Genomic DNA, 72089 nt, shown 5'->3' on the forward strand with positions numbered 1-72089 from the left:
GCTAAGTAGAAGAGGAGTGCAAATGCTGTCAACTGTATGTGGTTTGTGTCAAAGTAAGGAAGAATCATGTCAGCACTTGTTTATAAAATGCAAGTTTGCACAGCTTGTTTGGTCTCTATGTCTCAAATGGTTGGGTATCATGTTTGTTCAACACAATGACCCAAAGATTCATTTTGTGAGCTTTCATAGTGTTCAGGCCAGTTGCAAGCAAAATTTGGTTTGGAAAGGTATTTGGGCAGCCGTAGTAAGGTGTATTTAGGACCAGAGAAACTCTATCCTTTTCAAACTCGGAGTAGTAGATGCTGATGAGATCTTTCAGCTGGCACAACTTAAATCGTGGTCATGGTTGAAACATAGGTCAAACTCCTTTAATTACTCCTTTACAGACTGGACTCTTAACCTGGTGTTATGTATAAAGAGCTTTAAATAATAGGATGTGAGCAGCTGAGGGGAAGGATGTGTAAATATGAGCAAACCTGTGTTCTAATAGAAGGTGAAGAGGGGACAAGGGTGAAGGGTCGGGGTATACAGGGGTTGGATAAGCTCTAAACAGAGCTGGAGTGTCACAGTTCTGTCCAAGAATGGAAGGTACTAAGATGGTTTCGAATGACTAGCTGTTTGCAGGGTTTCTGGAAGCAAAACAGTTGTAGGTGTGTGCATAGCAGAATGTACGAGAGAAGTTGAGAAGGAACCAAAAAGATTGATTGATGTTTCTTTAGTATTGGCCAATATGTCTTGGTTCTGAACAATAATTGTTGGCTGGTCTGGGACTGAATGTATGAGTCTAGGAGTTTCTAAACCAAGGTCTAACTAGCAATCGTGTTCCACCTGAGTTAGAGGTGTAAGGCCTAAGTTTTGAGCCAATAGAACCTGTTGTTATTCGAAACTGGTTAAATCTGTGGCATGTGGGCAGATTAGTTGGGATCAGTTTAGTAGATGCAGGGGTGGTTATTTGTACAGAGTTACTAGTTCTCAATTGTAAGGATAAGCACCATCAGTTCAATCTAGGAGCAGGGAACAGTATGGAGTTGGAAAGGATGTGAGAGTAGCAGGGATGGGTCTACAGTTCTGTGCAGATCTCTTCTTTGCTATTAGTTGGTTTCCATGTCTGAAGCTGCGGTTGAACCATACCAGAGTCTAGGCGGGGATTTCTATGCCTTTGAAGCCATATCCACTTTTTACCACATGATGAAGTCATAACCCCATATTTATGAAGTTAGATGTTAGAAGAATTAGGGGTAGCAGAAGAAGTACAGGGAGAAGTTTCAGTTGTGACTACGCAGCTTTGAGGGTTGGTCCAACTAGACCATCAATTGTTCTGTTTAAACAATGCTTGATGAAAGGTATGGAAGTGACTTGGCTGCCAGTAGTGTTGATTCTAGCTGGAGTTACTGGCTGGTATGGTGGTTTGCTGAAGCTAATAACACTGGTTGGCTGGTTTTGTCGGCTGGATATGTTGGAGATACTGGATGGTTTTGGGGGTGATGGTTACCCTGTGTGCTGGAGGTCCTGGTTAGATGCAAGTGAAGATCATAGCGTCTAATGGAGGAAAATGCAGGGTAGATTTCTTATGTTTGTGGTGGACTGCTGGTTTGTGCAAGGATCCCTGGATGGTGTATTTCTTGTGATGCTAAAGCTGAGTTGGGAAAGGGTGGCCGGATGTTGCTCCCAACGTGAGCCAATGAAGTGAAACTAGCAATTATCTCCTTTATGTGGATGGTGTTGATGAGGCACATATACCTTATATATGTTAGAATATATGGCCTTAAACGAGAGGGGGGGTGAATTGTTTAAGAGGGATTTTCGCAAACTTTGAAGGTATAATGAAAATCAATGCTGAATTACAGAGAAAAGAATCAAGGAAACAAATACCCAAAACTGTTTTAAGATGATATCAGAAAAACAATCGGTTGTTTTGTCGAAACAATCGATTGTTTTTATCAGCAGTTTATAAAAACAACTTAATAACAGAATTTAAAGAGTTAAGGGTAAGAGATAAGCACACAAACAATTTATACTGGTTCACTCTTACACCAAGAGCTACATCCAGTCCCTAGAAACCATTGGGTATTCCACTATGCAATCAAAACCAGATTACAAACACCACACACCAAAGTAGTGACCTTGAACCCCTCAAGAAACACACTACCTTTGGCAAACCACACCAAGAATGTTGATCTTGAATCCCTCAAGAACACACAACACTCCTTGGCAACACCAATACAGAAATACAGTAATCAAGGAAGAAGGGAATAGAATACACCTGGGTATTACAAAGCTTAAAGTTCAGAATTACAACCCAATCCTATTCCACACACTTAAGAATGATCCAAAAGCTCTTTCAAATCTTGGAAAAACTGTTTTGATAAACTCTTTCTCTTACTTCAAGATTAGGAGCGTAAAACCACCTTTATATAGACCATCCAAGTGGTCAAAAGCATTTAATAAAGGAGCCAAGTTAGTTAGGATCATTTAAAACATATTAAAATTGCTTAACAGAATTTTGTTAAGGTTTTCAGGAAAACAATCGGTTGTTTTGTCGAAACAATCGATTGTTTTGGTTTGACAGCAAAGTCAACCAAGATTTTCAAAAACTGCTAAGGTAAAACAACCTGTTGAAATTTTGACAGCTTTTTAGAAAACACATCTTTTCAAAAGGTTAAAGATTCAAATGAACTTGGATCAACTTAAGGAGTGAATTAACAAGTTTCAAACAACTAGACAACACACACACACCCCCAGCAGCAAGGTCTTCAAGCTTTCCTTTTGGATTTGGAGACATCAAAGCATCTTGTTCAACAATATAGGGTTGTCTTGAAGGAAAGCTAGTGCTAGAGCAAGTCTTAAGACAACATTTATCAGTAGCCAGGAACTTTTTTAGCTAACATTGATTTGTAGTCTATGCAGGTACAACATAATCTAAATGCAGGGATGCAGGGTGCTATATACTGAAGTGTTGGTGCTCCCAGATACCTAAGTGGTTGTTGCTGTTACAGGTGACTCTGATGGCAGTTGCGACAGTCCAAGGAAGTTGATATCCAAGGCCAAATCAGAGTGTGCAACAATTTTTATAATACTATATTATCTGGTATCTGGCATGATGCTGCCACTTGGTTTTAGGCATGTTGTTCGGCTGGTATAAATGAAGTTGGAGGTTTCCAGCATATAGACTTAGGATGTAGGAGGAATGTGTTGTTTTGGGTCGTGTTTTCTTTGGCCAAAGAACTTCATGTGTCAAATGCTTAAGGCTATGTTTTAAGGATTTACAAATGCAAATTGAAAGACCTACAATGGAGTTGATGGTCATTACCCCTGTGCTGTAAAAGAATTTTGTAGGAACAATGTAGTGATCATGACATGAAGTAAGAAGGAAGAAGTAAGAAACCTTGGAAATTGCTTGCAACAGAGACTGGGGTTACTCTGGGCTCTTTCTGATGTAATCAAGATGCAGCTGACTTTGTCATGTTGTAAAGGGATGGGAGGGAGTTATTTTTTCTCATATTCCAGTAATATGTTTTTCTACTGGTGTATATGCTAATCAAATTCCTTTGGTTTGAGAATCCTTTATAGTTTAAGTTTTCTAGTGTTAAGTGATCCCTTACTCTGTTTTGTATTGTTGTTTGTTTAAACAATGAGCGTCTTATATATAAGGGTTGAGACACCCCTTAAGTGTCTCATTTTATTCTATTAATTTATTGCTGATAAAAAAAAAACTTACAACAATTTTTTTTAATATATAATAATTTATAAATAATTATTTTTTTGTTAAAGACAAAAATTATATACTGCATTATAAATTATAAATATAGTTAGCGTTGTTATCCAAATAAATTTTAAATTTTATCGAAGTTTTTACATTTAATTAAATTACATATTTTAAAGATAAAATTTCAAATTTAATTAAAGAACGAACACAAATATCTAAGTTTTTTTGGATACGAAAATAGATTTTCTTCTGCAATGTTTGTTTGTCATAAAATGTTTTCAAACATTAAGGGTCAATTATGAGTATGGAGAAAAGGTCTTAAAAAACATTGAATTCAATGCAATTTTAACACACTACTCTCATGAGTGTACAATTAATTTCTTAGACTGGCCACCCTAATTTTGTTCTCACTTTAATTTAATAACATTACTACTTATAACTTTGTAACATTTTAATAAATTTTAATCAATAATAAGAAATGATATATGTTAAAAAATTAATTGCTAGTAGTAATCTTAATTATGACCAGGGTTTTTCAATACTCAAACAAGTAACGCCAATTATCTTCTCTATTTTATGGTCGTTTCTTTCTTTTTTTATTCACCTTTATTTAATTTAAATTGAAAAAGGCAAAAAGACCATTATATATATTTATTAAATAGATGCCATTTTTTGTGCAACCATGTGGTAATGAAGTTACCTATATTTTGCACCACTACACCAATTCTAGTAAGGTTAAATAAATGCTCATATTACGTTTTATCATATTAATGTTTTAGAACTTGGGATGAAACTTATTAGATTTTGAACATCTTCATTCATTATTGTTTATACAAAATCCTTTATTCTATTTTCATGACCGTTTTACACTAAATAAACTTTGAATAAATATAAGAAATTTACAGAGTGTTGAAGTTTATTTATATAAGGTAAAATTGGATCAAACTCTTCACAAATAGAAATTTCATTTTAAAAATATAAACACGGTAAGAAATGAGATTTTAAATAGAAATAAATTTTAAATGGATAAAAAATAAAAACTTTATAAGTTGGTTATAAGTATTTATTATTTATTTTATTATAATTTTTCTCTCTCTAAACTTTAGTTTCTCTTAATTTTCTCTAGAAATATAAAACAATATGAATATCGTTTCAATGTGTGATTATAACCTTGATGAGGTAGTAAGATAAAATTGATTAGTTTATTGATTAAGGTAAGTGGTTATAACAAAAAATCATTAAATAACAACTAAAATTAGAGATTAAGAAACTATTGGTGTATAAAGTGATTTCTATTTTTTATAAATTAATTTTTAAATTGTTATCTAAATTAGCTATCAAAGTTTTAACTACTAATATTTTAGATTCTAAATTAATCTTTAAAAGACTAATAGAGATTAGTTTATAATATAAAGTAGTTAGTAGCTAAAACATTTATAATTTTTAATTTTTAATTAATAATAGAAACTATTTTAATACCAATAATTTTTTAGTTTATAAATTAGTTCATAATTTAGTCAATATAATAACTAATTATTTTAGTCTCTAAATTAATTTCTATTTAATTATTTTCTTGTAGTCTAATAGTGCGTTTGAATGAAAAATTTTAAAGGAGTAATTTATTTGTAAGGAGAACTTGAAATACTTTACAACAAATTATGTTGTTTAGGTAAGAAATTTCAAAAGAAATTAAAATTCAAGAATTTCATAAGACTAATTGGATTATTTAAGTACAAAATTTCAAATTCCATCTAAAAGTATGAATTTAAAATTTTTCATATTTTCAAACTCATGTATATTCTTTTCATATTTTTCACTTAAAAGTTGTCGATGTAAGATCAAAATATTATTGGAATGACTACTTTTCAATTGATGTCGACTAATTTTTTTAATAATATATATATATATTATTTTGAAATACTTTATACAAAGGAGAAAATTAATATTCAATAAATTTGAATTGATTTATCTAAACAAAACATTTAAAAATGAAACAATTTGAAATGATATGAATTCCAATTCAATGTATTTGCATGTCTTAAAATTAGAAAATCATGTATTCAAACACAAGGTTAAAGTTGGGTTTAATGGGAGATGTTATTGGAATTGATATTTTGGATTAGCTAAAGACTTATGAGGAAGTTATGCTAGTAGAACCCTAGTACTAGATAAGGATAACTTGTTTATAACATATATTAATAGGATATTGTTTAAATGAGTGAATAATATAAGCATGAAATATATGATCTTTATGAGAATATACATTTAATAAGTAATTATGCATGTATGCATAAAATTTTGCGTAGTTCAAAAATATGATTTTTATATTAAGAAGATCATATATTAATAATAGATGGTTGTAAAGATAAATTAGGATGATTTAAAACATATATTTACGTGTTGAAAATATATAGTGCTATTTGATGATCAAATCCGTGCTTTTGGACAAATATCACTTAAGTAGTTGACTACCATTCAATTGACACTTAATTGATGAGTCATGATTACAAGCACAACTCAATATTTCTCAAGTATTGAGTTGGTATGTGGACGAGTCCGCCCGTTTAATCCCACACCAGTATAAACCTATACTATAAAATCTCATTCATATAACTCACATTTTAAACAAACTTTAATTTTTGTAAACTGCATCTACTGGACAAAACTCGTTGGTTAAATGGGTTAGCCCACACCTACAAAGATACATTGAGATTCTTTAGCATCAATTTGCTTAGAAATAATTTATTCAGACCATTAAATAATACACAAACAATAGAATCAAGAAAAATTGAATTATGTGTGTGCTTTTGAGTGGGAGCGTGATGTGCTTGATATATGTGTGTAAAGAAATAACTCACGAATTCGCTAAACTGTCTAATAACATAAACAGGTAATAAATGATAAAGAAGAACTTGCAAGAACACACTATTTAGGATTTTAGCAAGATTTTATTGAACCAATCTTTACCATATGTATTTTTGAAATAAATGACTCTAGCTATATCTTAAAGTGAAACAATAAAGTAGTTTTATACTAGTTCACTCAAGCTCACATGCTCTGTCATTTATGTATTTAGACAATTTTTAAGTGATTTCACTAATCAATCATAGATTACAACGAGTACATAAATCACTTCTACTTATCATGTCTTAATCACATTTAATATCTACAAGTAGTAGTGGAGGAATTACTTAAAAGATAAAAAAATGTTTTTAAATTTCTTAAATGTTGTTGAATTTTTCAAAGAGGAGGGATTCATCAAGAAAACTTAATAACAATAAGATATAAGTCAAGTAAAGAATTTACGACACATATAATTCAAAATCTTAAGAGAATATATTTGTTCTGAAGTTAAATTTTCTTATTTCTACTCCATCTAAAAATTAAACTCACAACCCACTTTCTGTAACAAATATTATATATATTAACTTCACATTCAATCATATAATATATATTTATAGTTGCATTATTAATATTGTATTTATGACACGTACAAACTAGTATAATTAAATATTAATATATCTACTTACAAGTAGAATTATATTTATTGGGTGTTAAAAGAAAAGAAAAAACTCTTACAAAATTCTATTTATTGAACTATATTTTTTTGGAGTTATGAAGTGATATCCTACTCCTTAATCATGATTTTGAAGTGGCTTGAGCTATATTTATTTTGTGTTTTTGAAAATATATTATGAAAGTAATGGACAAACAATATTTTAAGATATTTTTCTTAAAATATTTTATTTTCATAAACTAATATGACAATTATGTATAATTTGAGGTAAGCTAATAATTCTATAAAAAAGGTAAACAAACATATTTATCATTTTTCTTCTTTCTTACCGCACCACCATACACTTTAGATAAATCAAGTGATACCTCACTGCAATACCATCTCACTACTTTTCTCAATATAGTAAATCTTCACTCTCTAAGTTTGCATAGGGAGTTTAAACTTAAAAAAAGATACGTTCTTCAGTGAATAATCTCATATTGTTGAGGATGCTGTTAGATATTATCATTATAAAAAATTATTAAATAAAAATTAATTTTAAAGATATAAAATAATTAATCAAACTAAAATATTATTAATATATATTTAAAATAATTTTTTAAATTTATAAACTAATTTTTAAATTAATATCTAATTAGTTACCAAAGATTTAACTAATAAAATTTTAAAATTTAAAATAGTTGGTAACTGATTAAATACTAGTTTAAAAACTATACCAATAATTATTTTAGTCTCTAAATTAATACTTACTTTAGTTAATATAATAATAACTAATTACTTTTTATTTCTAAAATTGATTTTTATTATGTTAAATTATATATTGAATACATAAGTAACTATATCTTTCATTGTAGTTCAATTTATTAATAGATTTCATATAAGCTTTGTGTATTATCTTAAATCTATACCTTTGCAAAATAAAATTACAGTAACTAAATGTGTTGAGTTTGTTAGTAATTCATAATGATTGAATATTAATTATTTGTCTGTTTATATAAGATCTTCATTTGACTCTGTTATTTAAAGATTTATTTCTTCATCTAAGAATCAGTTTGTAAATGAAAAACCTGATTTTTTATTTTTAAGGTTAATGACACGTATCTTTAAAATCAAACAAAATTTTATCTTTTATTAAGATATTTTGTTATTTATATATGTTTATAATATAAAATATTTTTTTGAAGTTTTTTGGAATATAAAAAACTTGAATTTACATTTTGTTTGTTTGTTTAAAGAGTAAATTAGACTTCATTTTCATTTAATCTCCATCTCTTTTTTGGTAAATAGGGCTAAAGCCCAAAATTGAAAACTCAAAACTTTAAGGAAGGCAGTTGCATTCTGCACCCCTACATTTTCAAGCTACAGCACCCTACATTTGAAATTTCAATTTTACTCTTCTGAAAATAAATTTCAGTTGTGGACATACAGAATGTTCAATCCCATAACCTTTTGAATTGAATATTTCAAAAATATTAAAATTTAAATTTTTATACTTTAAAATATGTAATTCAATATATATATATATATATATATATATATATATATATATATATATATATATATACCGATCAGGTCATCGGTTGTGATGACGTGCCTGGCACGTGATCGTGTGGGGCGTGCTCAGCAGAACACGTGGATAAGTGAGAAACGAATGGTTCAGGAGTGAGCATAGTCGCCAATTCATGGAACTGGCGTTCTATAGTGAACATGGTCGGTTGTCGCCGGGTTTGTGTGTCATCGACGTGTTAGATAATGGGAGACATGTGGTCTGACGTCGCCGTGAGGAGCACATCGCCGGATCTCCTAGTAAACTCAGTTGAAGCTGCTAGAGGCTCAGAAGGGTAAGTTCAAGCGTATAATTTCAGTAAGATGATTGTTGCGCCAACATAGGGCGTGAAGGTCATGTGGGTTGAAGGGAACAACTTGCCCATCAGCGACAGGATTCCTAGAGTGGACATTCGTCGATGGCGAGGTTTCCTCAGCTAGAACATGCATGGTGTGGCAAAGGGGAGGGTGCCACTAGCGACAAGCGATATCACAAAGATGGTGCACTTTGCTGCACCCGATACTCGCCTTGTCAGGTGGTGTTCTAGAGCATATTGCGTGCTAGCTTACTCCTTGAGTAGAGGACTTAGCCGCGCGGCTGGTTACTACACAGAAATAACGTTCAAGTTGCTCCAACCCAGATGATAACACGTGTAGGGTCGGATGCAATAGAGAAATGACGCTCGAGTTATCCTAGCTCAGATGATGACACGTGTAGGGCTGGGTACTACCTGCGACCCCAGCCCAGATGGTGACACGTGCAGGGTTGGATGCGAGCCACGCGTCCAAAGCGTAACTGCCTGGAGAGAGAAAAAACCTAGCTATAAAGGTAAACTTAACAGAATTTGCAGAGGTACGTTTTTCATTACGGCTCATTGCTAGGGTTGTGTGCACTTTAGTACGGTTCTACAGAGTATATTTTCTCTCAGTTTTTGGGTGTTCTTGTTACTGACTTGAGCGTCGGAGCGTCACCGGCCGCAGAGGCGCCATCTTGTGTTTTCAAGTCCTCAGAGAGAGACTTTCTGTGGTGTGGACTTGAAGGGTAAGTGGTGTCAAGCTAGTGAGGAGGATCGTGACAAGACAACGCTCTTGCGCTAGGTCAACCGGCAGGATCAAAATATATATATATATATATTAATTTAAAATAAATATTTTATATTACAGATTATAAATTCTAAAATACATATTTTTATTTTGGATTATATTTCAGAGTACACAACTTAAAATATATTAATATAAATTTATTTTCAGACGTAGCAATATATTTCGGTCTTTACATTCTAAAATGCATAATCAAAATATATTTGTTTTTTTAAAATAAGTTTCTTAAAAAATCATAAAATTTGTATTTCAGGACAATCTGAAATAAAAAATCTTATTCCAGATTATACATAATTTTTATTTTTAATTGTATAATTCAAAATATATTTTTAAAAGGAAAAAAAAATTCAGATTTTATGGACGTACAACTTTAAAATAGGGGGGTGCGGAATGGAATGGACTAAAGGAAAATTCATGGCGGGAAAATCAGCCCATAAAATAATGGAATTCTGCCCAATACGGTCTAATACACTGTGCACCCAAACACAAAAGCTGATCATGGTGTCTAGTGAAATTTAAAGAAATTAAATTTAGAATGTGAAAATAAAGTTTAGTATTTTGATTCTAGAATTTTGAATAGATGAAGTTTGAAAAATTTAGTCAATTCAATATATGACTAATTTTAAATAGAAAGTGAGATTTAGAAGTTTAATTTATAAAATCATTTTTTTTTACTTTGTTGAACAACCTTTTTATAATTAACTTTGTGTGTATAGGCATACAGTATATTAATCTAATTAAAAATCTATTAATATAAGATAATTTTAACAAAATGAACTATATTTTTTTTTCACAACACATATGGCTCAAAAGCCGAACAAAATGATAATAAATTAATCACATCTCACACAATGAAGGACAAATAATCTATTAAATATTGAAGGGAATAGAATATATTTATAGATTATTTATTTCATATTATAAATATTAATAAGAGAAATTATATTTAAAGGATGGGTACCTGCAAACTCCATTATTGTAGATAGATCTACACAGATAGCTACTTCTTTCAAGAAAATTATCCAAGTCATTGCCGAGTCTTTCATAAAAAAACTTCATAGTGTGCTTCTGCATCATATGGAACAAAAAGATACCATTAGTTAGCTGGTTTTACCAATAATAAGATTAAACTTAAAATTCAAATATGAGTGATTCAGTTTAGTTGGTTTAATTTTTGTCATTTTTATTACTTGTTAAATATTTTTTACAAAAGTAAATTGTTAAACAATTTTTATAAAAATAATATTAACTATTTTATGATAAAAAAAGTTTTCAATATAGATTTATGATATGGATTTTTTTTATTATTATATAATCATAATTTTAACTTTACTTTATATTAATAAATAAATTACATTATCTTATAATTAAAAGTTATTATATAAATTTATTATCATGTTTAACTCAATTGGCTTAGGTCGTTGTGGGACAAATTGGTAAGAAGATGATATATTTGACGAAGATCCTCATTTGAGTATGCTATTAAGCTCAAATGCGACTAAGTTTAACAACTATTTGAGACTGATAACTTGATGATATGTTTCTCTTGACATTCCATCATGAAATGAGGTTGAAGAGACCGAAAATAATCTCATGTGATAGGATATTTAAGTATTGTACCATTTTATTTGAACACCTTATTAATTAATTTCGTTATTACCTGACATTCTTTAATTGATTAATGTTTTATTTGTTTCTTACAACGAAATTTTGAAATTATCAACACTAAGGTGGTAAAAAAGAAGGTCTTATCAACCATTGCTACCAAGTGGAGGAAATTCAAGACGTTCTTGATATGATAGTACATGTTTGAAAAGCAAAAAGATGACATTCATTGTGTCAAGTACCAGATAATTGAAGAAGACTAGATGTAGTTTCATGTCAGTAGGTTAAATGTGTCTTGGCACGTTAGTTTTGGACAATTATTATACTTACACAAATTTGTACCTTCAATTTTTGGTTGTCTCATATTTTTATTTGCATTATAGGAAAAAAATAGTCGCCCAAAAACAATAGAAGATGAACGATGTCCCACATCTAGTGTCATGGGCATGGGTTATGCATTATTGAAGCAATGCCTTATGAAGGCTCAACTAAAGGTAGTAGACTTTGATTATGTTGACCTTGTATCTCCATCTCCCTGCTATGAGATGTGGAAGATTGCTCGCACAAAATTAGATGGATAAATGATTTTATAGTCTGCACATATCTTTGCTAAAAATGTGATAAGTATAAATATTCATACTATCCTTGTCATTTTCCCGTGTCCCTAGGTGAAGTGGTGTTGTTTATGCTTAATTATTGTTTATATTTTATAGGATTCCTAAGTCGAGTAGGAAACAAATGACTCATTTGTTCCCTATGATTGAGACGATATTCTAATGACGAAACATAGCAAGAACAGAGCACTTAGGATGTGTGCACGATACTGGTGGTTTTTGGGGACTCTTAGATTACTTTGATCCACCACAATAAAGAATTGTTGACTCTTCCTTTCAAGATGCCTTGTAGATGGTGAAGATGTAGTTTGAAGATAAACTTACAATCCTTACAACAAGAGTTTGATGAAAAGTTAGAGTCCATTTGCTCTCAACAACAGACTCAAAGAACACCTACATTTTCTAAGATTGTTCACGTGAGCACGAAGGGGAGTTTTGTAGTTGTGAAACAAATCTCTTAATAGATTATACTGACACTGATGTACCAAACTAGTGTGAGTTATATGTTGAAGACAATCCCCTGCATCTAGTCACACTTTGACAACAAATAGGGGAGGATTAACCATCCATGTTGTCCCTTTACAATCTGACTGAACATGGATGGTGATTGATAAAACTCGAGATGTTGCTGCTCAAGTACCTCTGCCCAATACAGAGGTTCAATTGGTGGAGAGATTGTAGGCACATTTTTGGCTTGGCCTAAACATATGCTCAGGTAAGTCTAATCACGACCACATGTATTACATTGTATTATTTTTTATTTAACATCCATGGATTTGAGTGGACGTGAGTAGTAGTTGATGAAGCTCAAGATGTTGTTTCTCGAGTGTCTCTACTCAATATAGAGGTTTAATTGGTGGGGGAGAATGTAGGCAATTTTTTTGCTTGGCCAATACATTTGGTCACATTAGTCTCAACACGACCACATGTATTACATTATGTTATTTTCTGTTTAAGCATATATATGGATTTGACTGGATGTAGGTAGTAGTTGATGAAGCTCAAGACGTTGTTGATCGAGTGCCTCTACTTAATATAACGATTCAATTGGTGGGGGGACTGTAGGGACATTTTTTACTTGGCCTATACATCTAGTCAGGCTAGTCTCAGCATGACCACATGTATTACATTGTGTTATTTTTTATTTAGCTATTATTGTTATAATTTCTATCAATATTGAATTAATATTTTCCTTTTTTTAGGGTTATATCTGTTGTGGTAAGCAGGTTATGGGAATACCTGCTAGTGATAATTATGACATGGTAGAAGTTGATTGTAATTATTCTTAGGGATTACCTAGTAGTGTGGCTTTTGTTTGCTTCAAAGAAAAACCAGTCAGGAAATGAAAAGCTTATTACAAGGGTATTTGGAGTAACATATGTCTTTGTTTTAATTAGAGTTATGACTGACACAGACCCTAAGGTTAGACATTTTTTAATACATATAATAGTTATTTTATGCTTAAGTTGTATGAAATTAATGTTTATCACTTCTTTCTCATTTTAGTGTAATGGACAAGCAGACTCGTTCAATGTGGCTACTATAATAATTATTTTATGCTTAAGTTGTATAAAATTAATGTTTATCACTTCTTTCTCATTTTAGTGTAATGGACAAGCAGACTCGTTCAACGTGGCTACTATGTGATGTATTGGATGAGAGCAATTATTTTGGCAGGTATCATTGACTCTTGGACAAAGGTAACATATTTAAACATAAGATGATTTTCATTTTATCTTTATGATAATTGTATAATCACGTGTGTGAAGTGTTTTAGGTCTTCAATGATAAATATCTATTGTCCCAATATGACATCCAAAAGTTGAGAGAACAATGAACTACTTTCCTTCTCCAACATAGATAGTATAGTTTTATTTTCTTATTCATAAATATTTTAGGTTAGATTACTAGATTTTGTATATAATTTTTAGTTGAAATGTCTACCTATTGCTATTGAACCAATATAGTTTTTTTTTAAAAAGTCCAAAATTTATATCGGATAATGCACTATTTGAAGTAAATTTTTGATAATTTTTACCTCTTTTTTCTATTACAAATTTATATTTGTTGTGTTGTGGTCTGGCATAAATTAGATGTTTTTACGTCGGAATTTGGATTTTGTTCCTACTAGGGAGATGGGATCTAGAGAACTATTGAAGTCTTCTTCTCCTTCCTTCGGTCGGGCAGGTGACTGGGTGATGAGCTGAGATTCTTCTCGTCCTCTTGCTTCTCCTTCTGCACTCGGTCGTCGGGCGAACACCGGATGGTGGGGGTACCTGCGAAGGCACTCCGACGCTCAAGTCAGTAAAGCAGGTGATGGTGCTCTGGTAGGTGAACAGTAATAAATGACATACCTTACTCCTTGGGATGCGTGCTATTTATATTATTGTAATGGGCCTACCTTGTTGGGCCTGTTTATCGAGGTGGATACCTTTTAGGGTTGCATTACCTAATTCTTAACGATGGATTAGCTTTGCTGACATTGATTTGAGCGTTAAGGATAATCAGGACTGGCCGTCGGTCGTTGGCCTTAGGCACGAGTCGGCCATCGGCCAGATTGCTCGCTCTTGGCCGTCTCGGCCAGCTGGATCGTCGGCCAAGTCTCTCAGGTTTTGGGCAGGGTCTTGGTCAGGTTGACCTGGTCTCGGGCAGGGAGACCAAGGGTTGGCCTCGCCCATATCGGTACACTTTCCCCCCAGGCTCGAGGGCAGATGTGTCAGATGTGCCCGATGAGTTTTTAATGATGGGTGTCGGTCGGTCTTCCTTGGCTGTCTGGTTGTTTCATTTCTCGAGGTATGACGTGACTAGGCGGCGTGACATGACCTCAGGCGGCGCGACGTGACATGCATTGATGAGGGGTTTTTTTTGGCGGGAAAGCTCGTGGACCGTTAGATCATCTAACGGTTGAGATTGGTTCGACGTTTCGAATTCCGAGGCCCATGGGCCCTATAAATAGGGGTCCACTACAGTGTCGAACCCTTGTGTTTTCTTTGTTTGAGCAAACTGATAGCCGAGTGATCTCTCGCCCTTAGCTCCGATAGCCGAGTGATCTCTCTCCCTTAGCTCCGCTAGCCGAGTGACCTCTCGCCCACACTTCCTTTCCCAGAAAAGGTTAGTTATGTCGAGCCGGTTTCGACCTACGTCCTATTCGTCCGGTCGAATGTCCTCTCCTCCCGCTCACCCTCTGTGCCCTCTCGGTCGTCAGATTTCCCCTATTAGACAGTCTTATTCCTCTTCTTCTTCTTCTTCTTCTTCTTCTTCTTCTTCTGCCACCGACTCTCAGTTGGTTGGGTTGGCCGAGGGGTCGACCCAGGTAGAGGTTGCAAGAGAGGATGACCCAGCGGTTGCGATTGACCGGTTGGACTTTCCTCCCTAGGCGATTCCCCTTATGGACTTTAGCTGGGTAGACTCCAATGTGATTGAGAAGTCATCCAGATATAGCACTGAGGATTGTGTGGCCGAGTTCTTTCTTAAGCACCCGGCCTTAAATCCGGGCGGCCATTCTCACTACTTCGACGTTGTGCCTTGCGGGCCAACTGAGAGGGTGTGCATGGGGTGACCAGGTGTCGGTCCCCCTTTCTTTTATATGTATACTTGCTTCTTTTCTGACCTTCACGCGTCTTTGCCCTTCGACACATTTACGATGGGCGTCCTTCGGGCGCTCAACGTGGCTCCAACCCAGGTTCACCCGAACACCTAGGCGTCCCTTCAGGCCTTCCGCCTGTTGCGTGACGTGATGCGTCTTCATCCTTCCCCCTCTTGTTTTCTTTCTTATTATTCCTCTTACCCCGCTAAAATGGCTTCGTGGCATTCGTTGGTCGGGCGGTCGGGTAGCGTGTCGTTCGACCTTTTTGCCGGTTCCTATAAGAGGTTTAAGGAATGGTTCGTCAAGGTCATCATTCGGCCAGAGGCGACGACCATCTTTTTTGACCAGTCTGGTGGGTCGAGGTTCCCTCTCTACTAGACTCGCAAGCCTTGTGGCTTCAAAGAATGGCCGAGGCCGACAGAGGGTGCCGATGAGTTGGAAGTTCTTTCGCTCTTTGATGCCCTCCCGAGGAGGCTTCCATGCCGGATGTTGATTGGGGCCTATGCTAAGCCTGGGCGTTGGGCGGCCGTCCGGGGTATGGGTTTTTTTACTTTGTATTTAGTCGGTCGGTCGGTCGGTTTATTGTCCATTTTTTTTCTAACTTGTTTTAACTTGTTTGCTCTTGCAGAAATCATGGTTAACGAGCGACCGAGTGCCATTAACGTCCTCGACAAACATTGCCAGAAAGCGGCTGAGAGCAAGGGTCGTCGTAGCCTGGAGGTTATGCCGCCAGCTGATGAAGGGGCGGCCAAATCGAAAGGGTCAGCCAACCCTTCCTAGAAGTCCAAGAAACGACTGAGGGAGGGCAGCAACGTTGCAACCACCACCCGCTAGCTCGGGTCGATGCTGACACCTCCTCCTCCTCGTCGAGGGGCGGCTGAGGTGGTGCCGCCCTCTCCCAGATCTCCTCCGAGCTCTTCCGACGCCGTGGCGAGGCCCACACCTACTCTTTTCGACCTCTTGGGAAGTGGCTATCAATTCACACGGAGAGTTCACGTGGCGCTCCCTGATGAAACTCGGGAGTCGTTCCGAGATGTCTCCCCCTCAGACCTCCTGAAGAGTGGCTTTGAGCTTATGTGTCGCTCGGTCGTCCTCACTCAGCACGGTCTCCAGAGGCGAGACCGACACGTGGAGGCGGTGTCGCAGTTGGAGCATCAGCTCTCGGAAGCCACCCAAGACTCAAAGCAGTCTTTGGCTGCCAACACTGACCTAACTGCCAAGATTGCCAAGGAGGCGGCAGAATGGGAGTTGGCGCAGAACGAGTCTGTTGAGGCGAGGCATCAACTCGAGGCTGAGAAGAGGAGGGTGGCTGCTGAGATCGCCCAACTGAAGAAGTTGATTGAGGAGAGAGGCAAGAAACTCGCTGCTCGGTCGCTGAGATGGCTGCCCTCCAAGCTGCTAAAGACCAAGTCGAGGCTGAGCTCGACGAGAACTATGAGGAGGCCGAAGAGCTACTGAAGTAATGTTTTGAATGAGCCGTGCGTCAAGCGCATGTGCTATACGGTGGGCCGCCGGCCACTGGTGCGTTTGACCTCGACTGTGAGGTCTACCAAGGTTGGTTGATGCCGAGTGCTGAAGTGGCGGCCTTGACTGCTCAAGAGGCTGGACAGGCCGAGGTGTGGCCTTTTCTTACTTTTTGATTTCCTCTGAGGCCGGGGTGTGGCCTTTTTATTTTGTCTTTTGCTGTATCGCCCGACTTCTGTTCAATATATCGTCCAAATTTCATTTCATATTGGCTTTGCATAAAAATTTACAAGTTAACTAATCGGTCTTTAATTGATTCGGGCAACCGGCCCTACTTATTGTGATGTTAATCGAACAAGTAAAGCATGGGCGATCGGCCGTTAGTTACGAACGTTAATTTGAGTAAGTATGAGTGGGCGTTCGACCATTGATTGTGTCGTTTAATCGAACAAGTATAGTTTGGGCGTTCGGCCATAAATTGCGATTGTTAAATCGAGCAAGTATAATTTGGGTGTTCGACCATAAATTGCGATTGTTAAATCGAGCAAGTATAATTTGGGCGTTCGGCCATAAATTGTGATTGTTAAATCGAGCGAGTTTGGTTGGCAGTCGGCCAATACTTGCGATGTTAATCGAGCAAGTTTGGTTGGCGGTCGGCCAATACTTGCGATGTTAATCGAGCAAGTGTAGGTGGTCGGTCTCGGCGGGGTATGCCCAGCCGAGAAGTTGTAGAAGAATAATGCCAACACTTTGACGAGAACGCCTCGTTAAAACCTTTCTGGTGGGGCGAGGAAAGAGTGCGTAATTTTATTGACTTTAGCTGTAATAGAACTTGAGGTGCGTGGCATTCCACGTCCTCGGTACAATTTTGCCTAAAAGCCATTCTAAATGGTAAGCTCTCCCCTGTGCGACTTCTCGGACTCGGAAAGGCCCCTCCTAGTTTGACGAGAACTTCCGTTCATTCTTTCTCGCGTCACTGCGCATTCTCCAGACGAGGTCGCCCTTCTGGAAACTTCTCGGTCGGACCTTTGTGTTGTACCGTCTGGACGCCCAGACTTTGCAGGCGGCCTCCCGAATCCTGCTTTTGTCACGAAACTCACTCACCAGATCGAGGTTGACCGCTAGGCTTTTCTCGTTTAGGGTGTGATCAAACATATGTCGTCGTATGGTGGGCTCGACCACCTCAACCGAGATCATGACCTTGGTCCCGTATGTCAGACTGTATGCCCAAAGTACCTCGATCAGCTCCTCGACCCATCGGCCTTTTGCCTTGCCTAGCCGCTTCTGCAACTCGTTGAGTATGACCTTGTTGGCGGCCTCGGCCTGCCCATTGGTTTGCGGGTGTTCTACCGAGGTCGTGATGGACTTGATGCCCAGGTCGTCGTAGAAGGACTGCAGGCCTTGGTCAATGAACTGTCGGCCATTGTCAGTTATTATCGTGTGCGGAACGCCAAATCGGCAAACAATGCTCCTCCATACGAAGTTTTGCACATTCTTTGCCGAGATGGAGGCAAGGGGTTCGACCTCGATCCACTTGGTGAAGTAGTCGACTCCCACCAGGAGGAACTTGGTTTGCTCTCTCCCCGAGGAGAAGGGGCCGATGATGTCCATCCCCTAAATGGCGAACGACCATGGGGAGATGATGTTGTGCAGCTCTTCCGGACTGGTGTGGTGGAGGGGACCGAACTCTTGGCACTTGGCGCATTTCTTCACGTATTCGGCGCAGTCGCCCTGTATGGTCGGCCAATAGTAGCCGGCCCTCAGAACCTTGGCGGTAATCGTCCTCGCCCCTCTCGGCCAGAATGTACTCGACCCGTTTGTTTGTGATGCATTTCAGCAGGGGGGTCGAGTAACCTCTCCGGTACAAATCTTCGTTGATCATGGTGTATCGGGCACATTGTTGCTTCATCGCCTTTTCTTGATCGGCCTTGTATGTGCCGTCCGTGAGGTACTGGATGATGGGTGTCATCCAGTTCTCGGTTTCGGCCTCGACCTCGGCCTTGGCCTCTTCTATGGCCAGGCATTCGGCCTCGGCCTCGGTCACACTGGGGTGTCTCAGCCATATTTGTATGACTGACCTCTGGTGGCTCTTCTTCTTGGTGACCGACAGCTTGGACAGGATGTCGGCTCTTTTTTTTCCTCCCTCGGTATGTGCTCCAAGGGTGCCTTGTTGAAGCGGGCGATGCTATTTTTGGCCGCGTGGTAGTATCGTTGCAGCAGGAGCTCTTTAACCTTGAACTCCCCGTTGACCTGGCCGACCATCACCTGGGAGTCGCTTTTGCATGTAACTTCGCGCGCTCCCATGTCGTAGGCTAGGTTCAGCCCAGCGAGCAAGGCTTCGTACTCGGCCTGGTTGTTGGTCACTTGGAATCCGAATTGGAGAGCTTGCTCCAATAAGAGGTCGCTCGGCCCCTCCAGGACAACTCCCGCTTCACAAGCTATTCTATTTGAGGAGCCATCCACATAGAGCGTCCACCCGCCCGAGAGGGTGGGTAGTGGTGTCAGCTCGGTCGAGAAGTTGGCCAGGCATTGATACTTGATGGCGCCCCTCGATTCGTAGCGTATGTCGAACTCGGAGAGCTCGACTGACCATCCTATCATCCTCCCTGCAAGATCCAGCTTAGACAAAATTTTAAAAATAGGGTAGTCGGTTCTTACAATTATGGAGTGGTTGTGGAAGTAGGGGCACATCCGTCTTGTTGTGAGAACTAGGGCGAGGGCCACCTTCTCTATCATCTGATATCTGGTCTCGGCCGAGTGGAGGGTTCAGCTGACGAAGTACACCGGTCGCTCCTCGCCCTCGGTCTCCTGTACCAGAGCAGCGCTAACTACTTCCTCCGAGACTGCCAGATACACCAAGATCGGGTGGTCGGGCCTCGGCTTCTGGATGACGGCCAGAGATGCCAGAAATGCTTTGAATTGCTTAAAGATTTCCTCACATCGGTCGCCCCAGGCGAACTGCTTGCCCTTTCGGAGCAGCTGGACCATCGGCCTCGTCCTCTCGGCCAGACGGGGGACGAATCGAGAGAGGGCGATCAGCCGCCCTAGGAGTTGTTGTACCTCCTTCACGCTGTTGGGACTCCTCATGTTGAGTATGGCCTGGCATTTATCGGGGTTGGCCTCTATCCCCCGGTGGGTGAGCATGAAGCCTAGGAACTTCCCTCCCTCAACCCCGAAAGTACACTTTTCTGGAGTTGAGCTTCATGTCAACTCCCCTAAGGGCCTTGAAGACCTCGTCCAGGTCCCTCAGATGCTGCTCGAATGAGTCGGACTTCACGACTATGTCATCCACATAGACTTCTATCGCCCGACTAATTTGTCCATGAGGCGCTGGTAGGTCGCCCCTGCTTTCTTGAGGTCGAACGACATGATCTCGTAGTAGTAGTTAGCGTCGGCCGTCATGAAGGCCGTTTTCTCTTTGTCCCTGGGGTGCATGCTTATCTGGTTGTATCTAGAGTAAGTGTCTAGGAAGCCCATGATTTTGTGGCCGGCCGCCCCGTCCACCAGCCAGTCGATGTTTGGGAGAGGGTAGGTGTTCTTTGGACATGCGCTGTTGATGTTTCTGTAGTCGACGCACATCCTCCAGTTGTCGTTTGGTTTGGTGACCATGACGACGTTAGCCAACCACGTCGTGTCTCGGGCCTCCCTTATGAACCCGACCGACAGGAGCTTGTCAGCCTCCTCTTTCGCCCCAAGTCTCTCTTCTTTTAGGAGATCGGGCGGGCCTCCTTGAATATTGACAGTCGGTGGGTGATGACATCCGGGCTCACCCCCGGCATGTTGGTCGGCGTCCACGCGAACATGTCGACATTCTTTTTCAGCGCGGCGTGTATGATTTCGGCCTCGGCCGCCGCCAAGGCTGTTCCTACGGCCGTGTTGTGCTCTTCGTCAAGGAGGGGGACTCTTCTGAGCTCCTCTCTTGCCTCCAGCCTATCCTCGTTCGCCTGGGGGTCGAGGTCCACCAACGCTACGGTTGGCTCGATCTTTCTTGGTCGGTCCTTCCTAGGGGAGCGGTTTTTGTGGGAGGACTTTCTCACCCTGAGGGAGGAGGTGTCGGCCCTTAAAGGTTCCACCCGGAGGCTTTCGGCATAGCACTCTCGTGCTTCTTTCTGGTCTACGTGGACCGTGAGGATGTTCCCTGACCTTGAAGGGAATTTCATTGCGAGGTGAGGGGTTGATACTATGGCCATCAACCGGTTGATGGATGGTCGGCCGAGGAGGATGTTGTAGGAGGTGTTGGCGTCGATGACCAGGTATCGGATTTTGATGGTCCTGATGCCCTTCCCCTCTCCGAAGGTGGTGTACAAGTCGATGTAGCCCTTGGTACCTACCCTCTCACCTGACGTGGTTGTCGTATGGCATCATCTCGGCCTCGACTATCCTCATGGCCTTGAATGTTTTCCAATAGAGGATATCTACCGAGCTTCCTTGGTCCACAAGGGTCTTCCGTATGGTGAATCGGTCTATATGGAGGTGCCCAACCTGGATAAGTTCCTCGATCTTATCCTTTAGGGCTTGACACTCCTCGATCGAGTGTCCGGTGTTTTGGTGGTACCGGCACTGCTTTCTCCGGTTGGCATTATTTGGGCTGGCTACCTTCCTTAGGGGAGAGATTAACTCGGCGATGAGGGCCTCGTCCAGAATCCTCCCCCTCTCGGTAGTCAGGGGTGTGTATCTTGAGAACCAGATTGGTCGGTCTCAGTTCTCCCGACGTCGGTCATTTCTTTGACTCGACCGCCCCTGGCGGTCCTTTTCTTCCCTGTTTTTCTCCCCGCCGGCCTCGGTTATATAATTCTCTTAGCTCTTCCAGCTGCATGTACTTAGCAGCTCTCTTTCTCAGCTCGTCCAAGCTGTTGGCCGACTGCATGCAAAGGTTGTCAACGAAGGGCCCCGGACGAAGGGCCGTCAGCATGTGGTGCATGGCAACATCCGGGCTCAAATTCCGGATGCTCATTGCCACCTTGTTGAACCTATCCACAAAGGTTCTCAGTGACTCAACCTTCTCCTGGTGAATGCCAACCAGGGCGATGAAGGTTAGATGGTGCGGCCGGCTGGTCGCGAACTGAGTTTCAAACTTTGCGACGAGCGTGGCAAAGCTATCGATGGAGTTGGGTGAGAGCTTGGTGAACCAACTGAGGGTTGCACTCTTCAAGGATGTGGCGAACACTCGGCACAACACGCCGTCATCCGAGGTGTAGAGACTCATATGGGTGGTGTAGGCGTCCATATGCTCGTCCGGGTCGGTCGACCCGTCATACCGGTCTCGGTTGAAACCCTTCCACTTCTCAGGCAGTGGGACTTCAATGATGTTGTTGATAAAGGGATGTCGGCGGTTCGGGTCGGCTGTCAGGGTCGTCTCGGTGGACCTCATTAGGCATAACTCGTCTCCCATCTCGGTTTCCCGGGGAGGTGGTGGTCCCCTCGGCCACATCTGGGTTGGGGGGTGAGGTGTAGGACTTGCCGACGACATTCGTCGGTATGACAGAGGGTCCTCCCTCCCCCAGCTTCTTCTTCATGTCCTCGTTCTCTCTTTGGAGAATTTGCAGCTCTTACTCGCTTTTCTGGGCAGCCTCCTCGGCTTTCCTTCCCATCTTTACCATCTCCTTCTGGAGAGACAACAACAACATTGTTTGGTCGGCTTCAGTCATTCTTTCCATGCTTCTTGTTGAGACCATCCACTTTTTTCCTTCAGCTAGTTTCCCTCGGCCCCACGGTGGACGCCAATTTTTCCTACTATGGAGATGGGACCTAGAGAACTATTGAAGTCTTCTTCTCCTTCCTTCGGTCGGGCAGGTGACTGGGTGATGAGCTGAGATTCTTCTCGTCCTCTTGCTTCTCCTTCGACACTCGGTCGTCGGGCGAACACCGGATGGTGGGGGTACCTGCGAAGGCACTTTGACGCTCAAGTCAGTAAAGCGGGTGATGGTGCTCTGGTAGGTGAACAATAATAAATGACGTACCTTACTCCTTGGGATGTGTGCTATTTATATTATTCTAATGGGCCTACCTTGTTGGACCCATTTATCGAGGTGGATACCTTTTAGGTTTGCATTACCTAATTCTTAACGATGGATTAGCTTTGCTGACCTTGGTTTAAGCGTTAAGAATAATCAGGATTGGCCGTCGACCGTCGGCCTTAGGCACGAGTCGGCCATCGACCAGATTGCTCGCTCTTGGCCGTCTCGACCAAGTCTTCGAAGGTCTCGGCCAAATGGGTCATCGGCCAAGTCTCTCAGATTTTGGGCAGGGTCTTGGTCAGGTTGACCCGGTCTCGGACAAGGAGACCAAGGGTCGGCCTCGCCCATTCCAGTACAGATTTAACATAAGTTTATGTTACATGACGGAAAAAATCACTTTTACACTAATAAATATTGTTAAATATATTTTTATAAGTTTCAACATATTTATAAGAGTGTAATGAATATTTCTTTTAAATGAGTCTCGGTTAGCATGTTTCACAAGTACTAATATCTGATTATTCATTGTTAATTGAAATATGTAGTTCATGTTTAACCTATAATCTTAATACTTGTACGAGGACATTTCAGTTTAGCGAGTACACATTCTATTAGGCTTATTTCATTAATATGTGAGTAAATGTTTTATTTAAATTATTTGTAATAAAAAAAATATAAACAAAAAGCTACTAAAAATGGTGTGTATATACATAATTATTTATAGTGTTTAAAATAGATGATAAATAACTTTTATTTACCACAAATAATATTTATGAGCATCTACTTGATTCAAATCCAACTATCATTGGCATTGTAGTTTTTACCCAGTTATTTTTTCGAATTTAGATGTTTTCTTGGGATTGGGATGTATGTATCCAGCAAAAAACATAAACCCTAAGATGAAATAAATTATCTTGGTTCTCTCTGATGCGCCAGTTAACATTCATCCCTATGCATAAATTATTCCATATTTTTCAGATTCCATGAGGGATCTTAAAATAATAATTATACATTCTTAAAATTAATCAAATGTATAATATAATATTTAAATATCCATGATTTTAAATTAACATAATTTATAAAAGTATAACAATACTTAAAATTATTACTACGTAATAATATATTTTAAATCTCCATGTAATGGACAATTAACAATAATACTAATATTTTAATTATGTTCATATTTTAGTGATCATATAAACTCGAACAGAGATGCAAGTGCAATTGATTAACCCAAGTGGAAACTATGCAATGTTTTTTTCTAACATTAATTTACGTAGTAAAGAAAAATCATTAAATAAATATTAATTTTAAAAATAAAAATAATTAATTGTTATATTATTTAAATTAAATATTATTTTAAAAACTAATAAAGTTATTAATATTTAAATTAGTTTTTATTATTGATAAATAATTTTTAAATTAATATTAATTAATTATTAATATTCTAATTATAATTTTAAAATTTAAATAATTAATACCTAAAATTTTAATAACTAATCAAATATTAACTTAAAAATTATTTATCAATAATAAAAATTAATATAATCATTAATAATTTATTTAATTTTTAATATAATATCTAATTTAATTTATATAATATTTTTTAAATTATTTTTATTTAATAATTTTATAATAATGAGACATGAATAAGAGACCCACCTTATTAGTGACTAGAGTGATAATCAGGAAGATTATTGGAGTCATGAAATTTTCCAACTTGAGTGAGACTTCATGATAGGTTTTCACTACATTCACACTAAAACCTAAAAGCTAAGGAAGATAAAATTCTATGAAAACAAAATTCTTCTCTATATTCATTAACGACATTGGTACTCAAATAGGATTTGTAAAGAGCCGCTGGACTTTATCCTTGTAAGCAACATTACATTAAAACTGAAAGCAATTAAATTAAACAATCCTATAGGCCCATTCAAATTAAGAAGTCTTCCATCCATCTAGGTTTATTAATCTGACGTTTGGACTTGTTGTTGTTGTTAGATCATGGTGTAACATTACCGTTGGTTTAGGCACTTTGTTCTCAAAGTGAGTGTGATGAACTTGTTGGGCTGATTGGTTGGGCTTGGCTGTAATTGGAATTTGTTGAGGCTTCTTCTTCCTGCACCCCCACGTTTTTCTTCCTACACCCCACAATTTTAAAAATTCCAACATTACCCTTGACCTAAAATTTGAAAAGGGCACTGTTCTGCATTTCCATAATCACTGATCATTTTTATCCTTGGGTATCAACTGCAATGTCAAATTTAAATAAAGTTTACTACAAAACACTACAAAACCTAGTATAATTGTTTACCCAAACACTAAATAAAGTTTAAATATAATACCAAGCAAAACACTACAAAACCTTGACCCAGTATAATTGTTGTTTACTAATTTGAGTAACACAAACACAAACAGCAACTCATTATTCCGGACACATCAATCCGCTACAATACCGGATCCATAAATTTGGAAGCTTACCGGATCCATAAATTTGGAAGCTTACTGGATCCCGAAATCTGGAACATTCCCAGAATCAGAAGTTCAGGATTTTACCGGATTCATAAGTTCAGAATGTGAAAAAATGATTACAGAAACATAAATCCATGGAAAAAATGGATATGTAAATCCGAAAAACAAAGAAATTTACTTACCACTTTGTGAAGAGCACTCTAAATCACCAAAAAAGAATGTGTGAGATTGAAAGAAGAATGTTGTGGAGGTGCCGCTGCTATGTTGTTGTGGGAGAGGAAGAAAAACGCTGCGCAAATGAGAAAATCAATGCTGCCTTCATTTTAGGGCTTTTTCATATTAGGGATATGTTTGGAATTTTGAAAACTAATAAGGGTGATTTCGACTTTGTATAAGAGTGTGGGGTGCAAAAAGAAAAAAGTGGGGGTATAGGAAGAAACTGCCATTTGTTGAATGTGTGGGTTTAATGGGTTGGGCATAGGTGCATGTATTATTGGACTCGGGTTAGGGTTCACTTTGGGGTATTATGGGGAGTGGGTGAGGCACGAGGCTATATGAGTGGACAGTTCGAGTTTAAGGTATTTGGTTTGGGGGCATGTGATAATGGGTTATTATGGGGAGGGGTTGAGGCACGAGTTTCTATGGATGGACCATTGGGAATTAATAGGTTTGGTTTGGGGGTACGTGTGAATGAGTTAGGAATATGGTTACGTGTACTTGGGGATTTTTGAAGATTAGGTGTGGTGAGGGGCTCGATATTTGGCAGCGGAAAATAGTTGGGGATAGATAAGTTGGCACATTTTGAGTGGTTAGTAAAGCAGTGTATTCAGAAAGTCATGTGAGGGTTGTATAGGGGAACTTAAGGGGGTAGTTGAGTTATGTTTTGTGCTAGAGTTTGGGTTTGGGGGAGGGGAAGATATTGGTCCTATGAAAGGGCGAAATAGTGAAACATGAAACATTAGGTGGATGCGAGATGAGGGAGGTAATCGGAGTTCATACGCAACAACGCCTATACGGTGGCAGATTTGGTACGATCCCGAGTAGCGAGGGGCTAGTTTCAGACATGGACGATGTTCCACTGTCTGTTGGCGGTATGGCTGGAGGCGGACCCAGACCTAGCCCTCTACGTTGAAGGTGCGGTCCGATCGGTGTCGATTATCCTGGTCACACATACGTTGGCGAGTTTTGCGGAGGTTATGTTTAAGAACATGCAATACTAAGGTATGTTGGTGTAGCGGTTCCGAGATGGTGGTGCCAGCGCAAGGAGTATGTAACATATCGAGGATGGTGGAAGGTGGATAACCGTATAACTAATGGAAGGGGAAGGTGCTGATAGCCGAGTGATGGATCGTATTGTGCCATAACTTCGCGAGGTGGAGGTATTAGTACCATGTTTGGGGGTGTCCCCAGTGAAACATCGTAGGTATGCTTCTAGCCCTTTGTTTAAAACCTCTGTTTGCCCATCCGTTTGTGAGTGATAGGTGGAGATAAACTTTAATGTTGTACCTTGGACTTTGAACAATTGTCTCCAAAACGTGCTAACAAAGAAGGGATCGCGATCCGAGACAATGGTTTTTGACATTTTGTGAAGGTGAAAGATTTCCACCGCGAAGCGCTTAGCGAGTTGTTGCGCCGTGAAGTGTGTAAGGAGAGCCAGAAAATGGGTGTATTTGGTGAGACATACACAGATGACCCAAACCACTGTTTGACCCGCAGATGAAGGTACATGAGTTATGAAATCCATAGATAAATCTTCCCATACTTGTGCCGGTGTTAGGAGAGGTTGGAGTAACCTTTGAATTTTTTTTGGCAGGTATTTATTTCTTTGACAAGTGATGCATTGCTAGAGGAATTGTTTCACATGGCCAATATAAGGAGGCAACGACTCGAGCGAGGGTAGGCTTGAGATTGGAATGACCATTTGTTGGGGACTCATGCATTTCGTGAAGGATCTTTTCTCTAAAATTATTGGACGTTGGGAGGAACAATTGGTGTCGAAAAAACAACATCCCATTCTGATTAACAACAAATTGGGCTGTTGTTGATCGTGAGTGCAAGATTGGATTAACTGTGCACCTTCTGAGGTTTTGAAGAACTACTGTAACTCTTGAAAAAACAAGGGAATCAACAAAGACAATGTAAGAAGTAATGAAGGGGTTGGTGTTCCTTGGCGGGACAAAGCATCAACAACTACATTTTGTTTTTCAGGTCGATATAAAATTTGAAAATCATACCCTTGTAATTTTGCTGTCCATTTCTGTTGTTTTGACGTTTGAATTGTCTGTGAAAGTAATGTATGCAAACTTTTTTGATTTGTGAATATTTTGAAGTGTTGGCCTAACAAGTACTGATGCCATTTCTTTACTGCTTCTGTTATTGCATACATCTCCCTCACATACATGTATGACGCTTGGAGTCGTGAATATATCTTCTTGCTGAAAAATGAAAGTGGGTGGTTTTTTGGCTGAGCACTGCCCCCACGGCCACTGACGATGCATCTGTTTCCACTACAAAGGGCTGATTGAAATTTGGAAGGTGTAGTGTAGGAACCTTTGCAATTTGTAATTTTAATTCAGTGAAAGCTTGATGAGTTGTCATAGGCCACATAAATTTCTGATTATGTAATAAGTCGGTGAGAGGAGCGACGAGAGTAGCGTAGTAACGAACAAATTTCCTGTAAAAGTCGGTGAGACCGAGAAAGCCCCTTAGTTCCATGAGTAACACCATTAGGAGCAGGGGCAGGGGCAACACCATTAGGAGAAATGATACGACCTAAGTAATTAACTTGAGTAGTTGTAAAACTGTACTTAGGGTGTGTTTGGATTGGGGAGTGGATTTGAGAGAGTGGATTTGTAGTGATTTAAGAGGAAAGTGTGAAGAAAGTGAGGTTGTTTGGATTAAGGTATGTTAGAGTGGATTTGTGAAGAGAGTTTATTGAAGTTTGTGAGTGATGTGATGGTTGTAAGAGTATTTTGAATTATTTTTAATAGTGTGAATTACAAAATTATAAATTTACCCTTGTGTATAAAAAAGAAAAAAAAATAATAATTAATTTTGTATATATTTTAGTTGATTAAAATAATATAAAATTACAATTATAAATAAAAAATAAAAAAAATGTAAAATTAAAATAAAGAAATAAAATTAAAAATTTAAATAAAATTATATTATTTTTATTTTATTAATCTAAATTACATTATGTTATATCTATATATTAATCTAAATAATTATAGTTATTTAATTTATATTACATTATGTTATATATATATATTAAGTACATATTTTTTTATATAAGAAAAGTAATATTAATGGTGATTTTTATTATTATTAATATAAGAAAATTATTTTTGAGAATGTTTTCTATTCAAATATTACACTGGACAAAAGCACATTTATTTGAGGGCAAAAACGGAAACTAAAAAAAATCTTATGTGGCTTTCTCTGCTGGGTTCCACTTTCTTCTCAACTATGAGAAGATTGCTTATACCTCCTCATTCATCTTTCTTCGCCTTTCCATCCGTGTAAATGACTAGAAACAAACAAAAAATTTCTGCCTTTTTCCATCCGCATGTACAGTGTATACATAGATACAAACAGAGCATTAGTTAACTTCAAAAAGATTTGCTTAGTTTATAAGAGATCCAGAATAATCTGTAAGTGAGTAATATAATCTTGCAATGTAGGATTGTAAATTAAAATATCATAAAATAAACTAGGACTAACCGTCCTAAATAGGGTCAAAGAAGATCATTCATAGTTGCTTGAAATGTAGAAGGCGGATTAGTCAAGCCAAATGACATGATTAAAAATTCGTAATGTTGTCTTGTGGGTATCTTTTGGTCTATGAAGGCGGATTAGTCTGTGAAGGAGAGTTTCATAATAAAAGGATTCAAGTTTATCAAAGTGAGGTACTTAGTGGGGAACTATGTTTTGTTGTCCGGGGATTTGGCAGAAGCGATTCAAAAATCGTTACTTGAGAATAAGGATTGATTTGCAAAGGCTTTTGAATCAGTAGTTCCTTGGGAAGAGAAGTTTGTCGTGGAAGACAAGCTTGTCTAGGTCATATGTAGAAGAATACCTATTAAGTTCTGGAACAAACAATGTTTCGAACAAGTAGCTGCTCTGGTAGGATCTTTGGTAGAACTTGACGTGGCAACGTTGGAGCAAAAGGTTCTCGAGTATGCAAGGATGCGGGTGAGGGTTTTTCTGTTCGGATAGGCACGCACGGTGAAGAACGTTAGGTTTAATGAAACACTGTGTAAGGTTGTGATAGAAGAGGAGAACTCCATCACGAGCGTATGTGTTTGTGGTCCTCATCAGAAGTGAAGAGCAGTGCAGGGAGGGAACTCGAATACCGGGTCAGAGGAGATGTTCAAAGAAGAGTTCTATGATTCTGAGGGTTCTGACTATGGTCACCTATATGACGTAGGGGTGGCCGACGGAGAAGAGGTGTCCGTGAAGTTTCTGACAGTGGGGGTTTCAAGTCAGGGGGGAGAAGCGTGCAACGGAATCACGAGTGGTGGTAGGGTATCGAGCTGCGGAGGTGGTTACACTAATATGGAAGGGTACAATGCTTGCATGAGTAAAGAAGGTTTAGCAAAATGTCTTTTGAGAATGTGTTAGTGCAACAGGTTAATACGCAAAAAGGAAGTGAAACAACAGGTAGGACTGTGAAGAAGGTTGACATAATTGATCCAAAAGGAGATAAAGGAGTATGTTTACTGTTTTTATGTGGTTGGGCTCAAGGGAGGTGGAAGATGAACAACCAGGGAGGGTGTTGCAAGCACAAAGCTCACATGTTATGCGTGAACCAAGTAGCGGTAATGCCCATGATGGTGAGGGGAGGCACGACCCCGCTGGTTGCTCACGTTGCGCGTGCGAGTCCAGCGGGAGTGGGAACAACCTTAACAGAGAGGAGAGGCACGGGAAAGCTGGGGAGAAGAAGGAAGGAAGATAGGCGTGAGGCAAGATTAAACTTCTCTCGAGGCTAGGCACCCTTGGAGACGAAGGACCCAAGAAACGAAACAACCAAGACGAAGGATGTTAGAGCAATGTCGTCCAAAGGCAACCATTATAGCTTACGATCAAGGGCGAGGGAAACCACGTCCTTGCGAAGCAATGGCGACGAGACGGTGGAGAAGATAGACGGTGGCGCGGTGCAGGAGAAGGATGTTGGCGATGCAACTGGGGAGAAGGTTGTTGGCGGCGCAGGTTTGGAGGAGATGGGCATTGGCGACGCGGGCTCGGAGGAGATGGTCGTCGACGGTACTGTTTTTGTGGGGAGTGAAGACGGAAGATATATGGGGACGTGAATACGAAAGAGAAGGAAGATTGTGAAAATTCGCCATGCGAAAACGCAAGTGAAGGAAAGGGAACCAGAGAATTATCAAGAAGAGGAATGGGAACGAGAATCATGTCGGGAAATCAATGGGAACTAAGGTTAGAATCTTAGAGTTTAAATAACTGCTTATCTGATAGTGTAGTCAGGAACTCTAATAGGTTGTTTTGGATGAAAGACGACTATTTATAAGCTTTTAGGCCTGGAATATTAGAAAGGAGGTGGGGTTTTCCTTTTTGGGAGAGGACGATATTGTTATTTGACATTTACAAGCTATGGAGATTAGAGACAAATTTGCAGATAGGAGGGAGAACTCAAGCAGGGTAAAGAACAATTTCTCTGATGATGAAACTAATTAGTATGAATATTAGGGGAGGCGAGGAAGCATACATAAATATTTGGGTGAGTTGATTAAGAAAGAACAAGTGGATTGGGTGTGTTTACAAGAGAAAAAGTGCAAGGAGTTGAGGAGGGAAGAGATTTATAAAATGTGGGGTACTAATGAAGTGGAATGAGTTGAAAATGGGGCTGGAAATAATGCTAGAGGGGTCATCACGATGTGGAGGAGTAGTTTTTTTCGTCTCAGTACAATTACTAATGGGAATAATTACAGTATTATTGAAGGGGAATGGAAGATAGGAGAGCCTGTACAAATCATTATTGTTAATATGTATAATTCTGGCTTTTTGGCGGATAAAAGGGCAGTTTGGGAGGAGGTCTGAGAGAGGAGGAGGGGGCAAATTGAAAAGGCCTGATGCGTGGTAGGGGACTTTAATTTTATTAGGAGATCATGTGAAATGAGGAACACAGGAAATGATGTTGATCAGAGTAGGGAGATGAGAAGGTTCAATGATTTTATCGAAGGTACAAAGTTGGTTGATATTTTAATGGTGGGATGAAAGTATACTTGGTATAAACCAAACGACCTAATGAAGAGTAGAATTGATTGAATCTTGGTGTCGAGGGAATGGCTGGAAAAGTGGCCCAATAGTAAATATTCTGTCTTAGACAGATCGATGTGTCTGAGCATTGTGCTCTAGTGTTAGAAACAAATATCACGGATTGGAGTCCGAAACCGTTTAGGTCGTTGGACATCTGGAAAAAGATGGCAGGTTCAAGGATTTTGTTAGTAAGAAATGGGCGGGGTATGAATTGCAAGGAAGTGGGATTTTTGTTTTAAAGAGAAGTTGAAGATGTGGAAAGATGATCTCAAAGACTGGAATAGAGAGGTTTTCGGTAATATTGATCAGCTGGGGGAAGATTTACAAAAAGAAATCCAGGAGCTAGATGCAAAGGATGATGAGAATGAGCTGGATGAAGAATGATGGGAGAACATAAAGTGGTTGGTAGCAGAACATAGTAAAAATAATTATAGACAGGAAGCCTTATTACAGCAGAAGGCGCGTCAGAGATGGTTGAAGCAAAGGGGACTTGAATACAAGATATTTCCACTCGATTATTAAATAAAGAAGAGCTAGGAATGACATTAACAGGGTGAGAGAACAAGGACAATGGTATGAGGAGCAGAGTGCGGTAAAGGAAAAGGTTAGAGATTTCTTCAAACAAAGTTTCGAAGGTGAGCCAAGTACACGTGTCAGGTTAGATAACACATCTACACTTTCAGAAGAAGACAATGTTATGCTGGTCGGAAGAATAACCAAAGAAAAGATAAAACACGTAGTGTGGTGTTGTGGTAGTGACAAAAGCCCAGGACCGGATGACTTCAATTTTAGGTTCTTAAAGTTCTGTTAGGATGAGCTTAAGGTTGACATGATTACGACAATTCGTGATTTTGAGGAAGATGGAAGATGGCCAAGGGGGACAAGTGCTTAATTTATCTCCTAGATTCCTAAAGTTGACAATCCACAGGTTCTGAACAATTTGAGACCGATATCCCTGGTTGACTGTATGTACAAAATTGTGTCCAAAATTATGTCTTTAAGGTTGAAGAAATTTTTACACAAAGTCATTGAAGGTAGGCAGTTAGTGTTTCTAGAGGGCAGGGGGTTAACAGACAACGTTCTAGTGGTAAACGAAGTTCTGGATGAAGTGAATAGGAGAAAGACCAGTTGTATTGTCTTCAAAGTGGACTACGAAAAGGTAGACGACTCTGTCAAGTAGGATTTTCTTTACTACATGATGGAAAAACTAGGTTTTTGCAGAAAGTGGATTGGATGGGTTAGAGCATGCCTCGAGTCTTCTTCGGTGTCTGTGCTAGTAAATGGGAGTCCTACACAGGAATTCAAACCACGGAAGGGGTTGAGACAAGGTGATCCTCCAACACCTTTTCTTTTCCTCATTGTGGCAGAAGGGTTAGCTGGGGTAGTAAGGAAGGCGGTTGAGAAAGAGGTTCTTGAAAGCCTGAAGATTGGTGACAGGTCCATTAAGGTTAATGTGCTACAGTACACGAACGATACATTGTTCTTCAGCAAAGCAAATATGAAAAACGTGTTTGTTATCAAAGTAATTATAAATTGTTTCGAATTAGCTTTAGGTTTAAAGGTGAATTTCAGAAGAGTAACATAGAGGGGTGGGAAGCAACCTAAATTTGTTACAACGATGTGCGACTATCTTGAATTGTGATATGATGAAGATGTTGTTCAAGTATTTGGGGATGCTAGTTGGGGGTTGTCACAAAAGAAGCAAGTTCTGGGAAGGGATGGTGGATAGAGTGATGAATAGGTTAGGTAGATGGAAAGGCAAGTTTATTTCAATGGTTGGAGACTCTGTTTAATAAAATTTGTGCTATCTTCTCTTTCCCTGTTCTATCTGTCTATGTATAAAATGTCGGTTATGGTGGTGAAGGAAGTAGTGAAGATATAGAGGAATTTTTTATGGGACTGGGGCTTGGATGAAAGGAAAATAGCATGGTCTTTGTGTAAAAAGGTATGTGGGTCGAAGGAAGTGGAAGGGTTGGGAATGATAGAGATTAGGCGGTTCAATATTGCTTTGTTGGGAAAGTGGATATGGTGGTTAGGGTTTGAGAAGAAGGGCTTGTGGAAAGAAGTATTGGATTGAAAATATGGAGGATGGAAGGACCTTAGGGATCAAAAGAAAAGTAACTTAGATTCACTTTGGTGGAGGGATTTGAAGGACGTGTGGGCGATTGAGGGTTGGAAAGGCAAGTTTGAGGATAATTGCATGTGAGAGATTGGGAATGGGAGGGAGATAAAGCTGTGGGAGGATAAGTGGGTTGGAAATGTGAATCTCAAGACCAAATTTCTGAGGCTTTTTTCAATCTGCTTGCATATAAATTCCTTAAAGAAGATGTCCATGGGGAAGAGGGGGATTTATACGTGGGTTTTTGGAAGATTAAGGCTCAACCGTCACCTCTTGTTACAACTTGGAGGGTTCTTGAAGATAAGATTTTGACTAGAGCGAATTTGCCAAGAGGGATCAGAATGGATAGTTGAATTTGTTGTTTGTGTGGGGAGGAAAAAGAAACTACGTCTCACCACTTTTGCACGTGCAAAGTTGCCTGACTAGTATGGTCCAAGTGTTACGAGTGGATGGGGTGACTTTGACAGATCATTAGGAGCCAAAAATGCATTTTTTAAATTTCAAGATTAGCGGGGTGAATAAAAGTGTTAACCAGATGTGGGATTGTGTGTGGGTAGCTATGGTAGCTGAATTGTGGAATCATAGGAATAGGAAGATCTTTAAAAGCGGCATGATAAAGTTGTGTGGTGAGAATGTATGCATAGACAATTAAAACTGTCATACCCACGCCTCATATATTTTTAATACATATTACACTCGTATATTTTATGTTTTTACTGACTTGAGCATAACATAATCTTCTGTAGGTGAAATCTCCCTCATCATTGTGTGACTTCCAACATGAAGAGTTGGAGTTTGTAAAAAGATAATATGAAAGTCACATCACATCGCATCATTTCGACTCATGTCAAGGAGAATACATACCATAATTTAAACAAATGAATTGGTATTTTGTTTATATTAATTAATAATACTTTTATACTTTGGAGCAAGCCTCTCTCTGTCATCTTAAGATAATATAAATGTGTAGGTTTGTGTCATAATTATATGGCAAATGAAAAGGAAAAGTTTTATTGAAAGCATCAAAGTTTGATAGTAAATGGGTAATAAGATTCCAACAATGGAGATATTATGGAAGAGTCTCCTCTGGAATCATAGCCCTTATTCCTTATAAATTTTGGTTGTATTAACTAATTCAAATTAATAGAGTATTTGGGCGTTTTATCTGGACGGAAGAGCCCCCAAAATTTCTCATGCTCTGGATGCTTCTGATTTTCATCAAACATGGCAAACAAATATGTTTCAATAGGTTTACCAGGTCTTTTTGGAGTTCCACTTTTGACATGTTGAACCAACTTTGTGTTGTGAGTTCTTGCATTGTCAAGTGTAGTTCCCTTCCCACCAGAAGAAGGCCATCCAGTCTCAGACACAACTATGTTCAGTGACCCTCCCCCTACTTTTTCCAATGCAGAATAAACAGCATCCACCATAGCATAAAAAAGGTTTCTATAACCATGTGAACCATCATTCACCACCACCGAAGGAGAAGTGAAAAGAGCATAATCAAGACTAATGTCCCCAGATTTGGCGTAAGCGAAATAAGTGTAAACATTAACCAATAATGGGGAGTTATTGTTCACCAGAAATCTTATGACACCATCAATATATGCTGCTCTATAGTTAGACTTGAAGGAGCCTTTTGATGGAGGGAATGATTCGGCCAAGGCACCAGTCTCAATGGCAGTGGAAACTTTTATTTGGTTTCCAAGGCCTGCTGCAGAAATGGCATTTTGAATGTTTTGCATTGCAGGCACTACAAACGGTGCAGCTGAATCTTCAGGCTTTACTTCATTTCCCACAGCAATGTATCTGAATCTGACATTGGCATAGTTTTTTATGTTGTCTTGCACCCATTTGTTTGCATTCACTTGGCTAGATGCTAGATTTCCGAGGTCTTTATTTGGAATGTCTAACAGCAGCTGAATAGTGGAGCCTCTCAAAGCTCCAAGAACTTCTGGATTTGGATCATAAATTCTCATCCTGCCAATGTTGTATTGATTGTAGAGTCCCACAACTTCTCTGGGAGATGGCAAGTCGTTGCCAAGTCTTCCATAACATACTCCAGATTGTGCTTCTGAGTTAGATGCAACAAAATACTACCAATGGTCAGTAGATAAAAATACTACTACTTGGGTTAGACTTCAAATACCTCTCACATGCATAACTAATTATTACCAACTAATCATAGTTAGTAAAATTTATTTAAATATTTTATAAAAAATATCAAGTGAAGTTATTGATAAAAAAATATTAATCATTGTTAAGAATGTAATTTTACGTATGCATTGTTTTCATTTATACCTATGAAATTGAAATTGTTTTCAAAAAAAATTATTTGAAATATACTTTAATATTATTTGAAGTTATAAGTTTATATTTTAAAGCATTGTTTTTAAATATTTTTGTTTAAAATTAAAAAAACAATTGTGAGTATAGCGTTTTATTTATATCCTACAATAAGGGTGATAATTCTTTAACATCTACAATTTTTTCCACCTTCATTTCACAACTAAATATAATATTATTTTATTTTAAAATTTTGTTTACATGAATTTTTATTAACAAAATATAATATTTATTATTAAAAGAATTGTGAAATGAAAGTGAGATAGAACTTTTTTTGAATAAATAATGAGTAGTGAAAGATACCTGTTATGGCAGAATGAGTGATTAGAAGCATAAATAGGAGTGAAATGAAGGAGTGAAATGGAAGCATTTTGATGAGAAAAATGTTTAGGAAGAAGGAATAATAGAAGAGGGAATGGCAATGTAAGTTCCAAAACTAGTTGCTTTATATATAGAAAAATAAGGAGACTTAGAAATTTGGAAAACTCCATTTTTGTTCTGCATTTTCTATCAGGTCAATCTCGATGACGTGTCAAGGATTGCATCATCCACCAAGTACCTCCAATAACAACAAAACACAGCTCAGATTCATCATTCATAAATTTCCAACTCAATAATTTTGATTGGAATGAAATTTCTGGGAACTATCTTTAAATTTCTTAATCAATTTCTGCATTATTATAAAAACATTTTTTTTATAGATTATTATGAAATTAAGAAATAAAATTTAAATCTAATTCAACATTGTGAAATCGATTTATAAGATGAGATTTCTACAACTTATATATTACAAAATGTTTTCAACTCTAGTCGATATGAGATCTTCAACATACACAAAATAAATAAACTTGATTTTGTTAGTTCAATCTAAAAAATTACTTCCTATACTTTTTTTATTGATCAATTTGAAATAAATTATTAAGAAATATTACTAAGAGGTCTAGATAGTTCCTACTATCGACTGAATAACTAATTTTTCTCCCTCGATCATACTTTCTTTCCTCTCGTGTTTAGATTTCTTCTTTCTATAAGAGAGTGTTCTTACAAAAGATTTTCCGTTACAAAAGATTTTCCAACACTCAAGTGAGTATTTTGAGTATTGTTAATATTATAACAATTTTTATTTTATTTAATATATTTATTTATAGAGTTTACAATGAAGTATATATTGATGAACTATATCATTAATGAATCATGAACTATATTATTGATGACCAGTATCGAGATAAACACGATACTCAGAAAAATCAAATATTATTGGATTGTCAGGTCCCATACCAAATAAGAATGCATTATCATTGATATTGTCATTGATACGGTAAAAAGATTGAAAACAAAGAAAACTGCTGTAATTAAACTTGTGATCGCGTATAAGTGATCTTTTATATCTAATACCTTCTATAAATTTATCTTATACATAAATTATTTTAGATTAGAAGAAAATATTTTTTATTTTTTATTTTTTTTCCTAAAATTAAATTATTGTCTCAAGTAAATATAATTTTGATTTAAGTTCTGTACGCTTAGTTGGTTTGGCCTACGATTCAAAACATTGTGCTGAAAAAAGTATATATATATTTTAGTAATTCGTTTATTAAATTTGTATTATGATACAAAATTATATTTGGGATAAATGATTTCTTTTAAAAGTATTAAAAAATGAGAATGAATAATTAAAGAGGTAAGAACAAGTTAGAAAAAAAAAAACTCCTTATTCTGAATGCAGAAGGACCTTAACGTGTGATAATAATGATTTTTCTTCATTATTATATATCTAATTGTTGCTTGTCGTTAATTAATTTGGTGGAAGGATTGATATTTTAATCAGCTCAACTTGTTTTGGTTTCTTTGGTTTCATCATCATCACTGGTCAAAATTGGAGTGAGGCCACTTGACTTGTAGATATTTTTTTTATAAACTAAAAAGTTAAAATAAAAAATAATTTTAAAATTTATATTTTATTATATTATTTAAAATATTAAAATATATAATAATATTTTAATTTAAATAATTAGCACTTATAAATTATTAATTATAATAAATTAATTTAAATTTTTAGAAAAATAATCTTTAAATTTATCCAATTAAAATTATTAATTAAGTGTGTTTTTATACATTTTAAAAAGAATAATAAAATTATTATTAAAAAAATTGGTGACTTTCCAGTCACCTAACGAGATGGGATCAGAACTTACAATTCACATAACTCCATTTCAGACATTTTGGACGGAATAGATCCAAACGAACTAAGTAGCCTATTTTTCCATATAAATTTCTTTATAAATACTAGCGGAATTTTTTCAAATTTTTTCTCTTCTTTCATTGGTAGTTTTGGGATCAGAGTGAGTGATGATGTTCACGTTAAAGTTGTGATTGACTTGATGGTAGATACAAAAGAATAATGGTTTTACCAAATAATATAGTTGCTTGAAATGATGTGAGGAGAGTGATTGAAAATAAATGTTATTTTATTTTATATGTGAGATTTGGTGTAGAAACGTGTGAGAGTATGTTCTCTTTCTTCCTATTGTTTTCTTAAAATAAGAAATTTAAGGAAAGAGTATGGAGTCAGTTTGCCTATAAAACTATACATTAATATTAAATTAAAAAATAATTTTATTTTTTAAGTAATTCTTATGAAATGACAAAATACTCCATTATACTAATAAAATGAGATATATTAAATAATGATTAAATCGGAAGAAATTTATGTACACCAAAAAAATAGTTATAAGGAGAATCCTCTTTATATATAGGTAAAGATGTAAAAAAAAAATCATATTTAGAAAATTAAAATTAACTTATGAATTAGTTAATTTGTAAAAATTATAACATAACTTTTCAAAGTTTTATTTTCTAACTTATATATAACACTATAAGAAAATCATGAAATAGAAACCAATTTTTGGAGACCAAAATAATTAGTTACAATAGGAACTAAAATAGAGACCATTTTATAAACTAAAAAAAAAAAATTGATTTCTAAATTAGTTTCTATTATTTTTTATTGTTGTTAAATAGTTTCTAAATTGGTATCTAATTAGCAACTAAGGTTTTAACTACCAATTATTTAGTTTCTAAATTTGGTAGCAAAAATCTTGGTGGCTAATTAGATACCAATTTAGAAACTATTTAACAATAATAGAAAATAATAGAAACTAATTTAGAAACCAAATTTCTTTTTAATTTTTAAAATAGTATCTAATTTAGTTACTATTACAATTAATTACTTTAGTTTTCAAATTGGTTTATATTTCATGATTTTCTTTTATTGTAGTGTAAATTAATTTTAACCTATAAACAAATTGAACTATTATTCATACTCTTTTTTTTCTCTCAAACTCATAAATTTGTCAATACAATTCAACGTACAGGTGTTGCAAAGTTGTATCACTTGTGTGAAAGTTGAAGGAGTGTAGATTTCCATCAATTTTAAAGGTCATATATATATATATATATTATTTCTTTGTAGAAGGTAAACCAATAAAGTCTTCCACTCACCTTCACTATAGCCTATAATGACACCACCTGGAATCGGTTTATATATTTGACAATAATTTTTCTAATATATATGGATTAAATATTTTATCTATTTACTATGTAAAGTTGTTTTCAAAGCAAAATGGGTTTTAAAATTTATTTATTTGAATAAACTAATGGCCTAATCTATAATTATGTTTAAAATTACGACACTTTTTAAAAAGTTCTATTGCCATATATTTTATACTTTTCTTATTTTCATGTGAATAAGGTGAACAAAAGTTTAACTTAGCTTATTAAAGCAATAAATAATTTTTTTTAGGTGGAAAAAGTGAGTGAAAAAAAGTGTCTCTAACTTTATCGTTTTTCTTATTTTGTTCGAAAATTGATACATCAAGCAATGTACTTTGGTATTCTTTCTTCTTATGGAGTGTGATGCTTTCCTTGGAGTTTCAAGTGTTATAATCAAAGGGTGTTGATGGCAGAGTCCCCAATAAAAGACTAACTAATAGGATAATGGCAAAAAGAATACAAGAAAAATGGAATTTAGCTACCTCAAGTAGAGACATACTTTTATACATGTTTAAAAGAGTCATAACTTAGTGGTATAAGTTAGAATAAGATTTAAAATTCTTGTTAAAAAATATTATAGATTTTTTGCTTTTATTTTTCTTAAATAACGACCCCTCTTAAACCCTAGGTTGGTCACATAAGACCTTGCACTCCTAGGTTAAGCACATTGATCACATGCCTTCACGCTTGTCATGTGACTTGTTTTAGGCGCCTATTTCAAATTCAAAACTCCCACCATTTCTTTTGTATTTTGAGACCCTATACTTATAAATAAGGATGTTTGGCTCTTAAAATTTTAGATCAAGTATATTATATTTATGCTGCCAACATTGCAAGCAAACTCTCTTTGTCTCCTCTATCTAGGGTAGACACCTTTTTTTTATCTCTCTCTCATTTTCTTCAAGTGATTAGGCCTAACCTACCACTCTCCACACTCCTCACGACATTCCAAGGAACCAAGAGTTATTTGTAGCTCCTCCTTGACCTCCATTCCTCATTGCTTCTGCTAATCCATTCTACAAGTCAAGAATCAAGCCAATGCATGAAGGTTTCAAGCTATCAAACAGTAAATTGAATTATAAAAAAAATTTAAAAAATCTTTTTGAAAGAATATTTAAGAGTAGATCAATTTCAGAATTTGATTATGTTCTTTTTAATTTAAAATTTAGAACAAGAATTAAAGAACATATTAGAATTCTAAAAAATAACAAGAGAAAAAAAAACACACACATTCACACACGCACACACGCACACACACACACGCACACACCCTCACACCCTCCATAGGCACCCCCCATACGCGCTCGCAACCACACACGCATAGACACACATCCACACTTACACCTGTGCACACAAATGCACGTACTCGCATACGTAAACATACAAACACAAGCGCAAGTACACACACGCACACACTTGCACATGCATGCACACGCATGTACACACACCCCACACACATCCACACTCACACTTGCACACATACCCACACATGCACCCGCACTCACACCCGCACATACACTTATTACTTAATCCTGAAAATCTATGATATCCACACAAAATATTATTCACATCCATTACATGACACAATAACCACACTCAAAGTTTCCTTATTGTTTACTAAACTAATATATTAATATCAACTAAGTTAATTATTTTATATGTACATGTATTGTATATGTTAGTTTTCTATTATTAAAAATTTAAACTAAAACTAAGTAAATTATCGAAAAAGTTAAGATATGTTATTAAATAATCCCAAAAATATATGATACCCACTCAAAATATTATCCATATCCAATACATGACACATAACCACACTCAAAGTTTCCTTATTGCTTATTAAACTAATATATCAATATTAACTAAGTTAATTCTTTTAAAACTAATAAAAGTTATTGTAATAGATTTAATGAATAAAAACTAAATACTTTGATGTGTTTCTTGGAAGGTAAAATGATGTATCAACTCAAATACGTGTAGAAAGAAGTCATTTTCCATCGAAGAAGCTTGATAGCTTGCAACAACTAATAGAAACAAGACAGATTCAAGAACAAAGACGTAAAAAAAAGTAGACAATTGATTGAGATGAGAAAAAGGATTAGAACACGCTACCTTGAAAAGGAATTATGAGGACAAATGCAATGAAGATTTGTCACTTGAAGAAGCTCTTCAATGTTAGAATGTGTGGTCAAAATAAGAGGAGAGTGAATTGTTTTCACAAGCCGCAATGATTGGAAGTAGAGTGAAAAGTTTGGTAAAATCAACCAATTGATTTTCTGTTCAACTGGATAAATATCATATTTATAGTTCTTTATGAAAAATCAACCAGTTGTTTTATCGAAGCAATTGATTGTTCATATCACTAAATAAAAACATATTACAAAGTAGTGTATAAGAGTAGGGAAAGAGAGATTCACAAAGATATTTATACTAGTTCACTCTTAACTAGGAGCTACATCCAGTTCTATGCTAACCACTGAGAATCCACTATGTAATCAAAATTAGATTACAAAACACACTAAGAATGTTGATCTTGAACCCCTCAAGACCACAAAACACTCTTGATCAATGACACAGTTTCCAGAAACCGTTTCTAAAACTGACTTACACAGAATTACAGTATTCAAATAAGGAAATAGAATACACATGGGCTTTATAAAGCACTAGTACAAATGAATAGAAAATCCAGTTCCTACTTCACACAAGCAATGATCCAAAAGCTTTTGATCTTCTATTGAAAAGGTTTTTAATAAAGTCTATTTCTTAGCCATTTGAAAATATCACATAACAGTCTTTATATAGACTCAAAGAAGTGGTTAAAACTGTTAGATCATTAATAAAAACAGTTAGAAACATTTAAAAATAGTTTAGAATTCATAACAGAATTCTGTTAGAAAAACAACTGATTGTTTTGAAAGAAAAAAAACTAATTGTTTTGAAAAACAACTGATTGAATTAATTTTATTTTTAAAGATTTCATATAAAACAGTTAGTTGTTCTATCGAAATAACCAACTGTTTCTTCCTGACAGAAAAGAAAAAAGAAAGAAAAGCTTTTTGAAAACCTTTTAAAAACACTAAGTATCAATCAACCAGTTGTTGTGACAAATCAACTAGATAAAAAACTTGTTGTAGTCACAAGACCTTGAACAACAACTTTTTCAACTAATTGATTTGAAAAACAACTAACTAAAATTTCATAGTTTTTTAGAAAACACTTCTTTTAAAAGAGATAAAGAGTCAACTGAGCTTGGATAAATACTAGAAATGAATTGACAATACAAAATCTACTAAACAACACACAAACATTGCAGCATGTTCTTCAAGTCTTTAAAGCAGATTTGGAAACATCAAAGCACCTTGTTCAACATTCAAGGTAAAAACTAAAGGAAAGAATTTCATACTCTCAAAATATTATCACAAAAGGAATTGTATTCAATATTCAAGAGTGTCTTTTACAAGAGTTGAAGGCTTTAATAGAATTCAACAAAAAGTCGTGAATAATGGTTATGAAGCAATGCAAACACAAGATTAAATATTCCTAAGTGTGAACACAAACTAATGATTACACTTAATGTGAACATTAATCCTTATGACTAAACAAAGTTAATTAACTAACCATGTGTTAATTATATATGAAACATCCAATTAGTTATGAAGACATGTGAAGTAGTTACAACCTTAATATATACTTGAAAGTGATAAAGTGAATAAAGTTACAACCATCACGTGTACTTGAAAAGGGCATGTGGAGAAAGTTACAACAATCATATGTGCTTGAAAATGACGTGCGAAAGAAGTGACAACTCTACATGTCTCTTTTCAACCTTTAGTCATCTAATCTTTATATTCTAGAAGATTATTGAACATTCTAAAAGTTACAAATAATTTCTCTTGAATCTTCTTTTTGTAATTTTTTTAATTTATTTCTTATTTCTTCCTATTTCTTGTTAGTATTGTTTAATCATCTCATATGTTCTTTCTTGCCCCCATCTTAATTTGATTCTTCTTCATTAGTAATGACATCAATATCTTAGATAATCCAGTGAAGGTTATGTGATAATAAAATGGATTTATAATAAAATAGACTTAAAGAAAAGTAATTGATAAATTAATACTTAAGATGAAAAAAAATTATAATTATTTCTTAATTAAATCATACCTCTATATTATGAATTTCAAGTTTGTATTTGATTTTTTTTATATCCTAAACATGATTATTTCTTAATCAATTTAGCACTAATTATTAAGTTTACTATATTGACACTACAAGAAAAACATGAAATAGAAACCAATTTTAGATACCAAAAATAATTAGTTGCTATCGTAACTAAATTAGAGACCATTTTAGAAACTAAAAAAAAATAGTTTCTAAATTAGTTTCTATTATTGTTAAATGATTTCTAAATAAGTATCTAATTAGCTACCAAGGTTTTAACTACCAATTATTTAGTTTTTAAATTTGGTAGCAAAAACTTTGGTTGCTAATTAGATACCAATTTAGAAACCATTTATCAATAATAGAAACTAAATTAGAAACCAAAATTTTTTTAGTCTCTAAAATGGTCTCCAATTTAGTCATTATAACAACTAATTATTTTTTGTCTCTAAAAATTGGTTTCTATTTCATGATTTTCTTGTAGTGTGAGTATTAAATTGAAAAACTTAACTAATATACTCATAAATTTAACTAAAGTTCATTAATCTTTAACAAAAATTGGACAAAACTTTCTTTTATTTTTTAAAATTTTCCATATACCACAAGAAGGAAATGACAATTTACACTACAAGAAACTTATTAAATAGTAACTAAACTTAGAGACCAAAAATAAATAGTCACTATATTAATTAAATTAGATACCATTTTAGAGACCAAAAAATTATTTGTATCTAAAGTGGTTTTTATTATTAATAAAACTTTATAAAATTATTTCTAAATTGGTATCTAAATTAGCTACCAAGGTTTTAGCTACTAATATTTTAGATTATAAATTGGTCTCTAAAATACTAATAGAGACTAATTTAGAATATAAATTAGTGAGTGGCTAAAATCTTGGTAGCTAATAGATAGATACCAAGTTAGAAAGTATTTTATAAATTTTTATTAATAATAGAAACTACTTTAGATACCAATAATTTTTTTAGTTTATAAAAAGTCCCTAATTTAGTTAAATAATAATTAATTATTTTACTCTCTAAAATTAATTTTTATTTAATGATTTTTTTAGTGTTATGACATCAATAAGAATAAATAATTATAATAAAAGAGATACAATTATTTAAAACTAGTCAAATAACATAAGTTTTAACTACAACTAAGTAACATAATAATGTGTTATGTGTTTATGTGTAACATTTTAAAATGATTCTAAATTTCTAATATTACTAAATAACAATTAAATTTCCTACATAACTAAAAAACATAATTATATTCTTCCTATTTGTTTTTAAATAACCAAGTATTGGTGTCTATTCATAATTTTTTTTCTAATTGTTGGAAGTATGTTTGTAAGAACCTAGTTAATTGTTAAGAGTTGAAGTTGTATAACTAAATTAATTATGAATATTTTATAATTTAAGTATAAAGTTTATAAATAGAAAAAAATTAACTATTCAAATTTCATTTTAAAAAACCATCATCTTTAATAACTCTTTCTCTCTACCTTTTCTCTAGATTTCTAAAGGATATGTTCATCCTTTTGTAAATTAGAGTTCACCTTAGGAATTTTGGTGGAGAACAGAGCAAGGCTTCCAAATTAGAATTTTCTTTAGAGTAAGTTTCTCTTTACTCATTTTTCGAGTTAGTTTTGAGAAGTTTCATGCATGTGGACTAGGGGTCTTGCATGTAGTCTTTCTCGGACAAAGATGAGTCTCTGCTAGTTCAAGAGCACGGGATATGTTTAGATTGTTGATAAAAGTGTTTTTTTTACAAGTTTAATCTTTTTGTAAGAGTAGTGAAATTGATAGCTTAAACTTGATTTAAGCAATTTAAAAAGGTAAGGGAAGCTAATTAAGTTTTGATAGTACCTTAGGTTATATGAACTACGTGTGAAAGTGATGTGATAACAATATTTAATTTTATATATAGATTTTGTATTGGTGGAGTATATTCAAATTATTTGAATCTTAAGATGGATGTTTGGTGATATGTTAAATATGTTCATGGTGTAAAATGATTAAATGTTTCTTGTAGACAGATGTTTAGCTATGTCCGGTATGCTCGATATAAAAGAGTTGAAGATGTTTGAGATTAAATTTGTATAGTTTGAGTGAGTGAATTTTAAATGAGTTATAATGTATATTATAGTGGTAAAAATTTAGAATATTTCAATTGAGTCAAATTAGTTCAAGTTATTGTTGTTTTGGAACAAAATATTCAATTATTGACATAAGAAATGAAAAAAAAAATCAATTTGAACCAATTGGATCACTTGTTATTTTAGTAGAATTTCTAAATCATATAAAGTCGTTGGGAGAGAAAATACCTCGTTGGACGAAATTCACTTAATTGAAAACATGAGAGTTTTGGTTACTATGCGAGTCAATTTTGCTCGTGCGGGCTATTTAAATAAAATTTCTCAATTATTTGGTCGTGGAGCAAGCCAAGTCTCACTGAACGAAATTCAATTAATTGAAAATCCAAAACTTTTGTCCACGAATATTATTTATTTGAAGTGTAGGCTTAGCCTAACACACAAAGAAGGGGTGCAATTTTTTTATTGAAAAATATTTTAAATTTATCTGATTATAATTAAAAAGAAAAATATTGTTTTATTAAAATAAATCAATTTTAAAATTACATTAACTAATGTGAAATTTAAAATTACTCTATTTCTCTATTTCTTATTGCATTTATCCTACTTTTGACCTTTTATATTTTTTAATAATTAATTATTAAAGATACAATTATTTTAAGAGCAATACGATGAAGAAATGTTTTTCTTAATAAAAAAGTTATATTTATAAATTTTCTTTATACTTTTTACTTGTCTTGAAAAATCATTAGGATTCAGATTTAACTTACTTTAGGTTACACACTACACTACTAAAGAAATGATATTGTCTCTAAAAAAAAAAGTATAATAGTATTTATTAATAAACATTATTGATACTTCCATTGTGATTCCTAGCATAAATTTTAACAATAAAAAAACACTATTGACATCTTTTATTTAGAAATACAAATAATTTATTAAAAATAGTCCATTTAAAAAATATTTATTAACAGTTTCATTAACAGCTAAAAATATATAATTATTTCATTATTAAAAGCATTAGTTACTAATTAATAAATACATATATTAAATAAAATTATAATTTTGTAAACATACTTTATTAATATATGCAAAGGATCAATTTCTATAAATAAAATGTGTAATGATATGACATTGTTAGTAACTTTTGATAATAAATAATTTTTTTTATACAGCTACTCTTATAAAACACAAGTATTGAGGCATAAATTTGAAAGTGTACAAAGGTTGAAAATAATACTTCATATTCCATTTAAATACTTACTTTTGTTATACTTAATCAGAGATTGTATGTGCATATGAGAAAAGATACATATCTTAACAAAAATAGATGACTTACATAAAGCAAGCCAGCAACCGAACTATAAAAAGAAACAAGAAGACTACTACTGTAACTACATAACAAAAAAGAAATGAACATAACATAAAGATGATGATGGTTCAAGAGATGTCTCAAATATCCGAATCCTAATGAATACTAAGCATGTCATGTAAATCAGTATCTTCTACTATCTAATCACCCACCAAAGGAAAATAAACTTTTTTATCATTTTATAACATCAAACACTAATATTTCAGCCACATCTAAACTTCTCCAAAAGCAACTTTAGGGTGGTTAGGAATTAAGACTAACTTCAAAAGTGAAACTAGATCTGCAATAAAAAAAAAGATAGAGCTTGTGGAAGGGCTAAGCAAAACTAAGCTTTGTCTAAACACTAAAGCATAAACCTTAAGAAATGCATCTTACCCAAAAGTTGTGTATCCTTCCCCTGATGATAAGGCTCAAGATGAATTGCACAGATGACCTATCCTCAATGAGGTAATGAAACAAAATCTAGTTAATACAAGGAAAAACAAGTTATAGTACCATACACAAATATTATTTTAAGAAAACTTACAAAATGATGAACTCAAGGTAGGGGTTGATCATCAAAGTTCTGAGCATAGTGAGGGTGAACTTGACTTGTGCTTGTTGAGGTGTTACCCAGTTGTCGCTCCATCATCATGGTTAACTTTTGCTCCATGAACTTTATTTTATCCTCCAACATTGCACATTTTTTATTTGCTTGAGCAGCTATTTGAGTTGCTTGATCGGCTCTTTCATTTGCTTGCATCACTTATTGATGAAGTTGTTCATTATGAGAAAAGTAATCACTGGAAGGAGCAAGTATTGAAGGTTGGGTTAGAGAAGACACTCCATGGCGAATGTTGGAAGCCAAGTCTGCAGTGCCATAACATCGACCTCTACTCTTGCCTCCAACAACATCCTTCCAGCATTGAAGTTTTGTTGTTGGATTGATCAGTTGGCTAATGGAAGTTGATCCTTCAAAGTTGTCTGATTGGAGGGCTTTCAATCGCTCATGGTAGGTTCTTGGAAAAAAAAATGGCATCATAAAAAAAGAAAGCATAATAATCTGACCTAATTTGATAACAAAAAAGAAAGTGGAAACAATTTAACTTATAATGTTACTTGGATACATGTTTTGCATGATTATAAAAAACAGTGGAACTGATTTTTAGTGTTTGAACTTGGGAGAGCTAGGTAATGAACATCAAAACCAGGTCAACTTTAACAATTAATTTGCAATTTTATACTTGTGTATCTAGATAACCTGAGATTTAATAGACTTCTCCTTCATAATGTAAAAGGGTATGAATTAGAATAATAAGAATGAGATTTTTCTTGAATTATTAGTTTGGTTACTGCATGCACTTCACCATTTGAAAGCAAATGACAGATATTGAAAATACAACACATAGTACCTACCATCAACAACATATACAAATTTTACCATCTCAAATGTGATAATTAGATTTGACCAACTAAAATAATGGTGGGTAAGGTAATAATTAAAGTGGTGGAAGAACTGACAGACTATTATAAGTCACTTCAGCTACATATATTTCAAGGAACTAACAGTAGTCATAAACCTGCACAAAATTCAAAAGTTAAATATTTGCTTTTTATGTTAACCTTACAAATCAATATGCTTCATATAATTCAAGAGTATGTTCCTCAAAGTAGCTAAGACTCATCAAAGAAAGTATAGCCAAAATGTCAGAAAACATGGTGGAAATTCTAATATGCACTGTCTAGCTAGTGCTCTTTTTTCCAGAAAAGTGAACGTTCCTTCTAAAATAATGAGGTGTATTTGGTGAAGCAGAAAATTAAGAAAAGAATGCTCACAAATCTCCTGGATTTCAAAAGATGCAAAACTCATAAGTCAACTAAATTGCTACACTAACTAAATAGATGTTACAACTATCAAATGCTATTGTGTCTCAGTTTTATACATCCTGTTTTGTTTTATACTATTGTAAAAGGGTATGAATGAGAATAATAAGAATGAGATTTTCTTGAATTATTAGTTTGGTTACTGCATGCACTTCACCATTTGAAAGCAAATGACAAATATTGAAAATACAACACATAGTACCTACCATCAACAACATATAATTTTTTTTATATAAGGTGCAATACCAGGATGATATAATGGAAAATCCCTGTTCAAATCAGTGTTTATTCACATGAAGCTCTGGTTACTTGTTTCACCTGCATTGCTACTGCCCACAAGAAACACAACATTCAACATCCTAAATGTATGTTTAGATTACATGATTCACAAATTGTCTATCAAAATATAAATGAAAAAAACAATCCTAAAACCATATTGATCAAACTCATGTGTTCCAAGATAAGTCTTACAAGTTACAACCACCGGGTCAAAAGGTTTTTGGATATGTTTGGCATAGTTTCATTATGAGAAATAATCAATTGATTTTTTATGAAGATAAAGCCTGCTTTGACTTTTTTCATAGTATAACCATAAATTTGTGGGGTAGAGTTTATTAATTATCGTGTGTTATCCAAACACGATATAAATAATTCCAATTATAATGCATGATGTGGTGGATACAAAAGAGGCTAATAAACTACAAACTCACCTCTTGCGTTTGCTTTTGGAGCCACTAGAAGATGAAGGATTAGTATGCCAATTCCTTTTCCTTTGATTTATGAACCAGTTATTTATCTGCCTTACTTGCAAGCTTGTTTCCTGCACCAACCTTGCTTTATCTTCTTCCTGAAACAACATTCACGAGTGCAACTAAATGTATCATTATAGTTAGGTACATTATAGTAATCTTATCCTTTTCCACTCAACATAGTTATCTCCTCATCATCATTGGCACTAAAAACTATAAATAACAAAGTTAAAAATGAAGATGATCCACACATGACTAGACAACAATGGAGTAATATAAGTTTATTAATATTTTTTTAAACATATCTTCTAAAAAGCATTAAGTACAAATCTTTTAAAAGGGAAGTGGTGTCACTTGGGAGCTTCCCGACTCTTCTCTTTCATAGAGGTTTTGTAAAAAAATTCAAACTCATCAATTGATAAGTACAACAAAACAAACTTTAGTTAAGTTAAGGTAGACTTTGATAACATATTATTAGTAAGTGTAATTTAAAAATAATTCAATTTTAGAAAATCGATTTATCTATAAAGTTCATCCAGTATATATCAAGAATTTCTTTTACCTCTAATTAAAATGGATCTCCAACCTTATATAATAACTTTTTGCTAAAACAATATCATGTTTTAGCTCATGCTTCAACTCCTGCCTAACGCTCCATCAAAGATCTTTCAGTTTCGGTGGGAATAAGAGGTCCAAAGCTGAATAAGTTATTTAGCAGTGTTGGACTACTTAATTAGCTAAAAGTTATTAAAAGTCTCAATTGTCCATATCATTGTCATCATGTTCTTCATCATCACATCACAATAGGATCAAATGTATGGAGAGAAGCATAAAAAACCACAGAATAACAGTGTATGGAGATAAGCATAAAAAACAGGAATAGGCATCGATTAAGTTGATCCAAATTGAATAGGATCAAATGTAGGTGATAGGAAAAAGCCACAGAATGTGGGCAAACGACTGATAGGTAGAGGGCAAGATTTTATAACTAATGAGTCCATAACGTGAAGGTTGCTACATTGCAGCAGGGTCCATATAGCTTTTAGTTTGGTTGTATCTACATTTCATATTCCATTACTTCCATTTCAATAATACATAACATATATATGTTGTTATGGAATGCCTCACTGTTCAATTGTTATACAATTATAAGGTTTGGAAATACAAATAGGCTTTAGTTGTGGCAATCAGAGGCTGATGCAACTAACAGGGGTGCAAATCACACTTTTGACTAGCCATACATTTAAGTTGTAGAGAATCCAGCAGCACATACAAACCCAAAAACCAGAGGTGAACTACTGAGCAACAAAGCATGATCTGCGTTTGGTTGTGTAGTAGGCCTGTTTGAGTTACTTAGTCTGCTAAGTATGAGATTTCTCGTATATATGCTTAGTATTATATTAAGAAAAAAAGAAGTAGCTAGTCTTGTGCTACATTCAATTCCAGACTACCATTTTAATTTAATATTCCCGTTATGCAGTTATCTTTAGCTCAACATACCCTTAAATCACTATAGATGTTTCAAATTGCTTTTAGAGAACAATTTGACATATTTGCCTCATTTAGCGTAAAGAACAATGTATTATCTTTGATCACATGGTATAGCTGAACCTTTTTGCTTCCATATCACACAACTATGCATAAAAACTTATGCAACATATAGAATGTTCAAATCACAATCGAGCCAACAAATGAATAAGATAATGACAATTTCAGTCATAACTGAAAATCTCCAATTAAACCTGAAGTTTTAGCGGGTTAGGATTTGAACCATCAATTATATCTACATTCTCGTTTATCCGAAATTGCTCCCAGGAATCCGTGAAATATCAATAAATCTAACCAAAAGAACTCAACTTAGTCCCAGTTCACAAAAGGTACCTCATGGAATAATTACCTCAGCAGAGGAGCAAAGCTTGAGCTCTTCAATCTACACCCAGAATAAGAAAACATAAACTTCTAATTGAGTAACTTTTCAACAAAAACTCAACATGTCACTAACTACGTGCCTCTATGTTTTAAAATTGGGTAGAAATTATTCAATGAAATAGATTTGAACAGTTGATGCGTATCTCTAAACTGGTTTTAATGGAATTCTTTGAACCATCTAAAAAATATTTATTTCTTCTAAGCTAATAAATTAAATATAATGCATAATATTATGAGTTATTCCAATTCCAAGCATCAGATTAATACAATGTCTGAAAACGCAGATCATACAATGTCTGAAAACTCAAACATAGTATATTTTGTTGTACTCTATTTTATACCAGTTAGTACATAGAAGTTCAATCACTTCGAAGCAAACTATATGCTGAATGTAACCATGCAGTTTATCTTACAGGAAGAGTGCCTCATAGATGTGAATTTGTTCAATATTTTAGCAGATGAGGATTGCTGACATAAAAAATTTCAAAGTCTCATGTGAATGCAAGGATGTTCTTCTAGTCATAAAAATGTTCTCATCAAACACTTAATTTGTGAGAAAGGTGACATGTGAAACCTGAATGAACTACATCAGCATCATTACATCATTGAAGTGCATGAGAGAGAGAATGGTGTAGGTAGGGTTTGCAGTCCCTACAAGTATTACATTAGATGCTACCTATGGTTGAAAGCAGGCTTATGTGATATTTGCACAGGATCAAAACACAAAATAATGTCAAGTGTATCTTAAATGAGAATTCATTTGCAATAAAAAAAATATTTGAATAAAATCTCAAAACCACATTCTTCTTAAAACTAAGCAAACAAAATTTATATAAATAGTTCTCTTCAATGTGTTCTGATATATCATCACGAAGTTATCTTCTATTGAATTGCCAGAGTAGGAATGAAAAAAATAATAAGACAAAAGTCATATATAATTATTGCTACACAAGTCAAGATGCTATAGTCCTAAAATAACAAGCCACTCGCAAGTCAAGATGCTACACAACTTGGTTTATTCAACCTTTGTCAATAAATTAACAGAGACCCCTTAACATCACTCACTACTCTAACACATTGAAATAAGGCATCATTTTCTAAGGGAACACATATCTAATGGAACATGTGATATTAAGTTCATTGGTACTGATTTACAACTTGCTGATTTGTTCACAAAACCATTAGCCAAAGATAGGTTTAATTTTCTGCTTAATGAATTGGGTATTATAAATGTCAATTGTACCTAGCAGTGAAAAATTAAATCTGTTTATTCACAATTGAATGTGTTTATTTTCTGCACTGATATGCATTGATGACTAGGAAAGAGAAATTCTGATATTTGACTGCTTGACTGACTTAGTGGGCATTAACCTCTGTACCTTTGACGGTTTTGGTCATGGTTATGTAACCGATTTGATGGTTTGGGTGCTCAATAAGAATTTGAGTGTATGCATCGTGACCCTAAATATTTGGTGCATATTTTCAAAGATTCTCTGCACAAATTCAGAGCATAATATCTTCATGCATATCCACTCATAACTGCCATATCAATCCATTTATTCTGCTATAAATCTGTGTGAATACTTGCTACCCACATTGGCCATTCTCTTTCTATTCTCACCATTTGAAACCAAGAAAAGAATTCAGGTTCAAACATGGCTTCGTCATCAAGACAAAAACAGAAAAGCAAGGGAAAGCAAACCACCTCTCAAGGAGTATTAGAAGGATGGTTCGCTGGAAATGAAGAAGGCATCAATGCCTACATTCACGAGACAAGCAGAAAGCAGATCAACATACCCAAGGTGCTGGATTTCAACTGGCTGAAATCTGAAAAATTGGTAGAAACAAGGGTTGTGTTGAAGCACCAGAAACTGAAAAAGATGCTGGAATTAACGGGTAATGTTTATCCTGACTTGGTTAAGGTGTTTTATACTAACCTCACATTGGATGGGAAGAATGTTGTCTCTTATGTGAAAGGAATTAAGATGAAGATCACAAGTGAGGTGTGGAATTCTGTGGCTGGAATAAAATATGCTGGACTAAAAGCAGGGAAAGGAAATACCAGTGGAATTTCAGAATTCAACAAGCTGCAATATTATAAGAGTTGCATGAGGAATCCTACAGAGAGTATAAACAGGTTCCATGCAGGGCATTTGAACCTCACTCCACGTCTAGTTGCATACATCATAGCTTGGCAACTGATTCCAAGAGGGACAAACCATGCTGTCTTACATGAAGAGGATCTCATTCTCCTATATTGCATCATGAACCAGATTAAGGTAAACTGGGTGTTCATTGTCAATGAACACATGCTCAAGTCAAAAAGGTTGGCTGATTACAGATTTCCCTATGCTATTCTTGTTTCCAAATTAATTGATTACTTTGGTATTGATGTTACAAATGAGAGAAATGACCCTATCAAAGCTGTAAGTGAGATTGATACTTCAACTCTCACCAAAATGGGTTTCCACAAAATTGAAAACAAGTGGGTAGTTCTCAAGGAGAAGGACTCTCAAGCAGAACATAAGGATGAGGATGAAGCTGTTCCTATGGATGATGACTCACCTGCTACCCAATCTGAACATGAGGAAGTTGCTGCAAATGCCATAGTTGCCTATCAAAGTCCAGAATACCGTGGAGAACCAATGTCTATGTTTGAGAGGCAAGTGCTGTATCGTCTTGATGTAATGTCTGCAGAACAAAGGGCACACTTTGAGACTACTCATGCAAGGTTCCAACACCTTGATAATCAGATTGAAGGAGTTCAGGCACAACTTGCAGAGCTTTACTACAAGGATCAGTAGTTTTCTGCTTTTAATGCTTTCTTTATCATTTTTCAAGTTTCTGTAATGCTGAACAATTTGGTTTTCTGTTTCTGAACTATTATGGTTATGGTTTTTGCTTTATATCCCTTTATTCCCTATGCTTATATGCTGTTTGATGAATCCAAAGGGGGAGAAAAATAGCTCACCATGCTAGGTGAAGCTAGCTGAAACAAGGAGTTAATTCTGCACCTTAAAACCATGTCTTATGCTATGCAATACTGCTGTTTTTTCTGGTTTAAAATCTGGTGTAGTACCGGTGCAATTCTGGTTTAAAATCTGGTGTAGTGCAAGTGCTTAAAGCAACAAAGCTATGAGGTTAGCTATGGGGATTTGTCTCCATCAAACAGGGGGAGATTGTTGAAGATGGTTGCTGCCCCTTCAAGATTGTGTTTGATGAAGACTTATATGTAGTGTTTGATGAAGGCTTTTATGTACATTTCATGTGTATTTTTGCTTTGCTTTAAGTATGTCCTAGGTAGTGCTTACAGGTTGTCTAAGAGTGGGCTTTTTGCTGAGTAACTCACCTCATAACCACTGGCCATGTGATAAGAACAAGCATAAGTTTTCTTAAATTGTTTTTCACATGTTTTACACAAAAACACGTTTACTGCATAAAAATAAATCTGTTCTTTTCTAAATAAACAGATTCATTTTTTTCACTGATGCCTTGGCTAAAGTCTTGTAAAAATTAGATTTTGTGCATCAGGTATTTTGACTAAGTCTTCTTCTTTTCAAAACGACTGAGTTTTAAATTGTTAAACTTTCTCTGTTTTCGTTTTGAAAAATAAATCTGTTCATCTGTAAATGAATAGATTCTTTTTGTCTCTGGTGCCATGTCAAGCTTAAACGTTTTTCAGTTTTATCTCAACACCAGAATGGTTGACTAAGTCTCCTATCTTAACAAATTCTCTAACTGCTTTTTGAAAATAAATCTGTTCATTTTATTTTCAATCTGTTCATTTTATAACAGCTTTAACTGTTTTTCAAAATTCTGTTATAAGCTGGCTTTCTATAAAATGCAAACTTGTTTTCTGAGTTTAATAACAATTCAAACAGTTAATACATTTTGCAAAACCGAGTTTTACAGCAGAGAATCAAAAGTTTACAAAGGATTAGCATTTGCTCTTCAAAGATTTAAAAAAAAATCACAAAGTGCTTGTTCTTGGTTTGGTTCTAAAAGCTTGGTGTGAGGTGCTGCTACTGTTCTAGCAATCTTGCCTACTGGTTTAAGGCAAATCTGTGTATCCTCAATCAGGTGTAGTCGTTTCACATCTCTTTCTTGTAATAGTTTGGTTGAACACTCTTCTTGATAGGTGTTCTTGAAGAGTGGGTGTGTGTGTATGCTGAAATAGGTTTTTTCAGCAAAAGTACCTAAGTTCTTGTAGGTTTCAAGAACAGTGGGAATTGTACTTGGTTGTACTGTGTGTTAGTGATTTCCACCTGTTGTTGGTGAAGACTGGATGTAGCTCAGGTTGAGTGAACCAGTATAATTGCTTGTGTTCATTCTCTCTCACTCTCTGCAATTTCGTTTCTGCATAATTGATAAAACAACAAAGAAATAAATCTGTTCAATTGAAAATAAATCTGTTCTTTCTGGGCACTGTGCATACTGTTCTTGATTTCTGAAAAAGTTGTTTTAATCTGATAAGAACATATAAAATCTGCTAAAAGCCATTGGAACAGATTGACTGTGATAGGCTGCTCAAGAAACTGTCAATGCTATTAATTGAACCTTAAACAATTGCTTAAAGTTGAAGCTTGCTGTTCTGTAATTCATTGTTCTTAATTTCTGGAAAATTGCTTGACATCAAGAAGAACACTCATAGTCTGTTAAAAGCCATTGGAACAGGTTGTTTGCAAAGGTCACTTAATTAACTAGCATGCTATCAATTGAATCTTAATCACTTGCTTGAAATTAAAGCTTGCTGTTTTGTGTTTCACTGTTTTTCAATCTGATATCTGTGTGTGTACATCTGGAAAAACTATTTGCATAGTCTTGTGATTAACCTTGCTGTATTAAAAGCGTTTCAAACAGAAAAACAGTGCTGAAATAAATTTGTTCATTTTCACATAAATCGATTTATTTTCTGTAAAACTGGGTTAAACACTGTTTCTGCGAGAAAGTTTTAAAAGGTCAATTCACCCCCCCTCTTGAACTTTGGCACTATTAAACCCAACAGTCATAGCGTGGGTTTAACCTTCAAAATTAAGTAGACATATCGTGAGTTTAACCTTCAAAAAATTAAATTTTTATTATTATTATTATTATTTTATTTTTTTAAGTTTGCGTGAGTATAACCCACGCTTTCCCACACTTTATTTTATTTTCTTTAATTGTGAAGGCTTAGCTGACAATATTTAGTGTCCACAAGTGCACCGCCACTTTTTTTTGCAGCTAGTTGTACATTTCCTTGTAGTGATATGTATGAATGAAAATTTGTGATGGTATGATTGTGATATGACATGTGATGTGTGATGAACATGTAAGAATATTATGTGGCACCTCACGATTATTTATCTTATTAATTGATCAATTACCATATTTATCCTATTATATTATTGGTAATTACTTGATGGACGTAATTACTCTTACCATAAATAATTAGGGTTTCCCCTTAGGTATATTATAAATAGAGATTACCAAACAACTAAAGAGACACCCTCATATTCTAACATCACACGACCGAAACTCATTCCTTTAAGGGATTTTCAAGCCTCTCATCTCTTTGTCTCTCTACTCACATAATTCCATTCTAAGCGATACACCCTAAAGGGGAACCCGATCAAGATCATGTCTTCGTCTCTCAGCCATACGATCACGGGTCTACCGGATATTATTTAATCATTATTCACGTTTCATTATATGATTAAGGAATCCTAATCCAACAGAACATAGTTATTTTTAGGAAGGAAATAATATGTTGAGATGTTTATGTTGTGTATTAAATTTGAAATACATAACACATATATATATATGTGTTTTTCTATATAAGTATATAAGGTTTTATCCTATATGGATGGTCGTAGATAGGTGGTCTGCATAGTCCTTGATAGGTGGTGTAAATATACCTATGATGATATCAAACATTGGATGATAAATGTGACAATGCATTATGTAGAATCTAAAAAAAACAACTTACATTTAGTTTGATAGTAATATTTTGGCCACCTTAATATAAGAACATAGGTCAATTAAACTCTATTGGATTTAGAATGTACAAATGAGATATTAACTTCTAAATATACTTGTTTATCCTAATTTAGAGTCTTTTAAAAAATATCTTACATTTAATCATAAAACATATTATGTGACGAAATGTGAGTATATTAATATTCATATTTATAATGAACATAATTATTATACGATGATAATAATAATATTATATGATACTATGTTTTGATTTATATGAGTTTATCCTTTCATGTTTAATTATATATATGTGATCATCATAGTTGTCATTATATTTAAAAGTATTATGATACTTAAATTTTGAAAACATTTGTGTGATATTAACCACCACCACTTGTGCAACATGCACCTATTGATTAGTATTTTTATATATTTAATATTTTTTCATGTTATGGTTATAATAATTAATTTTGTTTAAAAAGTCATAACAGGCCTAAAAAGTTTTTTGTCGGAACCGCAAATAATAGTACACTGAAGCAGTTATAATACACCATGACCAATCAAAACATAAGTACAAAGTTTGTGTTTCTAAGGTGCATGTATCCTTCCATTCAAGGGAAACTACCTAGCTACAACTTCAGAACCTTATTCATTGTTTTGAATACTAAAAAGGAAGTCTTAGTGGAAAAATTGCATAAAAATCTCAGCCAATACAATATACTTGTTTCTAAAATAAGTTAGAATTTCATCTCTCCAAAACCAAATTTTGAACTTTTAAAAAATAATAAGTATTAAAACTTATTTACATAAATGATCATATATTATAAATTTATATAATATATTATATTTGGAAATACCATTATAATTGTGTATCATATAATATATTATATTTAAAATAACATTATACATATATTATATTTATGTTTTCAGTTATTTAGAAAATGAATTCTAACTTGTTTTAGAAATATGTCTATTTCTAAAAATAATTTTCAAAGAATTTTTTTAAATCGTTTTGTAAATATCTCTTTTTGAAAAAAAATTTGTCTTATTTATCTATATAAACATGACATTTTCTTTCTGCACTTCGTATCTTCTTCCTCATCTCGATATTTTTTTTATAAAAATATTAATTTAATTTTTTTAAATCATAAAATATCTTTTAAATTTTACAATTTAAAATATATTTTTATATTTGGAAATTCTACAATTTAAAATATAAATTATATTCTGAATTATAAAATTCAGAAGGTTTATGAATTATATAATTTGAAAATGAAAAAAAAAATCAGCATATTTTTTATAAAGATAGTTTTAGAATTAAAAAAAATTATGGAAATAGATAAATAAAACACAAACAAACGAAGCCGAAATTGCCACACAGGAGTCCAGTTATTCTCTCTCCTTAACTATTATCCCACATGGCTAAGTCTGAGTGAAGTTGGAAAATTCCATGACTCCAATAATACAGCCATAAGAGGTCTGGTCTCTCTTCCCTCAATGTCTCCCTCTCTACATAATTAATGTTCAAGAACAAACATTGCATGTTTCCACTTGGCTTAATTAATTGCACTTGCATTTCTTTTTTAATTTATATAATCACTAAAAAAAAGTTATATGACTTGTTAATTTTTTTTTTATATTTATATCTTAAACATTTATAACAAGATTTGTATATGTGTTGCATGAGAGTAGAGGGTGACTCGTCTTGTATAGGTCCGTCTTGGATCTATTTCACGTTTGGCCCACAAAATGCAGATCGGGTTGGCTCACCCCGCGTAAGAAGTGTGAGTTCATTTCACTGACCCACCCCGAATAAGAGGTAATCTACGGGTCAACCCGCATAAGAAAAACATTTTTTTTTTCAAAAATTAAAATTTCATTAATTATAAAAAAAACTTATTCCCACAGCTGAAAATTAAAATTTTATTCTTATTTCAATTCATTTAATTAAGATAAAATTATGAATTCAAGTATAAGGATTGTTAGAAGGTTTGATTAAAAATAATTAAAGTTTTGTTTTGCATATATTTTTCCCACATATGTATGTAAAAGTATAAGAGTATCTTATCAAAATTTTGCAACAAAATATTTTAATGAAGATGACTAATTTTTTAACTATCTTATTGAAATCTCTTCTTTATATTATTTTTTATTAACAACTTTTAAATATAATATTTTACTTAAAACTAAATTCATTGTCACTCTAATATTAACTCCTTTAGATGATTAAAATAAAACATTCTGTTTTTAGTACATGATTTTTTTTTAAAATAAAATAAAATAAAACTACAATAATAAATGAATGGGGTATGATTTTTTTTAAAAAAAAAAGAATTACTATTTTTAATTTATGCGGGACAGCGGACCAACCCACTTCAGTGTTGGTTCATCCAGGGTGTGAATTATGCGAGTCAGACTAAGCGGGTCGGCGAGTTAGATTAGTGAGTTTGTCCCACACTTTTTTTGTAGTGGGTTGTGGATCAATCCACATGAACCACCCCATTGTCATCCTTACATGATAGTGTAAAGAAAAGTTAGCATTTTCAACTAATCTTATTTATGAGATTTCATGAGAGTTTTTATCGCCTAAATAATGAGGATTTTTATCCCATTTATGTTTACCTAAATTTCAGGTAATTTCATCATGCTAGTATTCCTAAATTTAAAATATGGATTTATTTTGCTTTAAAATTTTATTTTTTTAATAGAATCTAAATTAGTTTTTAATGATAATATAATTTAAATTATAAATTTCAATCAAATAATGTAAATTATAATTTTAATCTTTTAGGAAAGTGTATTCATGTTTACTTCAGTTATCCTAAACAAGACACATATTCCTCTGGTTAGTAAATATAATTATACTTTTTAATAACATTTTTGCAATAAGATTGAATTTTATTATTACATCATTTTAAATATAATTATTCTTCTATGTCATTTCCAATAAAAAAAACTATATAGATTCTTTTCATTCTTAATACTTTCATCTTTATTCATAACAATTAACTTGACTCCAACATAAACAAAATTTCAAGAAAAACAACTTTATCAAACATCTTATTAGAAACTTTTAACTAAGTCTTGAGGCTAGACTTAAACAAAAATCTACACGCAAGAGAAACAAAATAAACCCATTACCCTCAGGTTATCCTAAGGATGAACCGCTCTGATACCATTAAATGTAACACCCCATAATTTACATATAACTATTACAATACCGGTTCTACATATTTCTATACAAGCTTACAGTTTTTCAAAACATTCCTAATACGTGATTAGGACATATAGAAATACAAATATTTACAATATAAGTTTCAAAATCAACGCCTTAAAACTCTTCTGATCCTCAGACACCTGTAAGATCATATGCTCGTGTACGTAGTACAGTACAGTCATCGCAGTTCAAACACAACAAAAAAAGCAAGGGAAAGCTAGTAAAAATAGAATTTTATAATATACGCAGTTAAATCAAAAGAGAAAACCAAGTTACATGATCAATTTCTCAAATTATACAATCTTCTTCAATTCACAACATTAAAACAATCACATAGATCTCACATGGATCTACACATCCAAGATATTCAACAAACAACGTCTTCCGGAAGACCCGTATTAAGTAAGTCCTACCAGAGACTAACACCTGATCCAACAGAAAGGATCAGGGTAAGTTCAATACAACCCAAGTCGTGCATCTCATATGTCACGGTGTGCATGAACTCCCCCATCAGCTTCTCACCACCTGATATCTTAGTCTATGTGACTTAGATCATTAGTGAAGCTCGGAGATCTCTGTTACCACATAGGCATCAATACTTAATACACATCAAACATCAGTCCATACATTATCCCAAATGTATGAATTCAATTTCACACCATTTCATCATACAATATCATTCCAAATACGATCCACAACATTCAAAATTTTATTTGACATAAAAAAAATAACACTTTAATACTAAATCATCAAAACCGAATATTTCCGCAAATTTAAATAATATATAAACAAACAATCCAATATATATAAACACACAACATCCCTGCAAGAGAAATTGAATATTGGGACCACGTCCCTTCCACATCCAGATCTTCTGGCCTAGGGTTCTATTAAAATATAAATTTAGCTTCCCTTACCTCAATTGCTTGTTTTCCAAGCAACTTTTAGAATTTTATTCCCCACCGTTTGGATAAGCTTCAAGATTTACGGGCCTAATGCAAATTATCCAAACAGAACAAAATTTCAGTATATAATAGAATAAGTTGAGAGGATTAAACTTCTCAACTGACCCCACCAAGATTGATGACTAAATCCTATGGAAAAACAGAGAACAAAGGATATTTAGAGTAAAAATGAACTTACTCTGTTTGAAAATCTGATTAGGTTGAAATGTTCCTTAACTCCTCAGCTACAACGTGGTATGATCAGATTCTAAAATAGATGAAGATTGGGAGAGAAATTAAAGGAGAGGGAGAGAAGAGAATATGGAGAGAGAGAGAGAGAGAGAAATGGAGATAAGGAAGAAAAGAAATGTGTGCAGAGGGAGGGTTCGGTTTCTGTTCTTTTAAAAAAGTGATGTTACATTATCTCCAACTACAAAAAATTTCGTCATCGAAAATGAACTTACCAAGAAAGAGATTAGGGTATGATGCTCGTATCTCCTGTTCAATTTCCCAAGTGGAATCTCCGGAGATGAGATCCCACAATACTTTCACCATGGGAATACTTCTTCCACGAAGGTGTTTCACTTATGAATCTAAAATTCTGATTGGCTTCACTTCAAATGACAGATTTTCATTCACCTGGATGGAATCAGACTCTAGAATGTGGCTAGGGTCAGATACATACTTTCTTAGTTGGGATACATGGAAAATATTGTGAATGTTAGCTAAAGGAGGAGGCAAAGCAATTTCATAAGCCACAGGGCCTATTCTCCTGAGAATTTGATAAGGTCCTATGAACTTAGGAGTCAATTTCTTGGATTTTAATGCTCTTCCTACACCAGTGAACGATGTAACTCTCAAAAAGACATGCTCACCCGCACAGAATTCTAAAGGTCTTCTTCTTTTATCTGCGTAAGATTTTTGCCTGCTGAGAGATGTTTTCAATCTTTCCTGCTGAGAGATGTTTTCAATCTTTCCTGAATCATTTTGACTTTCTCATTGGTTTGTTGTATTAATTTTGGTCCAATTAACACACTTTCACCATCCTGAAACCAGCACAAAGGTGTCCTGCACTTTCTTCCATACAATGCCTCGAAAGGAGCCATTCCTATGCTAGCTTGGTAACTGTTATTGTAAGTGAACTCTACCAAAGGTAGAATTTCATCCCAACTGCCCAAATGATCTAACACACAAGTCCTAAGCAAATCCTTTAAGGACTGGATAGTTCTCTCTGATTGTCCATCAGTTTGAGGATGGTACGCTGAACTAAGTCTGAGTTTAGTCCCCAAAGCTTCTTGAAGTGTTTGCCAGAATCTGGAGGTGAATCTGGGATCTCTATCTGAAACTATGCTGGAGGGTACACCATGCAATCTGACTATTTCATCTATGTAAATCTGGGCCAACTTCTGCATAGAGATTCTCAAGTCTATAGGTAGGAAGTGTGCCGTCTTTGTTAGCCTGTCCACTATGACCCAAACAGAGTCATGCTTCCGCAAAGTACGTGGTAAGTGGGTAACAAAATCCATTGAGATACTGTCCCACTTCCACACTGGAATGTCTAACTGAGTTAACATGCCTCCAGGCCGTTGATGTTCAATCTTTGATTTCTGACAAGTCAGGCAAGCAGCTACAAACTTAGCTACATCATTCTTCATGCCATGCTACCAATAAGACTTCTTGAGATCTTGATACATCTTGGTCATTCCTGGATGTAAACTGAGTTTGCTTTAGTTCATTATCTTCTGGTATACATATTCTATTTTTGAATCTCAAAATACCATCCACTCCTAAAGATAAGTCTTTAGCTTTGTCAGTATTTAATAAGCTCATGAAGTTCTTAAATTTTGAATCTTCCAACTGCTTCTCCTTCACCTTCTCCAGAAATTCATTAGTTATAACAAGTGTATTACAACTAATGCAATTTGAAGACATGGAAACCTCCAAATTCATACTTCTGAAATCTTCAATCAATGTTAGCTCTCTAATCATAAGCGACGACATTTGTATCTTTTTACGACTCAACGCATCTGCAACAACATTTGCCTTCCCATGATGATATATTAGCTGGAAATCATAGTCTTTTAAAAATTCAATCCATCTCCTCTGCCTCATATTTAACTCCTTATGATCAAACAAATACTTCAAGCTTTTATGATCACTGAACACATTAAAACTAACTTCGTAAAGAAAATGTCTCCATATTTTTAAATCAAAGACAACTGCTTCCAATTCTAGATCATGAGTTGGATAATTTCTTTCATGCACCTTTAACTGACGAGAAGCGTGGGCAACAACTTTCTTATTCTGCATCAGAACACAACCCAATCCCTGATAGGAAGCATCACAGAAAACTTCAAAAGACTGATTGGTATCAGGGATTATCAATACAGGAGCATTAGTCAACCTTCTTTTCAACTCTTCAAAGCTTTTCTCACATTGTTCATAACATGCAAAAGGATGATCCTTTCTAGTTAATTGGGTCAAAGGAGCCACTATTTTAGAAAAGCCTTCTATAAATCTCCTGTAATATCTTACTAACCCGACAAAGCTTCTAATTTCTGTAACTGTTTTAGGACGTTCCCACTGAAGTACAACCTCCACTTTAGAAGGATCTACTGATATTCCCTGTGCAGAGATGACATGTCCTAAAAATTGTATTTCTGACATCCAGAAGTCACATTTTGAAAGTTTAGCATATAACTGTTTTTCTCTCAAAATGTTCAGGACGATTCTAAGATGTTCTGTATGTTCTTCCCTTGTACGAGAATAGATCAAGATGTCATCGATGAACACTACCACAAACTTATCAAGAAAAGGTCTGAATATCCGATTCATATAATCCATGAAAATAGCTGGAGCATTAGTCACCCCAAATGGCATAACCAGAAATTCATAGTGACCATACCTTGATCTAAAAGCAGTCTTCTGAACATCTTCCACTTTCACTGAAATTTGGTGATAACCTGAGCGCAGATCTATCTTAGAAAAGACAACTGCCCCATGCAACTGATCTATCAAGTCATCAATTCTAGGAAGAGGATATTTATTCTTTATTGTTAACTTGTTTAATTGTCTGTAATCTATGCATAGACGTGACAAACCATCTTTCTTCTTCACTAATAGCACTGGAGCTCCCCATGGAGAAACACTAGGTTGAATGAATTGCTTCTCCAATAAGTCTTCTAGTTGTTTCTTCAATTCAGCTAACTCCGCTGGTGCCATCCGATATCGAGAAATTGACACGGGGCCTGCTCTGGGAATCAAGTCTATTGCAAACTCTATCTCTCTTTTAGGTGGAAGTCCAGGAATCTCATCAGGAAAGACATCCATAAACTCCTGAACTACAAACATATCTTTTTGTACTTTATCAGTAACTATAGAACAAGCCAAGAGCATAAAACATTCTGCACCTTCTCGTATCTCTCTCTCAAACTGATGAGCTGAGATAACCTGCATTCCTTCTAATTTAGGGAAAATTAACTTCTTCCGACCACAATATATAAGGATATGATTAGTAGACAACCAATCCATTCCCAATATAACCTCCAAATCTTTTAGAGGTATACAAATCATGTTGATCTTGTATCTCTGCCCATCTATAATTACTGGACACTCAACACACATGGAAGAAGTTACTATAATACCTTCTGTTGGTGTAGATACCACCAACTCAAATTCTAATTCTCGGATTGGCAACTTAAGTTTCTTAGCACAATCAAAAGATATAAAAGAATGGGTTGCCCCAGAATCAAACAATACAGATAATTGTGTTCCAAGGATAGAACAAATACCTCTAACAAGGCTATCAGACTGTGAAGCTTCAGCTCCACTAATAGCAAAAACTCTGCCAGCAGCTTTGGGTTTTTTTATTACTATTTTGTTGTACTTGCTGCACTCCGCCAGAATTTGGAGCTCCCAATTGGACACGACAGTCTTTTGTTGCATGACCATACCTGTGACATCTATCACATGTCACATTTGACACTGGATGAGGGCAAAATCTAACAACATGTGGCTCATCGCATCGAAAACATCTGAAACTAGGTGGTGATTAAGAACTGAGTCTTCCACTGCTATAAGATTGAGGTTTGAAATAAGGTTTCTTTCTATCTTCATATTTAGGCATGCTTTTAGAAGGTCCTCCCACTTGAGGCTTAGCAAGTCTGCTACTAGTTTTCAAACTCTCCACTACTTTTGCTTTCTCCACTAGAGCAGGGAAATCTCTAATGGACATAGGAATCACCACTTCTTTAAGTTCTTGCTTCAACCCAAACTCAAATTTTCTACATCTCCAAGCCTCAGTCATGGTCTGGGTGTAGAATCTAGCTAGGTGTTTGAACCTAGTAGCATACTCAGTGACTGAAAGATTTCCTTGTTCCAGCTGCATGAATTCGATTTCTTTTGCATACCTGACACTATCAGGAAAATACTCCTCCGGGAATCTTACTTTGAAGTTCTCCCAAGTGGCATCTTCTCCTTTGTCTACCATCATTTGCTTCATGCCTATCCACCAGAATTCAGCTTCTTCAGTTAGTACATAAATGGCATAGGATAACTTTCTTTCTTCAAGACATTGAGTAGCTTCAAAGGTTCTTTCTATGTCTCTCACCCACTGGTCTGCTCCATCTGGATTTACCTTGCCATTAAATTTGGGTGGATTGTGTCTCAGAAAATCCTCCAGACTAAAGGTATGGGGTTGTTGATGAAGATGAGATGCTTCTGCTGCTAATCTAGCTGTTTCTAATTGATGAAGGGTGGCCTAATGTTGTTGTGCCATAGTAGCACTCTATTGTTGCAAGGCTGTTGCCATCAACTCTATTGCCTGAGCTAAGTTGGGCATATCTATTGGTGGAGGAGGAGTAGGTGGTCTACGTGCCATCTACTAAGCACATAAAGAATTGGGTTAGAAATTACTAAAATTTCCAACTACATCTTTAAGACAAATTAACTTCAAAGAAATAATCCTACGAAACAGGTAAAAACCAATCAAAACTTATCCCTAAAATTTACTCTAGCTACTTAGAATTAAGATAGAAAACAATCTCGATCTAGTCATGAGTGTGCACCCTCACCACTCTATCAACATTCTTTTCATTCTTAATACTTTCATCTTTATTCATAACAATTAACTTGACTCGAACACAAACAAAATTTCAAGAAAAACAACTTTATCAAACATCTTATTGGAAACTTTTACCTAAGTCTTGAGGCTAGACTTAAACAAAAATCTACACGTAAGAGAAACAAAATAAACCCATTACCCTCAGGTTATCCTAAGGATGAACCGCTCTGATACCATTAAATGTAACACCCCATAATTTACATATAACTATTACAATACCGGTTCTACATATTTCTATACAAGCTTACAGTTTTTCAAAACATTCCTAATACGTGATTAGGATATATAGAAATACAAATATTTACAATATAAGTTTCAAAATCAACGCCTTAAAACTCTTCTGATCCTCAGACACCTGTAAGATCATCTGCTCGTGTACGTAGTACAATACAGTCATCGCAGTTCAAACACAACAAAAAAAGCAAGGGTAAGCTAGTAAAAATAGAATTTTATAATATACGCAATTAAATCAAAAGAGAAAACCAAGTTACATGATCAATTTCTCAAATTATACAATCTTCTTCAATTAACAACATTAAAACAATCACATAGATCTCACATGGATCTACACATCCAAGACATTCAACAAACAACGTCTTCCGGAAGACCCGTATTAAGTAAGTCCTACCAGAGACTAACACCTGATCCAAAGATTACCAGCGAATCCAACAGAAAGGATCAGGGTAAGTTCAATACAACCCAAGTCGTGCATCTCATATGTCACGGTGTGCATGAACTCCCCCATCAGCTTCTCACCACCTGATATCTTAGTCTATGTGACTTAGATCATCAGTGAAGCTCGGAGATCTCTGTTACCACATAGGCATCAATACTTAATACACATCAAACATCAGTCCATACATTATCCCAAATGTATGAATTCAATTTCACACCATTTCATCATACAATATCATTCCAAATACGATCCACAACATTCAAACTTTTATTTGACATAAAAAAATAACACTTTAATACTAAATCATCAAAACCGAATATTTCCACAAATTTAAATAATATATAAACAAACAATCCAATATATATAAACACACAACATCCCTGCAAGAGAAATTGAATATTGGGACCACGTCCCTTCCACATCCAGATCTTCTAGCCTAGGGTTCTATTAAAATATAAATTTAGCTTCCCTTACCTCAATTGCTTGCTTTCCAAGAAACTTTTAGAATTTTATTCCCCACCGTTTGGATAAGCTTCAAGATTTACGGGCCTAATGCAAATTATCCAAACAGAACAAAATTTCAGTAAATAATAGAATAAGTTGAGAGGATTAAACTTCTCCACTAACCCCACCAAGATTGATGACTAAATCCTAAGGAAAAACAGAGAACAAAGGATATTTAGAGTAAAAATGAACTTACTCTGTTTAAAAATCTGATCGGGTAGAAATGTTCCTTAACTCCTCAGCTACAACGTGGTATGATCAGATTCTAAAATAGATGAAGATTGGGAGAGAAATTAAGAGAGAGGGAGAGAAGAGAATATGGAGAGAGAGAAAAATGGAGATAAGGAAGAAAAGAAATGCGTGCAGGGGAGGGTTCAGTTTCTGTTCTTTTAAAAAATTGATGTTACAGATGTGGTGGGACAATTATTAAGATTATAAGGTTAAATATCACCTACATATTTTCAATTAATCATGAATAATTAAATATTAGGACTTTTGGACCATGCTAATATAGACTCATCTAAAAGAAGTGTTGATTATAATTTTATAAATAGATTGACATTTTACACATACAAATATATATTTAATAATATTTATTTATATTTATTAATGTAAAAATAGGCTTTTCATATAGGTTAATAATTCGATGTGGATGCAAGTGATATAAATGATATAAATTTAGGGTGAACTCAATCTTTGATGTAAAAATATCTATTTTATGTCTGACCACAACACAATAAATATAGATTTATAATAGAAAAAAAGGTAAAAATTGTTCAAAATTTATTTCAAACAGAGCATGGTTCGACTTAAATTTTGGACATTTTTTTAAATTAGATTGGTTTTGACTCCAAACCAAAACCTGAAATATAAAGCATCCCATAGGTAGTCATTTCAACTATAAAATCTAGTAATCTAACCTAAAATTTTTATGAATAAGGAAATAAAACCATAGAAGGAAAGTAGTTCATTATTCTCTCATTTTTTTGCATGTCATATTAAGACAATAGATGTATATCATTAGGGATGGCAAAGCGGAGCGGGCTGGCCCGCGGTCCGCTGGTAAAAAACGCGGGGCGGGTTGACCTTTTCAACCCGCTAACCCACATTAGCCCGCGGCCCGCGCGGGCCAGCAGCAGGGCGGGGCGGGCTGGCCCGCTAACTCGCAAGAAAAAAAAATTGTCATTGTTTTAATGTGTGCAGATGACGAAGAAGATTATAATTATGAAAAAATGGATGAAAGTTCTTCTAAGGCGGCACCCAATGTTATTGAAATAGAAGAATGTCAATAATGTTTATGTTTAATGTTTTTGAATTAATGTTTATGTTTATGTTTAATGTTTTTGGAATTAGGTATTTTTAATGTTTTGGAAGTGGAAGAATAGTGATATTTGATATTTATCTTAATGTTTATTTTTTTTTTTTATGTTTGACTATGTTTGAAAAGGAAGAAAAATAATTAGGTTTGATAATAACAAATATATAGGTTTAATTTGACAATTTTTTAAGAACAAAATGTAAAAAAAAAATATTTAATTTTAAAAAAAAAGAACGCGGGCTGACCCGCAAACCCGCGGGCCAGCTCTTATGCGGGGTGGGTCGGGAATTCTAGCCCGCAATAACTTTGCGAGGCGGGCCAACCCGACTCGCATTTTTGCGGGCCAAGCGCGGGGCAGGTCAATGCGGGGCAGGCTGGCCCGCTTTGCCACCCCTATATATCATTAAAGACCTAAAACATTTCACGCACGTGATTATATAGTCATCATAAAGGTAAAATTCAAATCATTCTATGTTTAAATATGTTACCTTTGTCCAAGAGTCAATGGTACTCACCTAAATAATTGCTCTCATTCAGTACTATCATGTAGTAGTCACATTGAACGAGACTACTAGCCCATTACACTAAAATGAGAAAGAAGTATAAACATTAATCTCATACAAGTTGGACATAAAATAATTATTATATGTATTAAAAGATATCTAACCTTATGGTAGATGAATTTTAGTAAACTTGTTATGCTCCTTCCACTTAAAAGTTTGTGCCGGCCACAACTTTAATTAAAGTAAAGACATATGTTAGTCCAAATACCCTTATACTTGCAATGTAATGAAATAAGTAAAACTTACCCGTGTAATAAGTTTTTCATGTTTGTTGTATCTTGTATTCTAGTTTTGATCTTTTGATTCTCAAAATTGTTATTGCCTTGAAATTCTTTGAAATGTAATTTTCAGGCTGGGAGGTTGTTACTAGAACCAGTTGTTCATAAAGAGTTCACTCGTTTAAAATTTTAACAATTAAAGTTTAGAGTAAATTCTTTGAAATATGATTTGTGATGTGGGAGCTGATTCTTTTGCAGAAGCGCATGAATATAGAAGTATGTCAAGCGATGCAGAGACTCCATTGTATCCTAGATCAACTAACTTCACATAGTTCTCAGTGGTGTTAAGATTGATGAATTTAAAGGCAATAAATGGATGAACTGATAAAGGCTTAACGAAATTGCTTCAGTTGTTGAAGGATATGCTTCCAGAGGGAAATGTATAAATTATATTAATAATAATATGTATAAATTATATTAATAATAATATGTATAAATTATATTAATAATAATATGTATAAATTAAATTAATAATAATAAGTATAATAAAAATGGTAGTATAACCAAAGAATTTGTTTGGTCTAGTGGTTGATGCTTCCTTAATTTTTGAAGGGATTTGGATTTGAGTCCTTACAAATTAACTACTTCATAAGTTAATTTTAATTTTCAAGATATTATTTTTTTCTTTAACAAATATTTATAAAGATATTTAGATGCGAAATTAGGTTACTTATTTTTTGAATGTTTATAATAACTCACCAATTTTTTTATAATAATTTTTTATTTTTTTAAATTTATAAAACACACTTAATTAATAATTTTAATTGGATAAATTTAAAGATTATTTTTCTAAAATTTTAAATTAATTTATTATAATTAATAATTTATAAGTGTTAATGATTTAAACTATAATATTATTATATATTTTAATCTTTAAATAATAGAATAAAAAATAAATTTTAAAATTATTTTTTGTTTAAAATTTTAATTTATTAAAAAACATATCTACAAGTCAAGTGGCCTCACTCCAATTTTGACCAGTGATGATGAAACAAAAGAAACCAAAACAAGTTATGTGATTAATCATTTCTGCCGTATTTTTTATTGTCGATAAAAAAAAATTATGTGATAAAAATATCAATCCTTCCACCAAATTAATTAATGTCAAGCAACAAATAATTTTTATTCCCCATAAATAATATTTATGAGCCTATACTCTATTCAAATCCAACTATCATTGGCATTATAGTTTTTACCCAGCTATTTTTTCAAATTTAGATGTTTTCTTGGGATGTATGTATCATAAAATAAACTATCCATGATTTTAAATTAACATAATTTATAAAAGTATAACAATGCTTAAAATTATTACTACACATAATAATATCTTTTAAATCTCCATGTAATGGACAATTAACTAACAATAATACTAATATTTTAATTATGTTCAGATAAATAATAATAATTTGTGATAAATATTTTTTATATCCATTTCATAAAACCTACACTCTTTATATTGTGATATTTTGTTCAGAATGTTAGT

General features: G+C 34.6%; 2 protein-coding genes and 2 long non-coding RNA genes across 4 annotated transcripts; 1 reads left to right on the forward strand and 3 right to left on the reverse strand.

Moving 5' to 3' along the window:
* Positions 1 to 21855: 21855 nt before the first annotated feature.
* LOC137815957 (uncharacterized) lies at positions 21856 to 22608 on the reverse strand. The gene has a single exon (XM_068619064.1). It carries the CDS (start codon positions 22606 to 22608, stop codon positions 21856 to 21858), a length of 753 nt encoding a protein of 250 aa, XP_068475165.1.
* A 2275-nt stretch (positions 22609 to 24883) lies between these two features.
* LOC137816164 (uncharacterized) lies at positions 24884 to 25971 on the reverse strand. Its single transcript, XR_011081774.2, has 2 exons — positions 25750 to 25971; positions 24884 to 25345 (listed from the first exon to the last, which is right to left on the reverse strand). It is a non-coding gene; the product is annotated as an uncharacterized LOC137816164 (long non-coding RNA).
* A 469-nt stretch (positions 25972 to 26440) lies between these two features.
* LOC137814009 (uncharacterized) lies at positions 26441 to 28575 on the forward strand. The gene is made up of 3 exons (XR_011081582.2): positions 26441 to 26990; positions 27118 to 27289; positions 27381 to 28575. It is a non-coding gene; the product is annotated as an uncharacterized LOC137814009 (long non-coding RNA).
* Positions 28576 to 34953: 6378 nt separating this feature from the next.
* On the reverse strand, positions 34954 to 36733 carry LOC137814011 (glucan endo-1,3-beta-glucosidase). The gene is made up of 2 exons (XM_068616527.2): positions 36615 to 36733; positions 34954 to 36039 (listed from the first exon to the last, which is right to left on the reverse strand). The coding sequence occupies exons 1-2, from the start codon at positions 36679 to 36681 to the stop codon at positions 35096 to 35098; spliced, it is 1011 nt and encodes a 336-aa protein (XP_068472628.1). The 5' UTR covers positions 36682 to 36733; the 3' UTR covers positions 34954 to 35095.
* Between the last annotated feature and the right edge of the window lie 35356 nt (positions 36734 to 72089).

This window comes from Phaseolus vulgaris, chromosome 1 (assembly GCF_051622355.1).
Source record: "Phaseolus vulgaris cultivar YP4 chromosome 1, ASM5162235v1, whole genome shotgun sequence".
NCBI lineage: Eukaryota > Viridiplantae > Streptophyta > Magnoliopsida > Fabales > Fabaceae > Phaseolus > Phaseolus vulgaris.

Bases quoted from the DNA above. Each gene is read 5' to 3' on its own strand.
- LOC137815957 (XM_068619064.1), bottom strand. From the start codon at position 22,608: ATGTCGTCGGCAAGTCCTACACCTCACCCCCCAACCCAGATGTGGCCG.
- LOC137814011 (XM_068616527.2), bottom strand. From the start codon at position 36,681: ATGCTTCCATTTCACTCCTTCATTTCACTCCTATTTATGCTTCTAATC. The intron at 36,040-36,614 runs GTATCTTTCACT...CATCTAACTCAG, and splicing joins CACTCATTCTGCCATAACAG to AAGCACAATCTGGAGTATGT.